Here is a 71,422-nt window from a genome sequence, read left to right as displayed (position 1 = left end):
GTTTGTTTGAGATCTGGGCGGTACATCAGCATATCGTCACTCCCCGAGTGGGCGAAGGTATGAATCATCATATAGCATTCACGAAACCATTTCAATTCCATCTCATTTCCTTTACAGCTGGATCTTGGTTCAACTTCAAAGGAGGCCGCCCACATGTTGGTCAAAGTACTCACCAAGCTTTGGGATAATTTGGCGTATTTTTCAAGGTTCGAAGAGGCACATGAGGCAGTGAATGAATCTGTTGTACTTTGTCGTTTGCTTGTGTCTGTGGGCCCAGAATCCCACGCCTCGGATTCGGCTCAATTGCTCACGGATTTGCTCACATCACTCCACAAGGTCGGATGGCATTCCAGGGAAATCACAGTGGTCGGAGAATGTGTCAAACTTGGTCACCAGCTAGTTGCTGTTGATCCGGCATTACACGCCCCTGGTTTGGCTCACTCTCTTGACAATCAAGCCGTCATACTTCGCAGTCTCGGACGAGGTTTCGAGGCACTCCGAGTGAATGAAGAATGTGTCAAACTCCGTTTACCCTTGACCCGGCATCACACACCCCGGGTTTGGCTCACTCCCTCAACAATTACGCTTTCACACTGAACTGTCTTGACGAGATTCCAAGGCACTTCGAGTGAATGAAGAAAGTGTCAAACTCCGTCGCGGGCTAGTTGTCCTTGATCCGGCATCATACAACCGTTTGGCTGCATCCTTTGACAATGAAGCTGTTACATGCAGCAATATCGGACGAAGCTTTGAGGTACTCCCAGTGCATGAAGAATGTATCAGACTCAGTCCTCAGCTAGTTTTCCTCGATCCGGCATCACACAACCCAGGTTTGGCTGCATCCCTCGCTAGTCAGGCTATCATACTCCGCAATCTCGGACGATGTTTCGAGGCACTGGGAGTGAATGAAGAATGTGTCAAACTCTGTCGCGAGCTAGTTGCCCTTGATCCGGTATCACACAACCCGAGTTTGGCTGGCTCCCTCCACAATCAAGTCACCACACTTAGCAATCTTGGACGAGATTTCGAGGCACTTCGAGTGAATGAAGAATGTGTCAAACTTTGTCGCGAGCTAGTTGCCCTTGATCCATCATCACACAACCGGAGTTTGGCTCACTCCCTCCACAATCAAGCCTTCACACTTCACAATCTCGGACGATATTCTGAGGCACTCCGAGTGAATGAAGAAGGTGTCAAACTCTGTCGTGCGCTAGTTGCTCTTGATCTGGTACCACACAACCCGAGTTTGGCTGGCTCCCTCCACAATCAAGCATTCACACTCCGCAATCTCGGACGATATTCTGAGGCACTCCGAGTGAATGAAGAGTGCGTCAAACTTTGTCGCGAGCTAGTTACCCTTGGTCCGGCATCACCGAGTTTGGCTCACTCCCTCCACAATCAAGTCGCCACACTTAGCAATCTCGGACAATATTCAGAGGCACTCCGAGTGAGTGAAGAATGTGTAGTAAATGTAATAACAACCCCAGGCTGGATGGCGCAAGGGCACGTGAAGAAAATAGATTTTTATTTTTGGTCAGAGTTTGAATCCGATCTTTGTTTGTTTGTTTGATAATATCGGGGAGTAAGCGAGAACGGCCCTGAATCACGTGCTAATCTTACTCCCTTAGTTTGAATTGATATTGAAGTGTTATGGAAAAATGATTTTCAACTCTGTTACGGCCTGTATGGGTTGCCCAGTGGCTCGGTTGTAGCTTGTCTGTTGCATTATGGGGGTGCTTTGGTTCAAGTCCTGCTTGGGGTTGTTTTTTGTTTTGTTGTTGTTTTGTCTGTTTGTTTGTTTGTTTTGTTTGGGGCCTTCCCATTCAAGTCGATTTCATTGATACTAAGGTGCTTCAATGACTTTGTATAAGTATTGGATGGTCATGGTTCAACTTCAACTTGTGAACCGCAGGCAGGCAAAATAAAGTATAAGTCCACATCAGAGAATCGAACTCCGACACATTCAATACTCAACAACGCCAAACAACAATTTAGCCACTAGGCAACCAGTGACAGCAATATGATACCACAAATTAATTTCTCTATAAAGTGTTAAAATCAATTCAAACTCAGAGAGTTAATGGCCGCACGTGATTCAGGGAGTAAGGGTCTTCTGATATTTTTGCGGTAAAAAATTCTCTAGTTGGTTTCGAAATCAAAAATTATTTTTTTGATATCTCACATGCCCTTGCGCCATCCAGCCTGGGGTTGTTATTACATTTACTAAGAATGTGTCAAACTCTGTCATGAGCTAGTTGCCCTTGATCCGGCATCTCACACCCGAGTTTAGCTCACTCCCTCCACTCATGCTCCACAATCTCGGAAGAAATTATGAGGCACTTCAAGTGAATGAAGAATGGGTCAAACTCTGTTGCGAGCTAGTTGCCCTTGATCTGGCATCACACAACCCAAGTTTGGCTCACTCCCTTTACAATCATGCCATCACACTCCACGATCTCGGACAAAATTCCGAGGCACTCCAAGTGAATGAAGAATGTGTTAAACTCCATCACGAGCTAGTTGCCCTTGATCCAGCATTATACAACCCAAGTTTGGCTGACTCCCTCCACAATCAGGCCTTCACACTCTGCAATCTTGGATGATATTCCAAGGCACTTCAGGTGAATGAAGAATGTGCCAAACTCTGTTGTGAGCTAGTTGCCCTTGATCCAGCATCACACAACCCAAGTTTAGCTCACTCCCTTGTCAGGGCACACTGTGCTGTGCCACTCCCCTCTCCTTCTTCACCTTCCTCTTTCTTTCTTTCCTTCCTCTTCTTCTTCTCTATCTTTATATGGACGACCCCCCTTTTTCTTACATCTGTAGCATGGATGTGTCTGATGCTGGGCATCCCATACAAGTACTGTGATCCCAGATGCACTGTGCATTCCTACTTGTGTCTCTCTTCTCTGACACTCAAGATTGACTGCAGAGCCACCCATGACAACCTGGCTTCACCTGAGGCTAATGTGGCACCTCCACATGACCTGTTTTCACATGTATATTGTCATATCCATCTACAGCCATCATCCTCCACTACCTCTGATCCTTCTTCACTAACCTTGGAGCCCCCATATTCTGCAATCACCTCCAACTCCCTCGATGGTCACCACCCCCTCAATTCAATATATTACCTATGCCTCCCTAAGTATGGAGCCCCAAAGGCCTCTGGACAGCTCCAACGTCTGCTAGCACACTCCCACCCCTGCTGGGCAATTCACTTGCTTGCCCTGCAAGTCTACCTTCAGGCCTATCCCTCCTTTCCATTTCTGGGTTATAGCCTGCCATTCTGCTAACCCTGTAACCTGACTTGTCAGTAATATTCAGTCAGCTAATGTTTAACTCCGTTAGCTCTGCTCCACTTGGTCATGCCATTCACAGGCCTGCCCTCGCTGTAACTATATATACTTAACTTGTAGATAGGTTACACCCTAATGATAAAAATCGACTAGAGTTGATCCCCCTTTTAGTTCTCGCTGCCAGTAAGTAAATTAGGGCACAGATGTGTTACTAGGCACAGCACTCCTGGTCTGAGTTGCTGAGGCTGAAGCCCTCCACCATGGAGACATCTCCTTCATCTCACTTCTGGTCTCTAACATATATAAACTAAGCTGAAGCAGGACCGAAGAAGCAGCCTTCTTCTCACTCCCACTTCAGGCAAGTAGTTCAGCCTAGTTTAGCTTTCCACTTTAATAACAATACACTCCTGCTTCAGCCTAAGAAGCCACACAGGGACACAAGCCTGAGTGAGGGCTGTCCACCATATGGTCCCACCGCCCCACATCAGCAAACTTGGTAGGGAGCTCTCAGAGCTCACATGTTAGAGACTGGAGCAAGATGAAGGAGTCGTCTGTCAGAGATCTGGATTAATGTCAGAATCTGGAATGCTGTCAGAGTCGGAAGTACTGTCAGAGACTGGGGATATTGTTAGAGTCTGGCAGACTGTCAGAAGACGGATGGAAGATGGATTGGGTTCTGTCTGAGTTGAGGTCGGAGGTGATGCAGAGGTCTGTTGGAGCGCGCGCGCGGATATGTGGGCAGAAATATGCGGCGCGTCCAGAAGTGCTGTTCAAGGTTAGCAGAGTGGGATCGCGGCCTCAGCGACTCAGGTGGAGCACTGTGCCCTGAGCTTGACGTTTGGGGGAGATCCCATATTTATGGACTGACACTTACAGTGGACTTCAAACAAGACTTGCGGGCGGAGCGGACCTATAGGAGGAGCACGGACTCCATGAGCACGGACTCAGAGGGGGGGAAGCCCCCTTTGCAGAAGGAGAGACTCAGACCAGACAGGGGGGGGTACTCTAGTTGATTTCAGACTGAGGTCCCCAAAAGTATTTACAAGGTATATAAATAGGCAAGAGGGAATATAGAAAGGCTGGTCAGTCCGGCGCGGTCCGGCGCGGAGATAAGCGGGGATTGTCAAACTAAATAAGGACAAGAGCCTGGGAACTGGAAACGAGGAACAGATCAATAAACAATAAGTGGCAAGGGTTATTGATGAATAACTGAATGAGATCAATAACCAGTGCCAATAAAGAGGGGATCAAATGCCGATATTGGCAGGGAAGCAAACAATAAATGGCACTCGGCAAGGAATGAATGATAAGCTGCCAAGTGACAAATGGCCAGAGGAAAAGCGGAGGTCAGCGCGTGGCACCGATACAAGTCTGCAAATCAGGATGCAGGGTCGGTGCAATGCCGACACAAGTCCGCAAAGGGATGCGGGAATCAGCATGGTGCTGATGAGTCCGCAACAGAGGGTGGTCTGTCAGTGCTGTCACAAAAAGACAGCATGATGGACAGCAAGATACGGAGGGGAGTGTTGACCTGACCAGAGGTGTCAAGGACAACCAGAAATGGACAGAGGTTGCGGAAGGTGCGGAAGCGGTGCATGGTCGATAGAACAGACATTGGGTTGGGGCTGGTAAGGATGGGTTTGGGTCGGCGGAATTGCCTGTCAGCATTGATTCGCCGCTGACGGAGCCCTGGGATTTGTCAGTCGTGACATTGTCTCTGTGGTGGAGGGCTTTGGCCTCAGTGACTCAGACCAGGAGCGCTGTGCCAAGTTACACGTTGTAGGAGAAATAACGGCCACACTATGGAAACCCATTATGGAAATATGCCAGATAAATCACAAAACCTCATACGACAAGTAGATATGAGAAAATAGAAGGACCTGAATTTTAATGAATTTTACGAATTTTTACGAATTATTATGACTATACACGATAAATCGAAAGAAGGAAAAATAGCAAAAATACTTCAAGCTTACCATCAACGAGATGGAATTCTCGGGGGAATTTATAGCAAATATTAAACCAAGAATTAGGACAATCGACCAAGATTTGACTATAAAAATAATCAGAGAACCTCCACGGAAACTACTTTCCCATGTCCACACACATATCCAAGGATGGAAGTACCACGGAACAAAGATTCCTCAGGAACTAATGCAAAAGTCAAAGTCGTGTTTATAATAGGAAATGTAGATGTCCCCCAAACGGAACCAATGAGAGTAATTACAGGGGAAACTACCCATTAACGACGGAGATATGACTAAAACTCCTGCAAAACGAGGACAATGTCTAAAAGGCAAGCGCGAAGATTAACTAGTAACGACCGAGACAAGCTTGATAGCCCATTAGAAAGGAAGGATCTAATCTTAATCCTCCCAAAGTTTCATAATAAAAGGATCATGCATTAATGAGATATCCAATAACAGGAATAGCGACATCAAAAGTCCGAGCTCAGGGAAAAGATGATGTTTGCGTAGGATCCATAATTAAAACATACAACGAAATTTACACAGAAATTATTAAAAATGGGGAACTATAGTTATGCAAATTTTCAGCCCAAACGGTCCAGCCATTGTAAAGTTATACCCATGACGGGAATATAGAAATCTGCATCATGTATAATGACACGTGAGGGTGGCGATGCGCAGGGAACCGGCCGTCGGAACCGAGATCCGCACTTCGGCAGATCGCGAAGACCAATTTCCGTCCAAATAAGGAAGAGCCCGGTCAAAACAAAGCACGGAAAGTGCAAAACAACCTTAGATCATGAGGGAAAAATCTGAAATAAATCACAGAAGCCCATATGAAAGAAATAAACACCCGCGCATATCATAAATCCTGAACAATTAAACGAAAACGGCTCCCGCATACAAACGACTATGGGAACGACGCATGTGATTACCGAATGTGCACGCAAATCTTTGCTAACTCAACGAATACCAGGAAATAGGACACAACCTTAGTACCATTGGAAAGGTGGGAATAAATAAAAATTTATGATACCAAGAACGTGAGAAAACATCCAGAAATGAATGAGATACAAGGACATGAAGTTAGAAACCTGAAAACGCGTGGGAAGACAGCTTCAAGAGGTCCAGAGTCCTAAATAAAATAGATAAAAATATGATATCTTCAAGGACAACCTACTATAACAACCAACAATACATATGGAGGATTAGGTTGTGATAATACAAAGGGGAATCAGGGAATATGAACGAAATTCACGAAAACCACTAAACTACGACGGACCATGGCGGGAATTTTAGGGAACGATGTTCTAATGAAGTGGAGAGCTATAACACATTCGTTTGAGTAATTCTTGACTACTAGCAACTTTTCTTTCAGTTTTAAACCTGAATAATTCACTCATTTATCATTTCAGTCTCATTTTAACTAAATGTCACTAAATAAAAATTGGAATAAATCAGCTGAAGGTCTCAGCACAGCCGTACGCATAGTAATGCGAAGTTTGAATTCAGAATCATCGAGTCATAGCAAATTTAATGGTATATATAGGGAATTTGAAATAGGTAACTGCGACAAATACAGTGCAGCCAAGTTCCAATTAACTATTATAATAGCTTAGGCAAGGGAGGACAATAAGAATTCTAGGCACAGTCTGACCGCAGTAGAACCGCAGTTCAGCGCAGCACAAGCGCAGTAGAACTATAGCATGAAAATTTCATTTTTTATTCAGTTTGAGAAAAATACACTGTAAATAAATCCTGTAAATAGAAGGTAGAGCGTGAAAAGGAAGGCGACCCAAGGAGTATAAAAGGGAGACCCTTTCTGCGACTTTTCGCCCCCCTTAGAGAAGTAAGAAAATAGAGTATTATTTTTCTCAAGCATTTCTGGTTGTCACTCCAGTGCGAAAAAGTGATATACAGTTAAGATTGCCACTGTAGTAAAAGGCAGCAATAAAGGAGAGAAATATTAAGTAGATATTTCAACAGGAGAGCTGGTTAACACTCCAGATTTCAAAGTGTAAACACACAAAACAGTTATTTTGCTACTGTTAAAACAAGCAATAAAATAAGACAAAAATAAAACAAACTCAAGGGACACTCCAGACACAATCCAAATCCATTAACTGATTAGAATCTTTGAAACTTCACCAAGTAGAAGATTAAAATCCAAATTAAACAACGCTACACAGAATTACACCTAGACAAATTAATAAATTTCAATAAAGAAACAGCTCCGCAGGGCTCGGTTTATCTGTAAGTCAATTCCCAGGAACTTTAAAACTAACCCATAAAAATAGAATTAGCCAAAACACTCGGATTGGTACTATATTTACAATAAATAACACTAGTACACTTCCCCATCCTAACTAAAGAACCAGGGAACAGCTTGGTGGTGGTCTCGTTTGAACCTCCCAACTGACCTTCCTTCGTTCTCTCCTTCAACATCCATGCCCTAATTTACTTACTGGCAACGAGAACTAAAGAGGGATCAACTCTAGTTGATTTTATCACTGAGGTGTAACCTATGTACAAGTTAAGTATATATATAGTTACAGCGAGGGCAGGCCCGTGAATGGCAGGGCCAAGCAGAGCAGAGCTAATGGAGTTAAACATTAGCGGATTGAATATTACCGACAAATCAGGTTACAGGGTTAGCAGAATGGCAGGCGATAACCCAGAAACAGAAAGGAGGGATAGGCCTGAAGGTGGACTTTCAGGGCAAGCAAGTGAATTGCCCAGCGGAGGTGGGAGTGCTCTAGCGGACGTTGGAGCTGTCCAGAAGCCTTTGGGGCTCTGTACTTAGGGAGGTGTAGGTAATATATTGAAAAGAGGGGGTGGTGACCATCAAGGGAGGCAGAGGTGATTGCAGAATACAGGAGCTCCGAGGTTAGTGAAGAAGGAGTGGAGGTAGTCCGGAAGGATTGGAGGTAGTGGAAGATGATGGCCATGGATGGATATGACACCATTGAGCCCCCCATGCCAGGACTTTGCCACTTTCGGAGCTGTCCCTGACAACTATGGACAAGAGGACTTGGGGGGTATTCTAGTTGACATTCAAACTGGGGTACATAGGTAGTATACTATCTACAATGCATAAATACGAAAGGGAGAACAGAAGAGGGGCTGGTCAGTCTGATGCCTGAATGGGAGGCAGAGTGGTGAACATGACAAACTAAATGAGGGACGAGAACCAGGGAGACAGAGAGTGAGAGAATGAATGAGAGTGGGATGAACAATTAAACAAAGAGGCAAAGTAGGGAGGCAACTGACAACCTGGGTGCCAATATAGTAGCAGATCAAGTGTCAATATTTTACTTATTCCTTCTTCACCTGGGTTCTTGTCTTTGATAATCCCCACTCATTTCTGCACTGGACTGACTGGCCCTTCCCATGATTTCTCTCCCTTATTTATACCATGTAAGTACTTTCAGGGACCTTAGTCTGAAATCATCTAGAGCAACGCCCTCTTGTGTGATGGTTTCATATCACTTTCAACTTAAGTGTCAAGAAGACGTTCCTTGGATAGGTCCAATTTCTATCCAGGTGATGCTGTTGGGTGGAGCTTGGTGTTCCGGGTCATTCAATGGTGGGTCAGAGACAGATTGGAGGTGGGGCAGAGCTCCAAGGATGACAGGGTGTTGAAGGGACTCGGCTTCAGCAACTTGGAATGGAGGGCTGCACCCAGTACGTTCTCGTTGTCCCCAATTTGTCAGGGGAGCTGGCGATGGAGGAACTGAGGCTGCCAGCAGAAGGGGGCTGGAAACCCCACCCTCACTACTTAACAATGGAGGCATTAGTGAGGGTCAATTGTTTGTCATGCGATTTGTTTGGGTTTTATACCAAGGCATCTCTAGAAGCACTTGTTACTCAGTTCTTAGTTCTAGGGTAGAGCAGCAGATGAGTGGGATGCAATAGATGTCCTGGAGGAGGGTTTGGAGGGCTCAAGACTGTTTATATTATAACTGGGGGGGTGTCAGGGACAGCTCCGAAAGCGGCGAGGTCCCTGCGCGCGGGACTCGGTGGGACGAGTAGCGGCTGTGCGTAGTGGCGATCCCGTCACAGGGTGAGCGTCCCCGACCACTGAAGTGGGAAGTTGGTGATTATCATTAAAAGGGAAAAGCTATGGTACTTACCTGAAGTGGGAAGTTGACAAGAAGGCTGCTTCTTCTGTTCCCACCCCAGGCACTATTATATACATGCGGCCAGGGTCACGTGGAGGAAGCCACATCATCTCTGCACACAGCCGCACCTCCCTGGGTGTCTCCGTGGGAGATCCCGGAGGTGGCCATTCAGTAGGTGGGAGTGTGCACGGTGTGTGTGGTGATCAGGGGGGCGGGGTCAGGTATGTAGTAGTACATGGAGAAAGGGAAATTGACCATAGAATAGAAATAGAAATAGAGATAGAGAGAAGGGGAAAATGGGGGAGGGGAGACTGACAGGGTAGTGTGGTGCGGCGTGGGGTCAGGCGGGTGTGCCCTGACATCACCCCCCCCTTAAGCCACTTCGCCTCGAAGTGGCTGGGCGGTTCTCCTTCTCTCTCCCCAGGGTGTGGGGGTGCGCTCGGTGAAACTCCTCAACTAGGTCGGAGGCGTGGGTCAGGTGGTCGCGCATGAGCCACTGGTTTTCTGAGTGTGGCCAGCCTGTATACTTTACCAGGTACCGGAGTTTTCGGTGTATCCACTTAGAATCCAGGATTTTCTCGACCTTGTACTCCTCTTCTCCATCTACAAGGTCTGGGCTGGGGCGGGGTTCGGTGGGGCGTTCCGCGATTTCATCAGGGCAGTGTGGTCTGATGTTCGTCACGGATACGACTGGGTGGATCCCTCTTTGTCGGGCGGTGAGCCGGAGTTTGACGGTGGCGGGGGAGACAGCTTTAACGATCGTGAAGGGGCCAGTCCATTTGTGGTCTAGCTTCTTGGTTGGGCGGTCAGTTGTGTAGTTCTGGGTGCTGAGCCAGACCTGGTCGCCTTCTTGGTACATGGGGGCCGCCTCGCGGTTCCGGTCATAGTAGCGGGCCATCTCATCCGCCGTGTGCTCTAGTGCCGCTTTCGCCTCTTCTTGCATCTTCATCATCCTCGATGAGAAGGCGTCAGCAGCTTCTACCTCGGATGTGCATGTGGGTTCCGTCCCCATCCTGGGGTGTTGGCCAGTGTCGAGCTCAAAAGGGGTGCGGCGAGTGGAGGAGTGGACGCGGTTGTTATAGGCGAACTCCGCTAGCGGGAGCCAGTCCACCCAGTCATCTTGGCGGTGGTTGACAAATACCCGGAGGTAGGCTTCTACCTCTTGGTTTACTCTCCCCGTCTGTCCATCTGTCTGGGGGTGGTAGGGCGTCGAAGGGGTGAGCTTGACGCTGAGGAGGTCCGCGAGTTCCTTCGAGAATCGTGAGATGAAGGCGCTCCCTCTGTCACTGAGGATTTCCTCAGGGAGGCCATGGTGCTTCCAGACATGTTTGAGGAAAAGCCGCGCGATCCCTGCCGAGTCCACCATTGTCACTGTGGGGATTGCGTGGATGCGTTTGGATAGGCGATCCACCACGACCAGGACTGCGTTGTAGCCCTTTGACTTGGGGAGCTCTCCGATCATGTCCACTGAAGTCACCTGCCAGTGGCGGGCAGGGATCTTGTTCGGGATGAGCTTCCCCACTTTGCGGGAGGGGAAGGATTTGACACGGTTGCAGGTGTCGCACCTGCGGACGTACTGCCCGACATACTCCGCCATCCGTGGCCACCAGTAGTCGTGGGAGACGAGTTCCAGGGTTTTCCACCATCCTGGGTGTCCCGTCGCCCGCGCATCGTGGTGTAGCCGCACTAGGTCATGGCAGAGCTGTGGGTCTTTCGGGACATATATCTTCCCTCTGTACAGAACCAGCTCTCCTTGCTTCTCCCACTCGTCCGACCTCAGTGTGCCCTCTCCCAATTCCCGCATCGCCTTCACCTTTTCATCTAGGTCCTTTGCCCTGCTAATCCTCTCGAGAATAGTCGTCTCCTCACCCTCTACCAAGACCGCCTCCGCTGCACAGGCCTCAAACCAAGCAGGTTGGAGGAGGGTTAGCCCATCATTGTCGTCCTTGCCTTTCGGGTGGTCTGTGCAGCGAGAGAGCACGTCCGGCTTTCCCATGAATTTCCCGGGGCGGTGGATGAGGATGAAGTGGAATTGGGAGAGGAAAAGGGACCACCGTGCTTGGCGCCGGTTCAGCCATTGCGCGGTGCGGAAGTATCCTAGGTTGTGGTGGTCGGTGTAGACCTCGACTTTCTCCTCCGCTCCTTGTAGGAAGTGCCGCCACTCCTCGAGGGCGCACACTATTGCAAGCATCTCCTTGTCATAGACTTCGTAGTTACGCTCTACATCTGTGAAACCCTTGGACATGAAGGCTACGGGGTGGAACTCTCCGTCTGTCTGGAGCTGGGATAGTACTGCTCCGGTGGCGAAGTTAGAGGCATCACACTCGAGTTTGAAGTGACCTGTATCGGCAGGGAAGGTGAGGACCGGGGCAGAGGTGATGGCGTCTTTAAGGGTGTGGAAGGCATGGTCCTCGTCTGGTCCCCAGGCCCATGCCTTGGTTTTGCGAGTCAGCGCGTGGAGGGGGCAGGCAGTCTCGGAGAAGTCTTTAATAAACCGGCGGTAAAAGTTGACAAACCCCAAGAAAGACTGTACTTCTTTGACCTTGGTTGGGGTTGGCCAGTCGAGAACTCCGCGGACTTTCACGGGATCCATCGCGACGCTTCCCTCGGAGATGATGAGGCCAAGGTACTCGATCCATTTCCGCTCAAACTTACACTTCTCCAGCTTCAAGAAGAGTCTCCGCTTCCGCAGCGTCCCCAGGACTTCTCGGACGACCCTCTGGTGCTCCTCCAGGGTGGCAGTGAAGATCAAAATGTCATCCATGTAGCAGATGATGACCTCCTGGTCAATGAAGTCCTGGAGGATGTTGTTCATCATCGTTTGGAAGGTTGCTGGGGAGTTGCACAGGCCAAAGAACATGACGGTGGGCTCGAACAGCCCATGGTTGGTCGAAAATGCCGCCTTCCACTCGTCACTGTCCTTGATGCAGACGTTGTTAAATCCCCAGCGCAGATCTAGCGCCGAGAAGTACTTGGCATTTCGGAGGCATGCAAGGACGTCCGAAATGAGTGGGAGGGGGTACGAGTTTTTGACCGTGATCTTGTTGAGCTTCCGGTAATCCTGGACTAGGTGCAGTGTTCCATCCTTCTTCTTGACAAAGAAGACTGGGGCTCCCATCGGGGATTTGGATGCCCGTATGCGCCCGTTCCGCAGGTTCTCACGCAGGAACTTGTCTAGTTCCTTCTGCTCTGGTCGTGACAGGGGGAAGGTCCTCCCTCTCGGGAGCTTGGCATCCGGCACCAGGTCTATCGCGTGGTCCCAAGGCTTCCGTGGGGGCAGCTGGTCGAAGGCCTCTTTCGAGAATACATCCCGGAAGTCCTGGTACTGCTCTGGGACCAGTGCCTTGAACGGTGCGGGCTCCGCTTCCGGTTCGCGGGCTTCCTGGGCCATCCGCTGAGATGGAGTCATGGTCGCTCTCAGTTCGTGTCCCCACCCCGGAGGGATGATAGCGGTGTAGATCCCATCCCCTGGTTCCACTACAGGGTCTTGGTCAGCGTGCCCTCGTGTCGACCGACAGGAGGATGGGCAGCGAGACATACTGACCTTTTGCCGCATCCAGTCTACCTCTGGGTTGTGGTGCAGCAACCATGAATGGCCTATGATGAGGGACTGTCGCCCTAGGTTTGCGACGGCGAAGCGGGCCCACTCCGTGTGCCATCCGAATGTCAGAAGGGCCTCTAGCTCCTCAGTTATGGCCCCGTTCTCGTTTGGGGTCCCATCAATGTTGCGGACTGGGATGGGTTGGGGGAGTGGGGTTGTCTCGAGCCCGTGCTTTCTGACGAACTCGGGGCTCACAAAGTTCCTGGTGGCTCCTGAGTCTAAGAGGGCTGATACAGAGATGGTAGCGAGGGAGGTCAAGGCGGTTAGCTTTACAGCTAGGTTGAGGGATCTGGGGGGTTGCTTGGACAGCACGTAGATGGCGGGTGGCAGGACCGCTACCTCCGGTGCTGCGCTTGGTATCTCTCTGTTCGAGGACACGGTTTTCCTCTTTTTCTTGGCGATAACTCGGTGGAATTTAGACGTCGGCGCCAACTTAGGTGCCTCACGGTATCTACACAAGTTGGTACTATCGCCTGCAGGCGGCCAGGACGCGTCCCTCACCGGTCGCCTTCCTGAAAATCCTCTTGGGCCTCCGCTTCCTGCCCTTCTCCCTCTGCCTCTGGTCCATCTACCAGCTGTCTCCTCAGCCCCTCCATGAGTGCCCTGAGATCTTCGGGGTGCATCCGTCTGGCTCGGCGTGTTTTCAGTTGCGGGAAATCCCATGCGATGTGCCCTGGTGCGTTGCAATTGTAGCACAGCCTGTTTTGCCTCTGGTCAATCCTCGAGCAGTCGAGGTCCATGGGTTGTGGCCCTGCTCCTGTCGGGGGGCAGGGGGCGGGGGGCTGGGGTGCGGCGGCGGTGGGTAGGGGGCATGGCTGTGGGAGAGTGGCAGGGAGTGGGGGTCTCGGGGGCAAGAGTGGGGGCCTGGTGGGGGCTAAGCGGGGTTGTGTTGCCTGGAAACGCTGCCACTGGTTGTCGAGGAGGCTGGCCTTGCGTCTCCACTCGGCCCAGGTCGTTGGCATGGGGCGGAGGCGGTAGATACTTTCGCAGAGCCGGGAGTTGATCGCCTGTTCAAAGCGGTCCACTAGCCCTACGTCCCCTAGCCGCGAAGCGGGTCCAAGGATCTCAAACTCCTGGATGATCTTATCCACGGAGTTGCTGCCCTGTTGCAGGGTGGCCAGCTTCTGTCTGGCTGTGGCCTCCTGGTTCGGATCTTGGAACATGGCATCGAGTTCTGTGTTGAACTCATCCATGGTGAGTCAGGGGGAGCCTGCCATCAGTAGCGCGATGGTGCGCTGCGTCGCCCACGCCCCTGCAGTCCCTCCCTTCATATAGGACAGGACAAAGAGGATCTGGGAGAGGGGGTTGGGGAATTCCGCTGCTCGGACGTGGAAATATATCCCGCATTCGGCCTTGAAGTGGTCAAGGTCTTCGGCTGCTCCGGAGAAGGCAGTGGGGGGGGGCGACTTTAGGCAGTTTGGGTCTAGGGGCGGGTGCTGGTGTTGGTGCGGGGACCGGCGCCAGTGCAGGTGCAGCTGGGGGTTGGTTCTGAGCTTGGCTTTCTATGATGGCCTGGAGCTTGTGGAATCGGGACAGCAGTTCATCGTACTGCTCTTCGGTCACCATAGCGGGGGAGGCGGGGGAGATGAGGTTGAAGCCTTCTTCTGCTGTCAGGGACAGCTCCGAAAGCGGTGAGGTCCCTGCGTGCGGGACTCGGTGGGACGAGTAGCGGCTGTGTGTAGCGGTGTAAGGGGGCAAGGGATCTACCACCCTAACGAGAAAGAGAGGGGACCAAGTGTTGGGAATGCTCAGGGGAGGTTCGGATGAAGAGGAAGGGGGGAGGAGAAATGGTCCGGGTGCGATGTGATAAAAATGATAAACTCGTAAATCTCACTGATAATCAAACTAATGGGAACTCTGTCCCTGCGCGATGTCTTGAGCCTCTTTGGCTTCGTATTCGCCGCTCTGGGCGCTGGTAACGTCTGCTAGAACTTCATGTTCGTTTGGGGAGCACCTCTCTCTGTTTGGGGGAGTCCTTTTTTTTTTTTGTAAATACAGGAAAGAGGGTAACTATAAATATGAAAGAAATACGTGGAAATCCGAATGATCCGACGGGTTTAGGATGGCAACAGATCCACAAGGAACAAATAAGAAAAAAGCAATATCAAAGAAATATTGATGTTGTTAAGGAAATAAGGAACCATGGCGATCGGAACAACCGCTGAGCCAAATGCGTCACTCGTAACATCGTTCGACTCGTGTTGACAAGGGCTTTCCAACGATACCAAATTCGTCCATATCGGTGGAGAATTGATGGAGATACAGAGGAAGCGGTGGAATATGCGGGTGACAGTTGCCCAATTTGGAAACTGATGGTTGTCCGTGGTCAGGAATGGCTTGAAAAAATCGGAAGAAATATGAAAAACGTGGAAGGGGTATATGGAACAATGGTAGATGTGTTTCGGGAGTGGGGTACTTGACATGGGTGGTAGAATCGCGATAATCGGCTTGTTTGCGTGGTACCGGCTGTGCCCGCCTACAGCAGCGATCCCGTCATGGGGTGAGCATCCCCGACCACTGAAGTGGGAAGTTGGTGATTATCATTAAAAGGGAAAAGCTACGGTACTTACCTGAAGTGGGAAGTTGACAAGAAGGCTGCTTCTTCTGTTCCCACCCCAGGCACTATTATATACATGCGGCCAGGGTCACGTGGAGGAAGCCACGTCATCTCCGCACACAGCCGCACCTCCCTGGGTGTCTCTGTGGGAGATCCCGGAGGTGGCCGTTCAGTAGGTGGGAGTGTGCGCAGCGTGTGCAGCGATCAGGGGGCGGGGTCAGGTATGTAGTAGTACATGGAGAAAGGGAAATCGACCGTAGAATAGAAATAGAAATAGAGATAGAGAGAAGGGGAAAATGGGGGAGGGGAGACTGACGGGGTAGTGCGGTGCGGCACGGGGTGCGGCGTGGGGTCAGGCAGGTGTGCCCTGACAGGGGGAACTATTTACTAGAGTGGTACACATGTACATATAGCAGAAATAATTGGATCCAAAGGTAAACAAAGGTTACCAAGGGGAAGGGGAAGTAAATAGAAAAGAATCCACAGGACAAATAAGGAATAGGCAAAAAGCCTGAATTATGTCTGAGGTTTGTGGAGTGAGAGAATTAAAAGCCAACTGAATGGAAAGGTCTGGAAAGGTCTATGAATAAGCAGGGGACTACAGAGAAAGACGTCTGGAAAGGTCCAGAGCCCAGAAGTTGTAGTCTGGAAGATTGGGGTTGTAGAAAATATCAAATGATAAAACAATAAAGATTATCAAGACCAGAGGTAAGGTAGGAATGGGGAGGTACCAGAAATAAGGAGGTGTGGAGACCAGAGGTAGGAAGGAGGGTGGATAGGCAAGTTGGGGTTTATCAACAACAAGCAGGTCCATCTCCTTTGAACAAGGGGTCCAAGGAGGTGGTGGTATGGTGGTGGAGGTCCAGAGGTGTTGCGGACATAGATGGGAGGCAGAGTGGGAGAGAGTCGAAGGAGGAGGTACTGTACTCACGCGACCAACAACCGGTCACACATCATGCAGGCCTTCCGGTCGGTACTTTTGAAAAGTTTGTCATGCGTCACATAGGTTTTGCGGTTGCCATGTCCAGTGTCACGCTGTTTGGGTGGGCTCCCAGTGGCTGTGTAGCTTTCAATTCAATTATCCTAATTTGGTAATGCACTAACATTAAAAGCGGTACATATCCATCTCTTTTTCTAGGTTTCTCATACATCTGATTTGTTTACCCCATCCCAACCCATCACTATCAACCTCGGTCCCAACCACCACACTAACCCCTCCAATAGATTCGGGGTCATGGTCTTCGGCAGCCATCACATCCAGCTGAAGACCACCATCTACCTCAGCAAGCCCATCAGGTAGCGCTTCTCCATCGAGATGGTCATAAACCTCCTCCAACATTACCTCTACACTGTCTTCAGCAACCTCGGAGAATCATGGTTGCTCATGAACTAATGCAGCAGAACTCAGATGAATTCCCCTATCATCAGTGGGAAACTTGCATGGAGTGGTTATGGCTTGAGTGAGAGTGGGATCTTGATGTGGAAGATTGTTGAGGATGGCTTGTAGTGAAGGGGATGTGAGGCTAGAATGAGATAGATTGAACTCGCCGGAGCAGCACAATTCAAAAGCCTATGTAATACTTTTTAGATATAACTGCGATGTCAGGCTGAAGGTTGTATTTACCTTTTGGATTCGCTGAGGGTTGTTAATTGAGTGGTATGCATCAACCAGAGTAGCAGGGACACGATCCCTTAGTGTGCCAAGCCTTGTATCAAGTGAAATATTGGATGGGCCAGTACCTTGCTGCAACTGGGAGTGGATGTTGCAGACAATAGTAGTTTGCTGAGATTGCTTTACCGCGAGCTTGAGTAAGCATTGAATACCGACATCGCAGGTGCCAAAGACCTGTGCACCCTCCAGGAACATAGTCAAGGATGATCCAGGGATAATTGTCAAAAATCCAAGTCCGGAACTCAAGTGATGCATGAACAGACCAGACATCAAGTTGCCAAATGCATTCTTGAACTGGATCAAGTGACAGACGCCCCTTTTCAGCATTAAAGTATGGAACAAGAATGTTTGTGATGAATGATTTCATTGTGTTTAAATTTGCCCAGTAGTTGTCGGTACCAGAGAGCTCAAAGACAAAGCCAAGTCGATCCGCTTCATCGTGGGAAGGGGAGTTCACAGCAGGAAGACTCGCAGAAGTTTTTCCTTTGAATATTGCCTGGAAGGGTAGAAGAATTCCACTTGCTGAGATAGCTACGTTGAGGGTGAACGTGCGCTTCTCATCTTGGCCAAGAGTGGAAACCTGACACAGGCCTTTCCTTTCATATGTCAAATTTGAACTTTGTTGGTAAATGACCTGCGTTTGATTGGAATTCACTCACAGGTTGCTGGGAATGTAATAGTGGTGAATGGAGTAGGCATGACGGAGGAGTGAGGCGTAAAGCTGATAATCAGCGTTGGCAGGGAGCTTCTGGGCAGCACATGTTGCCCATCATAAGCTCCAGTTCAGTTCTGTTGTGAGAAAGTTCTGGATCCACTGTGAGCTTGCAGCGAAGGCACTCCCATCTCTGTTGACTATTGTCCTGAATATTTCGGGGCGAGTGTGCTGGATATGTGCAACAATCACTCCACGGATCTGGTGCACATCAAGAGTGGCGCCTGCTTTTTGAATACTCAATAGCGTCTGCTTGATCTCCTCGATCGTCTCTGGGTAAGATGCCTACATTACTTGTGTGAGTTAAAACTGATGTTAATGCCAATCGTTCACTCACTAGTACCCCTTTTCGAGTAATTCCACCACCTGGGCAACTCCCCTTCGCAACCTTTGCCAAGACCACAGCTGACCAACATGGCCGCGACCCGCTCCGATCTATCCACTTCCCAACTACATCTGCCCTCAACAAACGGAATAACTTCCCAGATCTTCGTTGGCACTCTTTCACTATTTCTGTCGGGCTCATCTTCCAGCCAACTTTCTCCACTGCTTCGCTTATGATCGTCCAGAAAATTGGTTGGAACCAATTTGTCGATGATGCTAACCTATGTACCCTTCGTCTACATGCTCGTATAGTCACAGATGATTGGTATGTTGGTTTCTGCTGCTTTTGTTCCTTTAGCCATCGCTGAATCGATTGTTTCGGTCTCGACATCTCCATGACTGGTGCCATTCAGTCTCGGAGTTTCATGATCTATCAACTCACAAGCATTAGGTATCTTTCTCTGAATGTAAGTTGTGGATACATACGTCAATCCTGTCTACTTTCTCTGCTGCGATCTTGGCCCAGAGTCGCTGCTGTCTTGCAGTGGCCAACTCTCAACGCCTCTGATCTTGCCTCATTGCCTTGAGTTGCATGGCCTGCTGCTTATCTTCACATTTCTCTTGTAATCTTTCAAACCCTGCTGACACTTGTACATGATATTCTTCAGGGGTTACGTGGCTGAAGTACCGGAGCAGTCCAGACTCTTCCAGTTGGGAAGTGTCCTGCTGGTGATTTTTCCCCACCACCTTACGACTGAAAGTTGGAGGCCCAAAACAAGAATCCTTCGAGGCCCTGAATGCAATTTGAGATGATTCCTTTGGTGTCGGCATAATGCAAGGTGCATGCCAGGTGACAAATTGGTATGCATGATTAATTTCTCTTCGAGTTGTTCATTTACTCACAGTCTTTTTGTGATGATTGAGGATAATATTTAGAAAACCGACTCTTAGGGGAGTTGAGTTACCACCTATGTGAAGTCTGTACTGAGTTGGGATGAAATGATGTGCTAATGCATTCAGTGCAAAAAAACCGCAAGACATAACATCATTCTGGTATGCTATTGGGAGTGAAGCGACTCTGAATGATACTGCTTGCGTATTTGATCCCAAATAGGACACATCCAACCACCATTGAATGATTTCCATCACCTCCGCTGTTGCTCTTGATGTGCTAGTACCAGCTTTGTGAAGAGAGTCTGCAAGAAGAACAACGGACTCTTTCGAGTTGATTACAAAAGGAACCCAATGGTTTTGGTTGACGTGTAGGATTCCGCCAAGGTGAGTTGCAGCCCCAGATACAAGTTCATTCCCAAGTTGACGGAGCCCTTTGTATGTGGGAAGATGTTTGTATTTGACCAGGCTTGCATTTCATTGAGAAGCACTTCCAGCAAGAAGTTGCAAGTCAAGTGGGGATATGAGCCGAACCATCAGGTTCATCATTTCCACTTTGCTTTGTAAAATTTCGATATGGTGAAAAATGTCAGTCATGACCAGGCATGAGATGGAAAGATAACACATCAAGGCACCAATGGCACTCTGTCCTATGCTTGAAAACCCTTGGATTTCCTCATTCCACTGGCACAAAGTAAGTCTACGTTGAGCTGCCTGTATCGCAAATTGCTGACCAGGGTCCTTCTTTATTAAATCTTCTGTCTGTTTAAGTGAGTCCTTCCACAGGTTTTGAAGATCCCACAACTGAAAATGAATCCTCCAAATTTCTAGAATGATTATTGGGATACAACTAGAACCAATCTCGACTGAGGTAAGAGGGTTTTCATCATCCATATCCAACTCTGTGATGAGCCCTTCGACATCAAGTCGGCTAGGGCAATCCAATACGCGAACATCATTCTCTGAGAATATTTTTGTAGATGGTGGTTTATGGCTGAGGCACGCATTGGGGCTTTTTGTGTGGACTGGAATGGGAGGAAGTTGGAATGCAATGAATTCCCTGATGGACAGGGTTTCGTGAGGAAAGTAGGGTCCGATGAGAAGAGTAGGAAGATTCTTATATGTGATAGCTTCCCCAGTACAAGCAGCAATGCGGCGGGCAAGCGAAAATCCGTCCATAGTATGAAGCAGAAATGAAACACAAGATTGTTTAAATTCAATTATCATTTTCAAATTTTCTCGGATATAACATTGAAAGTCCATCAACACCCGGGCACTTCCAGGGGGGGCTCTTGTCACGCCCTTCTGGCCTCAACCGGTTGGCTGTCATGCATTGTTCAGGCTTTCTGGTTGGATGTCTGGTGTCACGCTCAAGAACCATGCGGTTGTTGGTTGTGTGAGTACAGTAGTCCTAGGGCTGTTGGCATTGACTGGAGGCAGCAGAGAGAGATTGGGAGGGCTGGTGGAGATCATAGGAGTTGTATAGGAATAGGGTGGAGAGAGGTGGAAGATCTGGGATATGACATTAAGGTTAACATGTAATTAACCATTATGCCCCAACTGTCATTGTTGTACCAACAATCCTAATTTATGATCAATCACAATGATTCTTGGGAAGACTCATAGTGATTCATGAAGGTCCATGAGGGTCCATGATCCTTTATGAAGGCTCATGACACTTCATGATACTTCATAGACAGGCATGTAACCACTCAAAACCTGCCTGGAACCACTTGAGTCATGAGCAATCATGACCCCCCATGCAGGTTCATGACATCTCATGAAATTCCATGATGGTTTGTCATGAACTGGCATGACTGTGTATGACACTTCATGCTGCTTCATGAAGTTTGGTGACCATTTGTGAAATGTCATGACTTCCATGATGGTTCATGAACTGCCATTACACTTTTTGCAAGTTACTGCACAATTGTTACTTGTGGTTCCTCACATACAATATTGTGTGCAGGGCCTCAAGTTGGGGGAAGGTGTTTTCATGGGTGCCTCAAATATTACTGTGTCACTTTCCTTTTCTTCGAGGGTAGAGTTATTGCCCTGGAGGAGGATTTTCCTCTGGGTTGTTCATCTGGACATCCAATTGCTGCATCGGATGTGATGATGTAGCTGTCATATCCATACAATCCTGACCTCCACTCCAGGCTCCTGGAACTCTGAAACTGACACCAGAGCCCTACTTTGTTCCTGTCACCTTCTCCTTGCCAACTCCCAAGAGGTTATCCCATGCTCCAACACCACCTTCAGTCTGACTCCAGAACATTCTGTGAAAATACTAGCGTAGTTTAACTAAAGATAATACACATTTAGATATGAAGGGAAATTAGAATGAAAGAAAGTAGTACTGACCTCAGTCTCAAGCTGAATAGCGTGGAGAACTGAGGAAAAAGGAAATGAATAGAAGAGTGGGTATGTCCGTATAGTTGGTAGTGGATAATTCCGCAATAATAGAAAAGGGAAAAGTATTCATTTACAGGTCAGGTGAAAGTCACCTGGTCAGAAACCTCCAGAATGCACGCTGCACTCCAACATGCCCACTCAGCATGCGCCCACTGAAACCAACCCCAATGCATCCCTAAACTTCACAAATTTCTCGGCATTGAGTGGTTTGGTGAAGATGTCTGCAACTTGATTGGTTGTTGGTATGTACTCGATTGCCAATCTTCCATCCTCCAGCTGTTCTCTGATCAATGGTGTCTAACCTCAATGTGTTTCGTCCATGCATGGAATGTAGGGTTTTCAGCAATCTGGATCACTGATTGGTTGTCTACCAGGAGATAGAGTGGAGTCTGGATAGGGATGCCAACATCACCATAGAGATGTTGGAGGAAGAACGCTTCCTTTCCAGCATGAGTCATTGCCATATACTCTGCTTCTGTGCTTGACAGAGCAATTGTAGGCTGCTTTTTCGAGGCCCAAGATATGGCAGCGCCACAGAAGATATAGCAATAGCCAGACAGGGAGTGCCGGGTGCTGGGATCTCTGGCCCAGTCTACATCTGAGTATCCCACCGGGTCTTCGAATTTACTACCATCATACCGGAGTGCGAGGTCTTGGGTTCCATTGAGATAGTGGTAGACCCTTTTCATTGCAGTAAGGTGGTCTTCTCCAGGAGCTATAGCATGTTGGGCTAATAGACCGACAGCAAAGCAGATGTCTGGGCGCATACTAATGGTGGCATACATGAGTGACCCAAGCATCGATTGGTAAATCTGAGTGTTAACTTCGGGTGAATCAAGCTTAGGTAACTTGAGGTTTGCAGCCATTGGAGTTGTATAGTGTCTGTCATATCCTGGAATCCCGACCCTGCACACTCCCACCACACCACACCTTCCTAACAACTTCACCATCCCCTACACCATGCCTCCTCACTCCCCAAGTCACCTTCCTTCCTGACTGTCTCAGCTCCGGTCTGGTTGTGGCACACCAAACCTTGGCCATGGCCATCCCGGAAGCTCGGTCCCGAGTTGGAACATTTGGAGACTCTGGATTTGCTCCGATATCCCAATGGACCTCTGACATCCTGTGACATACCCCTAAACCATTTCTCCACCCATTTCATTCATTGGAGCCACCCAACATCCTTTGGATACGCAACTCCGCTTTCGGAGCTACCTGCATCCTTTGGTGACCCCACTCATGTCATCACTTATTAGTCACTCTCCATTCTTAACATGACTATCTTTTTCTTACCATTCAGTCGGCTAACCCCCCTTACCCATTTCTCGTTCCCATTCATTTTCTGGCATCTTACTCCACCCTCCTCGACCCGACACCTCGGTTCCCCATTAAAGATATCATCCAGGACCTTTCAGTACCTCTCGGTATCATTCGGCACCTTTTGGTGTTCTTCTATTATCATTCGGACTTTGACTAAGTCCTTTCCATTCCCCCTTATAAATACCTGTAGATTAGAACCTGTAGTTTTCCTCAGTTCTAATCTCGACTAAAATGCTACCCCAAGTCCCTCTGAGTGAATCCCGGCCCCTTTCTACAAGATACTGTTAGATTATGAGTATGCCAGCAAAGATAATTAGTATCAGTTGCATCCATCAACTATATCTACATGTGATCTACATGTGATAATATAGTCCTGTGTCAGGGGATGACTCCCGGGTCCCCATGACCCTCCCCTATGGCCCACAGCCTCAGGTCTGGCCAGCCCTATCCAGGGCACAATCTACTGTGGGTAAGAAGATGAATAAGATAAAGGCAAGTAATGTACACTTGCCTACTGTGGGTAAGAAGATGAGAAGGAAGCTAACTTCTCATCTTCCCACAGTGGCCACAATATCAGCAAAACTTCCGGGGATACCCGGAAGTCACATGAAGGGGTAGGAACTGGGCCCAGAGCATGTGGCGCACGGAGCATGTGTGCGTGCGGGAAGCGCAGCAGGTGGATGCGGGTCCAGATGCGGGTCCGGGTCCGGGCTAGTCAGGGTGTGTGCCCTGACATCCTGCCGGCTTACACAGCTCTAACACCCCCCCTTAAGCCCAGGACAGGATGCCCAATTCGCTATGGAAGTGACCAAACCTTGGCACTGGAAGCGCTTTGGTAAGTACGTCCACCGTCATCTTGTCTGTTGGGCACCAAAACAGTTGGATCTTCCCATCTTCGACGCAGGCCTGTATGAAATGATGGTGGATGTCAATGTGTTTTGATCTGGCGTGGAATTGAGGATTTGAAGCGAGTGCGATAGCTGATTGGTTGTCAAGGTTGAGTTCAGCAGGGAAAGGCTGTATAAAGTTGAGTTTGTTTAACAGATTTCTCAACCATATCGCCTGTGTGGTGGCATTTGAACTCGCCATATACTCAGCTTCCATAGATGATAAGGCGACTGTAGGCTGCTTTTTGGATGACCAAGCCACAGTGCCCCCTCCCAAGAGGAAGACATACCCCGATACCGATCTTCGATCGATCGGGGACGAGCCCCAGTCTGCATCTGAGAACCCTGACACATATATGTCCATGTACCCATTTAGGTCGTCGTAAGTAATCCCCAAATCTTCCATGCCGCGCAGGTACCTGAAGACCCTTTTTATGGCTCTCCAATGGTTGTTGGAGGGCCATGAGCAGAATTGGCTCAGCGCTTGGACTGCATAAGTAATATCCGGTCTAGTGGCCGTAGAGGCGTATAGGAGGGCCCTGATTGCCTCGCAATATAAGGTAGGGTATTCAAAAAGGTCATTATCGGTCACAAGCTCCAGTTTACTTGAAGGGTCCATCGGGGTTGCCACAGTATCTGCGTTTGCCATCCCAAAATGCTCAAGGATCCGGGGTATATAAGACCCTTGGTGGATTGTGATATGCCTCTTTTCCCTCTCCTGATATATTTGGATCCCAACAATAATGCGGGGTTCTTCTCCTTGGTCCGTGGTTTCCCATTTTTCTGCGATTTCCTGTTTATTTTTCTCTGTTCTTCCCTTTGTGCAGAATAAGGCAAAGTCATTGACCCACAGACTAAATATGTCAAAGATCTGTGGTGATTCTTGTCGGATGTAAACACAATGGTCGGCGTTAAGGCATCTGTATCCCAGGGATTTAAGGTGAGTGTCGAGAGTTTTGTTCCACGCATGCCCAGATTGCTTGAGGCCATATAGGGCATGGAGAAGCAAACATACTCTTGAGGTGCCATCCCTAAATCCCTCTGGCTGCTCCATGTAGGTGGGCTCCTCCAGTTCCCCATATAAGTAGGTGCTTTTCACATCCAGCACACTCATCTCGAGGTCACATATGGCAGCGATGTGGGAGAAATAACGGTCACACTATGGAAACCCATTATGGAAATATGCCAAATAAATCAAAAAACCTCATACGACAAGTAGATATGAGAAAATAGAAGGACCTGAATTTTAATGAGTTTTTACGAATTTTTATGACCATATGCGATAAATCAAAAGAAAGAAAATTAGCAAAAATACTTCAAGCTTAGCATCAACAAGACGAAATTCTCGGGGGAATTTATAGCAAATATTAAGCAAAGAATTAGGACAATCGACCAAGATTTGACTATAAAAACAATCAGAGAACCTCCATGGAAACTACTTTCCCATGTCCACACATGTAGCCAAGGATGGAAGTACCACGGAATAAGGATTCCTCAGGAACTAATGAAAGATTCAAAGTCGTGTTTATAATAGGAAATGTAGATGTCCCCAAAACGGACCCAATAAAGGTAATTACAGGGAAAACTACCCATAAATGACGGAGATATGACTAAAACTCCTGCAAAACGAGGACAATGTTTAAAAAGCAAGTGCAAAGACTAACCAGTAACGACCGAGACGAGCTTGATAGCTCATTAGAAAGGAAGGGATCTAATCTTAATCCTCCCAAATTTTCATAATAAAAGGATCATGCATTAATGGGGTATCCAATAACGGGAATAGCGACATCAAAAGTCCGAGCTCAGGGAAAAAAACGATGTTTGCGTAGGATCCATAATTAAAACATACAACGAAATTTACACGGAAATTATGAAAAATAGGGAACTATAGTTATGCAAATTTTCAGCCCAAACGGTCCAGCCGTTGTGAAGTTATACCCATGATGGGAATATAGAAATCCGCATCATGTTTAATGACACATGAGGGTGGTGATGCGAAGGGAACTGGCCGTTGGAACCAAGATCTGCACTTCGGCAGATCGCGAAGACCAATTTCTGTCCAAATAAGGAAGAGCCCGGTCAAAACAAAGCACGGAAAGTGCAAAACAACCTTAGATCATGAGGGAAAAATCTGAAATAAATCACAGAAGCCCATATGAAAGATATAAACACCTGCGCATACCATAAATCCCAAACAATTAAACAGAAACAGTGCCCACATACGAATGACTATGGGAACGATGCACATGATTACCGAATGTGTGTGCAAACTTTTGCTAACTCAATGAATACCAGGAAATAGAACACACTTCAGTACCATTGGAAAGGTGGGAATAAATGAAAATTTATGATACCAAGAATGTGAAGTTAGAAACCTGAAAACATGCAGGAAGACAGCTTCAAGAGGTCCAGAGCCCTAAATAAAATACATAAAAATATGATATCTTTGAGGACGACCTACTATAACAACGAACAATACATATGGAGGATTAGGATGTGATAATACAAAGGGGAATCAGGGAAGATGAACGATATTCTAATGAAGTGGAGAGCTATAATACATTCGTTTGAGTAATTCTTGACTACTAGCAACTTTTTCTTTTGGTTTAAAACCTGAATAATTCACTCATTTACCATTTCAAGTCTCATTTTAACTGAATAAAAATGGAATAAATCAGCTGAAGGTCTCAGCACAGCCATATGCATAGTAATGCGAAGTTTGAAATCAGAATCACCGAGTCATAGCGAATTTAATGGTATATATAAAGAATTTGAAATAGGTAACTGTGACAAATGCAGCACAGTCAAGTTCTAATTAACCATTAAAATAGCTTAGGTGAGGGAGGATAATAAGGATTCTAGGCGCAGTCTGACTGCAGTAGAACCGCAGTTCAGTGCAGCAAAGTGCAGTAGAACTATAGCATGAAAATTTCATTTTTTATTCAGTTTGAGAAAAATACACTGTAAATAAATCCTGTAAATATGAGGTAGAGCATGAAAAAGGAAGGCGACCCAAGGGGTATAAAAGGGAGACCCTTTCTGCGACTTTTTGCCCCCCTTAGAGAAGTAAGAAAATAGAGTATTATTTTTCTCAAGCATTTCTGGTTGTCACTCCAGCGTGAAAAAGTGATATACAGTTAAGATTGCCACTGTAGTAAAAGGCAGCAATAAAGGAGAGAAATATTAAGTAGATATTTCAACAGGAGAGCTGGTTAACACTCCAGATTTCAAAGTGTAAACACAAAACAGTTATTTTGCTACTGTTAAAACAAGCAATAAAATAAGACAAAAATAAAACAAACTCAAGGGACACTCCAGACACAACCCAAATCCATTAATTGAGTAAAATCTTTGAAACTTCACCAAGTAGAAGATTTAATTCAAGTTAAATTCCAAATTAAAACAATGCTACACAGAATTACACCTAGACAAATTAAGAAATTTCAATAAAGAAACAGCTCCACAGGGCTCGGTTTATCTGTAAGTCAATTCCCAGAAACTTTAGACTAACCCATAAAAATAGAATTAGCCAAAACACTCGGATTGGTACTATATTTACAACAAATAATACTAGTACACTTCCCCATCCTAACTAAAGAACCAGGGAACAGCTTGGTGGTGGTCTTGTTTGAACCTCCCAACTGACCTTCCTTCGTTCTCTCCTTCAGCGATGGCAATTAGGTTCCAGAGGGAGTCTAGGCACATAACAGGGGTGAAAGTCTGGTCAAAATCCTGACCCAGGATTTGGGAATAACCCTTAGCAACGAGGCGCGCTTTGTATCGAGTGGGGTTGCCATCAGCATCGAACTTCATGGAGAATACCCATCTGCACCCCACCAGTTTCCTTCCCAATGGTAAGCTCACTAGTTTCCATGTTCCCATTCTCTTCAGCTGATTCATCTCTTCTCCCATTGCCTCCTTCCATGATGTCCACTCCGGTGATTTTTGCGCTTTGGCCAGGGTCTGCAGTATTCCCAGTGTTGCTGATTGACATGTAAGCAGTGCAAGCACAAACGATGCGACTTCTTGCTGCACTCCTGACTCAAGTTCTTCAGTGCCTGGGGGTGGTTTGGTCAACTGTTGTGACCTTTCAGCTGGTTTCCAGGCAGCTGGGTTGTTAATGAGTTTGTAGTCAAGGTTCTTTCTTGGGTGCAAGGCTGAGCATCGTTCTGTTGGGTTTGGAGTAGTGGAGGTTGTTTGGGTTGGTGCTGGTGGATCAGGTGTCTGGGTTTTGGGTTGTCCACCAGGTAAGTGATTGGGTTTCTCATCCTCTATCCCCTCTTCAATCGCAGGCTGATTTTGTCCAGTTTCTCCCCCACTTGCCACTTTGTCATTGCCACCATTCTTCTCCTTCAGTCCAAATATGTCTGAGATCCCCTCTACATCCACCATCTCCATCTCCTCACCCCGTCCATCCAAGAATTTGTAATTCCGCAATATCATGACTCGGCACATGGCTGTGTCATAATATCTGATTGCCCGTGGTCCATCCTCAAAACCTACAAAGGTCTGTTTGACTGCCTTGGGATCAAGCTTCAACTTGGAGCGGGTTTCATCGAGTACATATACATCACATCCAAATGGGTGAAGGTGGGAGACAGTGGGTTTCTTGTCGAACATGGCTTCATATGGTGTTTTTCCCATGAAGGCCATCGTCATCGCACAGTTTCTGATGTAGGCTGCATGGTTGACCACTTCTGCCCATAGACTTTTGGGTAGCTGTGCATCAATCAGCATCACGTGCATTAATTCCACTAATGTCTGGTTTGGGCGCTCAGCCACTCCATGCTGCTGGGGTGAGTATGGTGCCGATGCTTGCCATTTGATGCCTCTCTCATCTAGCCACTCCTTCAGCCCATTTCCCATGAATTCCCCGTCTCCATCAAACCTGGATGCTTTCACAGTTTGTCCCAGCTGTGTGGGTAACCATTCAGCATATTCCTTTACCTTCCAAGCCACATCCGACTTTGCACGTACAAATTTAACGGTGATGTAATGTGAGTAGTTGTCTACCAGGGCCACATAATATAGGCTCTTGCCCACACCTTCCACTCTGGCTGGACCCCAAACATCGGAGTGTGTGAGGGCTCCCGGTTCATTTGCCCAGGTGGCTCCATATTTCGGGTAAGATGTTCTTGACAACTTGGCTGCAATGCATGCTTCACATTGGAAATTCAGGTCACTCTCTTGATCTACTCTTATCCCCATGGTTATGTTCTCTTCTATCATTTTTTGAAGTCCATATATGGAGGCATGGCCAAAACGTTGGTGGAGCTTGAGCCAAGATATGGGTGGTTGTTGGGATGCTGCATTTGCTGATTCTCCTGGTATAATGGGGCATTCACAAGGTATACTTGTCGGATTCGCTTTCCAACTGCTTTGGGTTTGCCATCCTTGTGTCAGATGGTGACTTCTCCATTGCCGAAGTCTACTGATCCCCCTTGTGAATCGATTCAGCCAACAGCCAGCAGGCAGTTAAGCGCATCGGGTGCATAAATGACATCTTGGAGGGTTATGGTGCTCGGCTTTCCATTGATTTCTGCCTGTAGCTTAACTGTCCCTCGTCCGAGTGCTTGTCTGACCATTCCTTCTCCAAAATCCTTAATACTTGAGAGCTCTGGCCTGAAATCCACAAACATGTCCCTCGTTGCAATATGGGAGGAGCAGCCAGCCAGTCCTCCTTTGTGAAGAGTGGGTCAAAACGTGGAATCCTGTCAGGGCAATAGCCCCAAACCCCAAGCCACATGTAATTAGATACATATAGTCATGTGGGTAAGTGGGAACCTCCGGGGAACTGCTTACACACTACCATAAAATACACACACTTGTATCACTTACAGCTCTGTGTGCTGAGCTACCCTGAGACCTCACACTTTTTTAAGTGTATGAGGTGTGTTTTACAACACAACCCACAAAAACTATCCAATCTTAACATCTGACTCGGTAGCGCCTATGGCGCCTAAACATGCCCACAAGGGCAAGGTCACATCTGCAGCGACGCTAAAAAGAAACAAGCGGTTTATCAAGAAACCGCAATCTCCCATCATGGGAGATTCAAACCAAAAGCCGTTGCAGACAATGACGAGGATCAACACGATCCGGCATTAGCAACCACCTCAGGGCTGGCCCCTGAAGGTTTTAGAAACTTACGTGGAGTAAGTGTGGGGCCTAATACCCCTAGAACTCCACGACATACCGATCTAACCCAAGCTGGGGAAGATCCTTCACCTCCTCACGAGGTGATTGACTTGCACGATAAACACATAAGCGCCGAACGATCAGCCCAAAAAGCTGATCGGATAGAGTTGCAGGAAACTCCAGGGCCCAACTATCCCCTGGAGTCCTCCCTCATGTCCCCAAGTCAAGCCCCAAAGGCAGACAAAGGGAAACAAAGGGAAGAGCCCCCACATCGGCTATCCAAAAAACTACTGGACTCGTTCCAGGTTCCGTCCGAATGGAGGACAGAAAGCGAAGACCAACTTCTTCTCAGGCTTTCAGCCTGAGAAGGTGCGAAGATACGCCCTGAGAGCAGGATCTCCCAGAGCACAGAAGCTCCAAAAGAACTTCCGCTGTTTACACTCCCCCATGCCATGCCAGACAAGGCAAGGTCGCCAACCTCAGAGGAGGTCTCCGAGATAATGAAGAGGAGGCGAACTGAAATGAGGGAGTTCGCTGAGGAAGCCTTACAGGAAAAACCAGTGAACAGACCCCTCTATGAAAGGGAAGCACCCTCCGCAATGGCCTCACCTAAACAAAGCGAGCGTGGAGTGTTCACTCCAAGAACCCCTTCTGGAACCCCCAGAAGCGGCAATGTCAACTGGGGAGAGTCACTGCTCACCCAACCAAACTTCCTCCTGGAAAACCAGGAATCACACATAATAAACATGATAAACTCAATCCAAAAAAAGATTGAGGAAATGAACCACAATAGTATGGCTCATCTAGAGATAACTCTAGAAAGAATGGCCAACACAATCGACGCGTTGACTGAAAAAATCAGCGAACAGACGGACTTGCTGAAGGAAATAAACTTCTCACAAAAAAGTGAGGAAACAAATAAACACCCCTGGACCACGGTCCAGGACATAATTAGAACTTGTGAAAAATTCATGAAAAGAACCACCAGTGAAAGCACACTGGAGTATCATCAGCAACTCGACAGAGACACTAAGGAGTTCCTTCTCCCAAGGATAGGAGAAGACAATGCCAAAAGAAGGCATCGTTCAGAAATGAGGAGAATTGGCACGTACCAAAGGTTTGGCCAAACGTCCACTTACAATGGACCTCTCGAACAGAGAGGTAACTCAACCACACTCTCTCAAAACAATGAGAGAATCTGTTAGAACTGGGCGAGGGTGGACAATTCTGGAGGGGAACCGGAGACTTAGCAAGGAGGGACCTTGGCCTCAGCGACTCAAGCGGAGCGCTGTGCCATTGCTGTTTGTCCATTTGGTCCTTAATTTCAAAGTAGGCGAGCAGGAAGTCTCTAGGGGGCATTTCTGGTCGATTTCAGACTAAGCCTAAAATGAGTATGTACAAGCGCCGATATATATAATGGAGGGGGTGAAAGCACAAGGAAACAAAGGGAATCCAAATCGGAACAAAGGCGTCCGAACGGGAACAAAGGGATGACAGAAGTGGAGCAGTACTGAAGGTCATAAGGCAGAACCTGTGATACGTCCAAAAGGAGGTAAGGAGGGCGAGGCCCAGAGGGGCAGGAGGATGAAGAGAAGTGGGGATGATGACTAACTGGCTAGAATGGGAAGAAGCAGCAGTCCAAATAGGGATGAGGGGAAAATGCGAGAAATACATTACAAGTGGCGAAAGTGCCGAAGATGATCCATGAAGCTCGGAGGTTGTGGAGCTTATGGAGCTTATGGAGGCGGGGTTGAAAGTCCGAGGAATATTGGCAATGGTGTTTACGTAGTGTGAGGTCACCAATGCAATGGACTAAGACTGAGGTGGAGTCAAAGTCCGAGGTAGGGACTATGACGGAGGCTCGGAGCAAAGGTACAAGCGGTGTCTGAGTACGAAGTACGGGACAACGGCGGAAGGTCGTAACTTGGCGGGGGGTTGGCAGGAGAGGACCAGAGGGAAGGGAGAGGAAAGAGGGAAGAGGGAAGGAGTGGTGGAAGGGAGAGTTGTCAGGTCCGAAGGTGAGTATCGGAGTGGACAGGAGAAGCGTAGGAGGATGACGGAAGGGTGGAGGTGTTGTGAGGAAGGAGTGGAGGGGTAGGAGGAGGAGTAGTAGGAGGGTGGCGAGAGGGGTGGTGTTTGGTCCGAAGTGGGTATCAGAGCGGACGGAGATAGGACAGGAGAGTGACAGAGGAGTAGAGGTGGCATGGGAGGTGAAAGGAGGTGTGGTGCCAGGACCGAAGGTGAATATCGGAATGGACAGTGGTAGGGTAGGACTCTGGAGGTGGTGAAGGAGGAGGTCCAGGAGTCGGGTCGGGATCGGGTATGCACGGATATGACAGAATCCAAATACAACTTCAGGCGAATTTGCCTGAAACCAAAGAAACGCTGCGAGGAAGATTTCCCCCAGCGAAAACCCCCCCAAAGGAGAGATCTCCATTGGATAGTGACCCCGCAAAGGCAGGGGAGCAAGAGGAGTACCTGGAGAAGTGGTACAAAAAAGCCATAAGAATGGCTGAAGTGAGAATACTCACTCCCTACCCAGAAGGAGTGAAGCCTGAAGCCCTGAAAAATGGGCCAGCATTCCCTGACAAGAAATGGTCTGGGGAGAACGACATGGAATCGTTCTGGCAGTGGTTCACAGAACTACTGGGATCCCTCGCTTCGTGAGGATGCAAAGGTCCCCAATTCGACAAAGTCCATCTGGACTGCTTGATTCATGGATTAGGGGGACCCGCGTTCGACCTCAGAATAAGACTCCGAGATGAAACTCTCCTCAGAGGAGATGAGGGCATGTTCCTTGAAGTTCTCAACATATTGATGAGAACTTTCATTAAAGCCTCTGCCACGTTGAACACGACAAAGAAGTACCACAATGTCAAATACGAAGCGGAAAATGGCCTAAAACAGTTCTACCTAGAACTGTCCAAAGCAGCATCCCAGATGGTGATGCCACCAGACCAGGTGTCCTTCAACGCCAGGGTCCTAAACTACATTCCCCTTGAATAGAAGAGGGGAATGATTGCTCATGATAGAATCAGAGCAGACTTCTCCTCAAACAAGGAGATGTTAAAAGCAATATCTCATGTAGACGAGATAATTGACAGGCTGAAGATGTCTTCAGCCTACAAATCAGGATACTATACCCGAACAACTACCATGGCAACCACAAGCCACGGTAGAGCCCTCCCATCTGGAAAGAAGGCTGAAGAGCTGAAACCCAGATGGAAAGAGGATACATCCTCGAAAACTCGAGGAAAACTGACCAAAAGTCAGTTCCAATTTGCGGCAAATGCGGCAAAATAGGGCAAACGAAAAATTGCCCAAGACACAATGTAACAAGCAATGAAAAACCAAGGTGCATAGCCGCCATGGAGATCGCGATCACTGTTAGAATGCGGGGATTCGGACGACTCCAGAATGGAATCGGAGACTTATCATGGAAGGACCTCAGCCTCAGCGACTCAAGCAGAGCGCTGTGCCATTGCTGGTCGTCCTGGGGGTCCCTAATTTCGGATCTAGCAGAGGGAAAGTCTCTTGGGGGGGAATTCCAGTCGATTTCGGACTGAGGTTACAAGTTACTAGGTACATTGTATATAAGGAGGGGTCCGGAATCAAAAGGAACAAGGGTAGGACAAAAGGAGACAAAGGGAGATGGAAAGAGGAACAACACCGAGGGTCAAGAGTTTGACTCAATGGTGTTTCCCAAAGGAGGAATGAAGGGCCAAGGCCCAAGAAGGAAGGAAGGAGGATGGGAGTCGGGAATGGCTAGCTGACTGAATGGAAAGGAAGCAGCAGCCCAAATAGGAATGAGGGAGAATAGCGGAATTGAAATGGACAATGCAATAGTTGCAAGGTCCAGAGTAAGTCCGGAAAGTCCGAACTCGGAGGTTAAACTCCGGAATATTGGCAAAGGTAATTAAATGGAATGAGCTAACCAATACAATGGGTATAAGCGGAGGTGGGGTCAAAGTCCGAGGTCAGAGCTAAGACCGGAGGTTCCGGAGACGAGACGTGAACAGGATACCGGAGCGGAGGTCCGGAGTTGGGAGCATAGGGTTTGCGTACTCATCTGGAAGGTGTCGAGGTTGGGGTCGGACCCGGAATGTTCCGGAGTCGGACCGAAGGTGGTGTTGGAGCCGGAGGTGGGATAACCTCTTGGGAGTCGGCAAGGAGAAAGTGACGGAAGGGAAGTAGGGCTCCGGAAGTCGGAGTTCGGAGTTCCGGGAGCCTGGAGCGGAGGTCGGGATTGTATGGATATGACAATCACCACGGAAGAAGAGTTGAAAGACTCATCAGACGAGAAACCAGAGAACAACTCTGGTAACTCCGGAGCATCAAGCTTCGAAGTAGAGGACCCATATGAAGGACCTCAATACTCACCTGACTCAGAGGGTGAGGAAGTCAATGTTGGGACCATAAGGATGGGCCCAATGTCAGTCATCGATCATGACGACATAAATTACAAAATCAAACTGGCTGTAGCATGCCAGTTAGAAAACATGGCGGACGAAAAAGTCGCCGAAGCCTTGGTGGAAGCACCAAGAAAAGACGCTGGGGAAATACACCAAAGTACCCAAGGAAAACAAGGACAAAGGGAAGGACCAAAAGTCCATCGAAACCCAGTCCCCCTTGTTTGATGTGAAATTCTGCATCTCAAAAGATGTAGGAAAATACCCCACAAACAGACCACTCTCAACAAAGAGAACACTGACAGCTCACATAAAAATAGCAGGCATAAAAGCCTATGCACTATTCGACAGTGGAGCCGAAACGGACACTATATTACCGGATTTTGTCCACATGGTCCACATCCCAATTCTCCAATTGGAGAACCCAGTCGTCCTTGAAATGGGGACGAAAGGAACAAGATCACAGTTCCTGTTTGGAACAAACGTGGACGTTGAGATCAACGGCCATGTAGAAAAACACTACTTCTGTAATTAACATCAATAGATACGACGCCATATTCGGTGCCCCCTGGTTAAACAAACACCAGGTAAGCTTAGACTTCCGGTCCCACAAAGTGAGAATGGTGAACAAGGGCAACATAGATACCCTTGGAGTAAACGAAGACTGTGTGACGAGATCACATGGATGGAAAACTCGAGCAAGAGCTCAAGAACAACCAAAAAAGAAGCCCCCCTGACAGGGAGGTGGGATTGAAACACACCTCAGGGTAATTGAAAGAAAGTACCCTGAAGGTTGGCCCAATCCTAGTCCGGAAGGACTAGAACTTCCAGACATACCACATCTGGAAGGTCTCTCCATGAACAACCCCGAGTTTGAAATACTCAGGGGGTGGTGGAGAGAGAAATTCAACACCGTTAGAAATGCCTCCCTTGAGGGAGGTGAACCATCGAATCCCATTGAAGGATCTGAACAAGAAATTTCGGGAAAACACCCTGAGATGTCCTGCAGCACTGCAGGAAGCACTAGTGACCAAAATAGATCACTATGTAAAAGCAGGATGGTGGTATCCCACAAACAGTGAGCGAGCATGCCTGCTACTGTGTATCCGCAAAGCAGATGGATCTTTGCACATGGTAATAGACATGAGGAATTGTAACTCAAACATGATCCTCGACGTCACACCAATGCCAGACATGCAACTGATCCAAGAATCAGTCACCAGAGCAACATACCGATCCAAGATCAATATGTTGGACACATACGAACAAATACACGTGGATCCAGACAACGTCCATAGGACGACATTCTCTATGCCCCACGGGATGTACAACTCAAACACGATGCAGCAAGGAGACTGCAACGCTCCCTGCACCTTCCAGCGTGTGCTGACCTGGGAACTACAAGGAGAAGTAGGCAGATGCCTACACGTCTGGTTTGACAATATATTCACCAGCACAAGCTCGGTGGAGAACCACAATAAAGCATTATTGTGGTTGTTCACTCGCCTAAAGGGGGCGAAATTCTACATAAGCCAGAAAAAATTCCAGCCATTTGCCCCAATCCTAGATGTTCTAGGAAGCCGTGTGGATGAACAAGGCATCCATGCTCAAGCAGATAAAATGGAAAAAATCCACAACTGGCGAGAGCCAGTAGACCACACAGGAGTCCTAAGATTCCTGGGAATGGTGGAATATCTATCGATATTCATGCCAAACATCAGTGGCTACACAGGACCACTGCAAACAATCTGCTCAAACAAGCAGACATTCAGGTGGACACCACTCCACTAGAAATGCTTTGATGAGATCAAACATCTAGCATGCAGGGCTCCGATCCTGAAGCCCATCCAGTGGAATCCACCGGAAAGCCTCTCAGAAGAAGAGAGGACCAAACTCCACATCTGGGTCATAACGACGCATGCCCAGCGGGCATGGGTGCACTAATTGGACAAGGCGAAAAGTGGCAGACTTGCCGCCCAGCCACATTCATGTCCAAAAAGTTCACCAACACACAATGTAGGTACTTCGCCTACGAGCTCGAGGCACTGGGTGTCCTCAAAGCACTCATGAGATGGCAAGACGATCTCATGGGAGGCCATGAATTCACAGTAATCACGGACCACAAAGCTTTGGAACATTTCAAAGCGAAAAACCACAATGTTAGAAACTGGGCGAGGGTGGACGATTCTGGAGGGGAACTGGAGACTTAGCAAGGAGGGACCTTGGCCTCAGCGACTCAAGCGGAGCGCTGTGCCATTGCTGTTTGTCCATTTGGTCCTTAATTTCACAGTAGGCGAGCAGGAAGTCTCTAGGGGGCATTTCAGGTCGATTTTAGACTAAGGGCTAAAACAAGTATGTACAAGCGCCGATATATATAATGGAGGGGGTGAAAGCACAAGGGAACAAAGGGGATCTGAATCGGAACAAAGGTGTCCAAACGGGAACAAAGGGAAGACAGAAGTGGAGCAGTACTGAAGGTCATAAGGCAGAACCTGTGATACGTCCGAAAGGAGGTAAGGAGGGCAAGGCCCAGAGGGGCAGGAGGATGAGAGGAAGTGGGGATGATGACTAACTGGCTAGAATGGGAAGAAGCAGCAGTCCAGATAGGGATGAGGGGGAAACGCGAGAGATACATTACAAGCGGTGAAAGTGCCAAAGGTGATCCGTGGAGCTTGGAGGTTACGGAGGCTATGGAGGTTACAGAGGCAGGGTTGAAAGTCCGAGGAATATTGGCAATGGTGTTTACGTAGTATGAGGTCACCAATGCAATGGACTGAGACCGAGGTGGAGTCAAAGTCTGAGGTAGGGACTATGATGGAGGCTCGGAGCAAAGGTACGAGCGGTGTCCGAGTATGAAGTACAGGACAGTGGCAGAAGGTCGTAACTTGGTGGGGGGTCGGTGGAAGAGGACCAGAGGGAAGAGATAGGAGAAAGGGAAGAGGGAAGGAGTGGTGGAAAGGAAAGTTGTCAGGTCCGAAGGTGAGTATCAGAGCGGACGGAGATAGGGGAGGAGAGGGACGGAGGAGTGGAGGTGGCATGGGAGGTGGGAGGAGGTGTGGTGCCAGGACCGAAGGTGGATATCGGAACGGACAGCGGTAGGGTAGGACTCCGGAGGTGATGAAGAAGGAGGTCCGGGAGTTGGGTCGGGATTGGGTATGCACGGATATGACACACAACTCAGGTAGACACCTGAGATGGCAAGCCTTTTTCGCAAGCTTCAATTGCGAAATAAAATACATGGAAGGCCACAAGAACAAAGTGGCAGATGCACTCTCACGGTACTATGACTCGTCAATGGATGAGGATCTGCATTTTGACGACTATGTGTCGGCAGACATCCATCTGGACAAAAATGCAGAAGATACTATCCCTGACAGAATCGAGGAATACGAAGAACTGCTGCTAAGCAGTACCCTGAGTAAAAACTCAGAGAGAAAGAGACTTGCAGCAATAGGCATGAGAAATACCCTAGAGGAAGCTCTAGGGGGGGAGCAATAACCTAGAGGAAACTCTAGGGGGGAGTGCCCAAAATCTGGAAGAAATCATAATTCCAGAAGAGAACCTTCGAAAACAATTCAAAGAGAAAGACCTCATTGAGGCAATAAAATCTGGATACTTGCAAAGCCAGATCCACTGGGAAATCCTAGAGAACCCGGGGAATTTCAAAAACTTCTCTGTAACAGATGGGCTGATAACCCGACTTGGAGAAGGAGGAATGACCCAAATAGTAGTCCCGAAAGGGAACTACGAAAGGAAGTCCATTCGAGGAATAATCCTCGAAAACATCCACGAAACACTTGGACACTTAGGATCCAAGAAAACAGTGGAAACCCTCCATTGACACTTCTGGTGGAAGTCGATGAGGAAGGATACCCACAAGTTCTGCAGGTCTTGCAGAACTTGTCAAACAACAAAGACAAGCACCAGGAGAAATCCCGGACTGCTTCACCCACTCCCGACACTGGAGACACCATGGTCATCAATAGCTATGGACTTCACAGGTCCATTCCCAACAAGCTTGGGATAGGATTACCTCTGGGTAATCATTTGTAGGTTGACGTCCAATGTCCACCTAATTCCAATAAAAACAACAACGAACGCACTAGAACTAGCATTCGTATTTCTTCGTGAAGTTGTAAGACTCCACAGTCTACCACGCTCGATCATATCAGATCGAGACTCGAAATTCACGTCAAAATTTTGGCACGAACTACACCAAATACTCGGTGTGCAGTTGAAATTCACAACAGCATTCCACCTGCAAGGTGATGGCCAAGTGGAAAGAATGATACAAAAAGTAGTACAAATACTACGCATGATGGTTAGACCAGATCAACGCGACTGGGCAGCGAAACTGTTGATGGCGGAATTCACGATCAATGCAAGCTCAAACACATCGACAGGATTTGCCCTGTTCGAATTAATCTACGGCCATATGCCAAAGATGTGCCTAACAGCACCACTCCTGGACTACCTGGGAGTAAACGACTTCGCCCCAAAGGCAAAGGAAAACCTCATGGCAGCACATGACGCGATAATACACAATCGCACCGCTCAAACAATCCAGGTGAATAAGAAAAGACGCCCGGACCTGCTGTTGAGAAAAGGCAAGCTTGCATACTTATCCACGGATAAGCTGAAGCTACCCAAAGGAAGGGCAGGAAAACTAAAGCCCTTATACATAGGGCCTTATGAAATTCTGGAAACATTTCCAGAGACATCAAACTACGTCCTCAAGTTGCCACCACAACTTGAACAACGCGGAATCCACCCAAGATTCCACGTATCCTGGCTCATACCTCATGAGCCGAATGACCAAGAAATCTTCCCAAATAGGGAAGTAAACATATTCTACGATTTTGGGGAAGACCCCGATCGCAAAGCAGTAGTTTGCGAAATCTTAAACCACATGTGGGTTCACAACGAACTCTGGTTTAAGGTCAAATGGGAACTAGGGGACCCCACATGGGAACCCCTAGGAAATTGCAATGACCTCATCCACTTGGACGAGTACCTCACATTACAAAATGTAAGGGAACCAGAAAAACTCCCTATCAAAGAAGACAGGGAACTCTCGGCATCACTACGCCCCCAAAAACAGAGGCAGAGGAAGTAAAGCTGAGGGACAATGGCCCACAGCCAAGAGTGTGGGAAAGTTCTGGGCAAGTAACTCGCCTGGACAGCCACACCATGTACTAGAGATCACATGGGCCAGGCGAGTAAACCCCACAGGCTCACATGTAAAAGCACACACAACTGCGGCGAATCCCACTGTCACGGCCGTGCATTCCGGCCCATTCCCTGCCCATCCCGATGCCGCCCGAGCCCATTCCCGCTATGCGAGCGTGAGCGTGAGCATGAGCCCAACCTCAGCCCTATCCTCCCTGAGGACTCCCTGCTCACTCCCCTGCTTGCCCCTAGGCTCCCCTGCACCTGGCCAACTCCCCCACAGCCACACCAACCTTCCTGCCCTGAGTCTGCCTCTGGCACTGTGCCCAGCGCGACTCCTCTACCCTGCCCACTTGGCCCCTACAGGGCCGCTACCATTCCCGCGCCTGACTCCGGCCCAACTCCGAGTCCAGCTACGATACCATCGCTGCTATCGTGGCCCTACACTCCTCCTTTATTTATCTGTTATTGTTTGTTTTGACCCTCAGTCATTGCTGGCCGCTGTGCGGCCAACCCCGCTCCTTGTTCCCGGTTGCTTCCGGACCCTTCGGCCTTCGGCCCGGGTCCGCTTCAATTCATTCTGCCTTCATATATATATCCTGTATACTACATTATAGTACTTTAGCTCTAATATTGATTTGACCACGACCCCTAAGTCCTGACCCCAGCAAGGCAACCCCAGTAAGCCTGAAATGAGGGCCAAGAGACAGCTAGGGGGCACAGTGCTCCTTTAGAGTCGCTGAGGCCAAATGCCCTACCCTCAGGCCTTGTTCGCAGCATCATGGCCATCACAGCCTATAGCAGCCTGCAATGGCGACCTTCGGTGCCGACCCTGGACCAGTGTCTAACACCCATGCATGCAAGAACAAAAACCCCTCCCACCACCACGAGAAACATAACGATGAAATGTCGTTCTCTGGGGGAGGCAACCCTCAGTTCGATCCAAACAAGCCACCGGACATCGAAATATGACAACCTGGGGAGCAAGGCTCCCCGGAACAACAACAACACCAGGTGCAGATCAGCGCCATGGACTACATGATGCACGCAGCACAAATGAGTGCCACGAACCAACAACCATCCATGTTGCTAACAGGAACCGCATACCCCCAGCCTCCTCAGAGGGGCTTCCAACCATATGCGGTGCAAACTACACTGATGGTGCAACAAGTGCCATTCCAGGGGCAGCATTTGCTGCTGCAGCCCCAGGTATACTCCCCAGGGAACTTCCCTGGCCAGATCAACCCCTGGATTGGCCAATTCAGCCCAGGTCCAACAACACCCCAGCCAAATGCAGGCTGGGAATCAGCCATCGCATCAGCAGTAGCTGCTCAGACAGGTCAGCTCCGTGAGGAGCTGAAAGAGATGAAGTCCCTCATAGGAGGGAGATGAGGGAGCGACAGCGGCTCCTCGTCCAGACCATCCAAACGGGCATGGTCTGATAACTCGAGGGTGTCAGAAGACGCCTGCGACCATTGTGCCCACTGGAGGTGCGAATACAACAGAGCATGAAGAGATGCCGAGGGCATCTTCGACTCTCTGAAAGACACAGAGAGAGAGGTTGATCTCCAAAAAAGGGAGATCGAATTACTGAAATGCGAGCTCAGAGAGGCACGTGCACTGGCAGACCTCACTGCCAAACCCATTATGATGGGGGCCTCCCAGGTCAGGGGGAGGGGATACGGTTCCGGGCCTCATGAGGCGCGACCCCACATGGGGACCAGCACACCAAGGGGTGGGGCACCAACTATCCCACCACCCCGTGGGCAGGCGACCCTGTCTGGGTTGCATAAGGGTCGTATGGGCTTCCATGATTTATTTCAGATTTTTCCCTCATGATCCAAGGTTGTTTTGTACTTTCCATGCTTTGTTTTGACCGGGGTCTTCCTTATTTGGACAGAAATTGGTCTTCGCAATCTGCCGAAGTGCGGATCTCAGTTCCGACAGCCAGTTCCCTTCGCATTGCCACCCTCATGTGTCTTTAAACATGATGCGGATTTCTATATTCCCATCGTTGGTATAACTTCACAACGGCTGGACCGTTTGGGCTGAAACTTTGCATAACTATAGTTTCCTATTTATCAAAATTTCCGTGTAAATTCCGTAGTGTGTTTTAAATATGGATCCTATGTAAACGTCGTCTTTTCCCTGAGCCCAGACTTTTGATGTCGCTCTTCCCATTATTGGATATCTCATTGATGTGTGATCCTTTTATTATGAAAATTTGGGTGGATTAAGATTAGATCTCTTCCTTTCTAATGAGCTGTCAAGCTCGTCTCGGTCGTTACTGCTTGTTCTTCGCACTTGCCTTTTAAACGTTGTCCTCGTTTTTCGAGAGTTTTAGTCATATCTCCATCGTTTATGGGTAGTTTCCCTGTAATTACTTTCATTGGGTCTGTTTGAGAGACATATACATTTCCTATTATAAACACGACTTTGAATTTTGCATTAGTTCCTAAGGAATCCTTATTCCATGGTACTTCCATCCTTGGCTACGTGTGCAGACATGGGAAAGTAGTTTCTGTGGAGGTTCTCTGGTTGTTTTTATAGTCAAATCTTGGTCGATTGTCCTAATTCTTTGTTTAATATTTGCTATAAATTCCCCCGAGAATTCCTTTTTGATGATGCTAAGCTTGAAGTATTTTTTCTAATTTTCTTTCTTCCAATTTATCATGTGTAGTCGTAATAATTCATTAAAATTCATTAAAATTCAGGTCCTTCTATTTTCTCATATCTCCTTGTCCTATGGGGTTTTGTGATTTATCTGGCATATTTCCATAATGGGTTTCCATAGTGTGACCGTTATTTCTCCTACAGCATGCAAGTCCTTGCATCCCAATGCATTAAGGGCCGACCTGAATGGGATGAATTCAAGCAAGAAATCTTGCAGAAGCTAGAGCCATGCCGGTGTACACCACAGACTCAGCAACCATGCTGCTCATTGTCCATGATGACCCACATCAGCCCCAACACCTCTTGTACTGCCAACCCCTTTGTCAACAGTCATTCTGAGGCCAAAATTGAATCACCACCTGGTGCCCAGACTCACTTAAGCACCTCCATTGCTGCCTGGCAGTCTGCAGTTCAGCACAGTTTGTTGTGTAAGTTGAAAAAGCTGATTCCACCCGAATACCGGCTTACAGGCTAGTAATAGATCAGCCACAGGTAGGACTGAGGATCATTGCTTCTTCTACTTCCCAATGCCCTGGGATTGTCAAGGCACCGTTGGCAACTGAATTCTAGGTCCCACATTTGCCTGCCACCAACAGAGGAATAGTGCAGCTCCCTCATATTGCACCCAGCAGTGAAAGTGCCAGCACCAGCAGAAGAAGGACCAAGGGTAGCAATGGTGTTAAGTTGAGCCCCAGGGCCGGTAAACTGGCCATGAGTGCTGGAAGCTGGACAAGCATTCATCGCTTGACCCAAGCCAACAATGAGACAATGACGCTTGAACAGTTGCATCAAGAACTAGCAGATACCTCACTTACTTCACTTGGAGCACCGGTTTTCGTGAACAAACCATCTGGTAGGCCAACAGTATCATCAACACACTCCATCTCCCAGGTAGCTCTGTATCCTTCGTCATCAGGCCAGCTTGCTGGGTCATATAGCTGCCACCAAACCGATGGCCCCCCAAGTGTAGTAGCCTCCAGTTCAACCAGCTCCAACCTATTGATGCTCTTGCAATCCATCAGCAACAAAAGCTCCACCCAATTTAGTGAAGCTGATATCAACACCATCAGCGCCCTCTGCCTCAATGAGAAGATTGCTGTGGAGGATCTTGCTCAAGTCCTCAGGTCCATTTCTCAATCAGTAAGGATTCATCTGTTGCCTCATTCAGATGCACGAGGCTTGGTTAGAAAATCGCGATTAAGATTGTTTTTGTACAAAATATCTGCGAATTCCATCTACTGCTTAAATCAGTGGGGCCACAGGCTTGTAAAATTTTGACTAACCACATGTTCAACATGTACCCAAATGCACACTCTCATGTTGTATTGGCCATCCGAATTTGGAGAGTTTGGCATTGTAAATGCCACACCAGCTGCAGGCAATGGCACCCCAGAGAAACCAAATGGCAAGGCAGCAAAAGAGGCGTTCAATCGCCATGTTCAGGAATTGAAGGAGAAGTTTGAGCAGGATGTGAATGCGATAGCAAATGAGTTTTCAGGACAAGGTGTGCACCGCTCAGCTAAACAGGTTCGAGATCAGATCCTCTTTACAATGGGAGAGAATAAGAAGACTAGGAGCCCACATGTTAGCAACGCATGGGCTCATGCTATTGAAGAAGCAGGTCGCCTGGACAGTAAGTCAAGACCACTGCATGTCAATCACAATCTGTCGTTGATTCATCTTAGCGGAATCACTCTCGAAAATGTCATATGACACTGCTTACCTGAGTTTATTGGACGATATCAAAATGGGCATTGTTACTCAGGAAGATGTAAGCAACCCCCAGACACCTGAGGATGAATGCCACTGGAGGGTACTGCTGGATGGAGTCCTCACTAGTCACAAACATTGTGGTACCAAGAAGCACATAGCATCACCTGAGCTCAGTGCCCACTGGTTGGCATACCATGCACAGAACCAGATTGAAGAAATTGTGAGTGATATTACTAATATCCAGCACTGATACTTACAGGTGGACCAGGCCACCCACATCAACAAGACGTGTGGTATTGAGTCCCTCTGTCAGAGACCAGATTCGAGACGAGTGAGTGTCTCCGTAGCGGAGGGCTTTGGCCTCAGCGACTTCTGCCAAGAGTGCTGTGCCTAGTGACACATCCGTGCCCTAACTTACTGACTGGCAATCAGAACTGAAGGGGGTAACTCTAGTTGATTTTATTACTGGGGTGTAACCTATGTACAAGTGGGATATATATATGGTTACAGCGAAGACGGGTCCGCAATTGGTGGAGCTGAACAGAGCGGAGCTAACGGGGTTTAAACATTGGCCGACTGAATATTACCGACGAGTCAGGTTGCGGGGTTAGCGGAAAGGCAGGCGATAACCCAGAAACAGAAAGGAGGGATAGGCCCGAAGGTGGGCTCTGCAGGGCAGGCGAGTGTATTGCCCAGCAGAGGCGGGGGTGCGCTAGCGGACGTCGGAGCTGTCCGGAAGTCTTCGGGGCTCCGTACTTAGGGAGGCATAGGTAATAAATTGAAATGGGGGGGTGGTGACCATCGAGGGGTACCGAGAGGATTGCGGAATGCGGGAGCTCCGAGGTTAGTGAGGGAGGAGTGGAGCTAGACCGGAGGGATCGGAGGGACCGGAAGTCGATGGCCAGGGATGGATATGACACCCTCATTGTCTAAAAAGCCGCATTGGGGATGTCTTCACCCCATATGTGTGGGCAACTGAGCCTGCCAAAGAGTTCTGGGTGGTTACTCTGAAGCAGGACATGATGGTTTGCACACAAGAGATGGAAGGGTTTGCAATATCAGGTGTCACAGGTAGGCAATAACTCTTACTCACCCAGTTCAGAAATGACCTCAAACAGCTGGATGGTAGGTGTGGTGAAAGTCACCAAGGACAATACAGTGCACTTGTGGTCCAAACTTACCACCCTGATTAGAGAGGGTCTTTGTGAGTACTAATCTGCATGGCTGAACTCAAAAAACTTACAACATTAACAGGTGAGGCAATGGGGGACCCAAATGCTGTGATGAAATGGGAACAAGAAGGCTATCTTGGCTTCATAAGCTCATGATTAACAAGTCTGCTCACCTGCCTGACAAAATTGTGAACCCAAAGTGGCTACAAAAGGAAGATGCATGGGTCCATCAAGTGGATTGTGGCGCCAGATGATGACATCCAGCACGCTGTGGATGAATTATGTCAGATTTCGAGGGATAAAGCTGAGCAGTATCTCCATAAGTATGTTCATTTCATTGCGCCTCCAGTGCAGCGGTTCATTGCTTGTACAGTCAAGCAAACCAGAACGATGCCGATACTGCTTCTCCATCAGACATGTAGGTAGTCAGGCACTTGTAGCACACTTACCTGATGTGAACTGTTCTAAGCGCAAATCATGGTCAACACAGCGGCCATTAGCCCCTCTACCGCCGCTTCAAGCTCAGGAAGGGCACCTGGCGCTAAGAGAGGGTAAGGGATTCGATTCTGTCTCAAAAATGACATGCTCAGTTTCTGTGCACTTCATGATTGCAACAGATGTAAGTGCAAAACTCCACACCTTGAGCATTCTCCCTTGGCTAGTGATCAAGCAGATCCTTCTATGTAATGGGATCTTGATGATAACATGCCCCTGTATGCATGTAGATAGTCCTTGGGCATCAACATGCCTTTGTTGTGTTGGAGGAACCGTGTGCTATGGGAGGCCGGACGAGTTTTCGTACAGCCACATTCCCACATCCGAGCGAGGAACTCGCCCAGACAGCCACATTCCTGCAGTAGCGTGACTACTTGGTCACAACACCTTTTCTTCTTACTTATTTTGGTCACTTCGGACTTATCCGCAAAGTCCACAAACTATATTCATTCATTTGGATTAGTTTCCTTTTTCCCTCAGTTCTCGTGCATTAGCTTGAGACTGAGGTTAGTTACAACATTCTTTTACTCTTATTCCTTATACATTGTAACTCATTGTATATTACCTTATAGCTTTAGCATTAGGTAATATTACAGTTCTCGTGCATATAGTGAGACTGAGCTTTACTACTAGAGCAAGCGGTTATTCCGTTATGTTGCAGTGATATGTGGCACTTCAAAGTACATAATGTTGCAAGGGGAAAAAAAAAAAAAAAACAAGACAGGCTTGATGTTGGCAGCCATTGAGGTTGCACACACGGCTGTTGAGGTTGCATGCACAGATGCAATGGTGCAATAGTGAGATGCAAGTGTGGGGTGTTCGTGGTGCAGGCCTGTCAGGGACCGGTCCGGGGTCGAGAGTGTCTGGGTATATCGCCCAGTGCTGAGGGCCCGGTGGGGTATGAAGCCAGCATGTATGGCAACGGGTCCAGCACAGGCAAATGTCCCTGAAGTGGGAATGGTGAGAAGAAGACTGCTTCTCTGGTTCCCACCCCAGGTATGTTTATATACATGGCACTTGGGTCACATGGGAGGTGCCATGTCATTCCCATGCACAGCCCCAGCCACCCGGGTATCCCCGTGGGGGATCCCAAAGGGATCTGCTGCAGGCATGCATGCTGGGTGCACCTGGGGGTCGTCCGGAGCATCCGGGGCTGGGTGCATCGTGTGTGGGTCGTGGGCGGGTCAATAGTACATTGATCAAAGGAAAGTCATCCATGTAAATAGAAATAGGAAGAATAGAGAATGATACAGAGGGGGAATAGAAAGAGGGGAAAGTGGAGGGAGGAGGAAATAGGAAGGGGGAGAAGGGGGTAGTGGGTGGAGTGGAGCCGGGTGGAGCCGGGTGAGGCAGGTGTGCCCTGACAAAGCCAGGGAATTGGATGAATTGGGGAATCAATTCATTCACTCTCAGGATTCCGAGAGCATGGGGAGCATGCTCTTGAAACATGATTTTGTATCTAAGAAGGTATCATGACCCCCCTTGCTACGACACCTAGTTATATTGATCCCATGATGAGTAATAGGTGACAACCATTGCCAGCCGCTATGTGGCCAACTCCACTGTTTACTTCCACTTGCTTCCAGACCCTTTGGCCTTTGACCTGGGCCCACTTCTATTCATTCTTTCTTCCATATATCCTATATGATTGTCAGGGCCCAGTCCTCATTCCAGGACAGCCCTGGGGGAATCCTTCCGGTCACTGGGGTATCTAGTCCCAGTCCTAGGTGTCACAAACATTCCTGGGATAGGTCCGATCGCTACCCAGGCAGCGCTGTCTGGTGGAGCTCAGTATTCCGGGTCGTCTGATGGTGGGTCAGAGACACACTGGAGGTGGGGTGGAGCTCTGAGGGTGATGGGGTGTTGAAGGGACTCGGCTTCAGCAACTCGGAAGGAAGCGCTGCACCCATTACGTTCTCATTGTCCCCAATTTGTCAGGGGAGCTGGCAACAGAGGAACCGAGGCTGCCAGCAGAAGGGGGCCAGAAGCCCCCCCTCACTACTTAATGATGGAGGTGTTAGCAAGGGTCAATTGTTTGTCATGTGATTTGTTTGGGTTTTACACCAAGGTACCTTTAGACGTGCCTGTTACTCAGCTCTTGGTTCAGGGTAGAGCAGCAGATGAGTGGGATGTGATAGATGTCCTGGAGAAGGTTTGGATTCGAGGACTTGACACTTATATTATAACTGGGGGAACTATTTACTGGAGGGGTATGTGCATACATATAGCAGAAACAATTGGATCTGAAGGTAAACAAAGGGAAGGGGAAGTAAATAGAAAAGAATCCACAGGACAAATAAGGAATAGGTGAAAAGCCTGAATTACATCTGAGATTTGTGGGGTGGGAGGATCAAAAGCCAATTGAATGGCAAGGCCTGCACCTGTCTAAGAATAAGCAGGGGACTACAGAGGAAGACGTCTGGAAAGGTCCGGAGCCCAGAAGTTGTAGTCCGGAAGATTGGGGTTGTAGAAAATATCAAATCAAGACCAGAGGTTAGGTAGGAATGGGGAGGTACCGGAGGTGCAGAGACCGGAAGTAAGAAGGAGGCTAGATAGATGTAAGGAATGGTGGTGGTTTATATTATTCCTTCTTTATTCATTGTTGTACCTCCTGTATTTACTTATGTATTGTCTGGAGTTGAGTGAAGGGGACTTCACTCTTCCCCTCATCATGTCGAAATACTAAGTTCTGTACAACCTATATTTCGATTGTCTTGAGAACTGAAGAGGCACCAAGGTCGGCACCTTGTCAGGGCACGCCCCACCCAACCCTCGCTCCGCTCCCCCGCTCCGCACCGCTTCTCCCTCTTCCTTTCTCCTTTCCCCCTTCTTCCTTTCTTTCTTTCTTTCCTTCCCACATGGACCACCTTTCCCGCTGCTCAATGTATCACCGGCACGCATCCCCATTTCCCCTCCTGTATCTCACCGTTCCTATATCGCTGCCATTGCCGCCGCACTTACCCCACACCCACAGCGGGCCCTCTCAGGATCTCCCGCAGAGGCACCCGGAGAGCCGTGGCTGTGTGCGAGGGTGATGTGGCGTGCCCCACGTGACCGATCCCGCATGTATATAATAACAGCTGGAGTGGGAACCGAAGAAGTAGCCTTCTTCTCACATTCCCACTTCAGACTAAGTGGTCGGGGACGCTCACCCCACGACGAGATCGCCGCTACGCACAGCCGCTACTTGTCCCACTGAGTCCCGCATGCCAGGACCTCGCCGCTTTCGGAGCTGTCCCTGACACACCTACACTGACCTTACAATAGGCAAGTTGAGGTTTACCAACAATGAGCAGGTCCATCTCCTTTGAACAAGAGGTCTGAGGAGGTGGAGGTATGGTAGTGGAGGTCCAGAGGTGATGCAGATGTAGATGGGAGGCAGAGTGGGAGAGAGTCGAAGGAGGAGGTAGTCCTAGGGCTGTTGGCATCGACTGGAGGCAGCAGAGAGAGATTGGGAGGGCCGGTGGAGGTCATATGAGTCATATAGGAATAGGGTGGAGGGGGAAGATCTGGGATATGACACTAGTGTCATATCCATCCACAGCCACCATCTTCCACTACCGCCGATCCTTCCGGACTACCTCCACTCCTTCTTCACTAACCTCAGAGCTCCTGTATTCCGCAATCACTTCCACCTCCCTCAATGGTCACCACCCCCTCTTTTCAATATATTACCTACACCTCCCTAAGTACAGAGCCCCAAAGGCTTCTGGACAGCTCCGACATCCACTAGCACACTCCCGCCTCCGCTGGGCAATTCACTTGCTTGCCCTGCAAGCCCACCTTCGGGCCTATCCCTCCTTTCCATTTCTGGGTTATCGCCTGCCATTCCACTAACCCCATAACCCGACTTGTTGGTAATATTCAATCGGCTAATGTTTAACTGCATTAGCTCCGCTCCACCCGGCCCTGCCATTCATGGGCCTGCCCTCGCTGTAACTTAACTTGTACATAGGTTACACCTCAGTGATAAAATCGACTAGAGTTGATCCCCCTTTAGTTCTCATTGCCAGTAAGTAAATTAGGGCACGGACGTGTAACTTGGCACAGCGCTCCTGGTCCGAGTTGCTGTGTTAGAACCGGGCTGATTCAGACGACTCTGGAGTGGAATCGGAGACTTAGTATGGAAGGACCTCGGCCTCAGCGACTCAGGTGGAGCGCTGTGCCATTGCTGGTTGTCCTGGGGGTCCCTAATTTCGGATCTAGCAGAGGGAAAGTCTCTTGGGGGGAATTCAGGTCGATTTCGGACTGAGGTTACAAGTTACTATGTACATTGTATATAAGGAGGGGTCCGGAATCAAAAGGAGCAAGGGTACTCCAAAAGCAGACAAAGGGAGCTGGAAAGAGGAACAACACCGAGGGTCAAGGGTTTGACTCAATGGTGTTTCCCAAAGGAGGAGTGAAGGGCCAAGGCCCAAGGAGGAAGGAAGGAGGTTGGGAGTGGGGAATGGCTAGCTGACTGAATAGAAAGGAAGCAGCAGCCCAAATAGGAATGAGGGAGTATAGCGGAATTGAATGGAGCAATGCAATAGTTGCAAGGTCCGACATAAGTCCGGAAAGTCCGAACTCGGAAGTTAAACTCCGGAATATTGGCAAAGGCAATTAAATGGAGTGAGCTAACCAATACAATGGGTATAAGTGGAGGTGGGGTCAAAGTCTGAGGTTGGAGCTAAGACTGGAGGTTCCGGAGATGGAGATGCGAATGGGATTCTGGAGCGGAGGTCCGTCAGGAGCATAGGTGTCACGTGCTTGTCTGGAAGGTGTCGAGGTTGAGGTCGGACCCGGAATATTCCGGAGTCGGACCGAAGGTGGTGTTGGAGCCAGAGGTGGGATAATCTCTTGGGAGTCAGCAAGGAGGAGGTGACAGAAGGGAAGTAGGACTCCAGAGGTCAGGTTCGGAGTTCCGGGAGCCTGGAGTGGAGGTCGGGATTGTACGGATATGACATGCTGAGGCCAAAGCCCTCTGCCACGGAGACAACTCCTTCATCTCAATCTGGTCTCTAACACCCAATGTAACCATGCTCTCATGAGTTAGTGGAGCTCATGTATACAAGGCTCTTATGCCAGCTAGGCTAGCTCCCTAGCTTTGATATTGACTAGTTTCCTGGGGATATCTTTATGCCATGAATAGACACATGGACTCTGACAAATTGGCTAACCAATACAATGGGTATAAGCGGAGGTGGGGTCGAAGTCTGAGGTTGGAGCTAAGACCAGAGTTCTGAGATGGAGATGCAAATGGAATTCCAGAGTGGAGGTCCGGAGTTGGGAGCATAGTTGCATACTCATCTGGAAGGTGTTGAGGTTGAGGTCAGACCTGGAATGGTCTGGAGTCAGACCAAAGGTGTTGTCGGAGCTGGAGGTGGGATAACCTCTTGGGAGTCAGCAAGGAGAAGGTGGTGGAAGGGAAGTGGGGCTCCAGAGTCAGTTTCAGAGTTCCAGGAACCTGGAGTGGAGGTCAGGATTGTACAGATATGACAATGCCCCTCTTGTATCTAACATTCCTATATTGCCATCACTGCCACCACACTCACCTCATGCCTACAGCAGACCCTCTCAGGACCTCCTGTGGAAACACCTGGAGAGCCATGGCTGTGTGTGAGGATGATGTGGCATGCCCCATGTTGTAACAGGGATTTGCCAATGTACCATAAATGTCAGGGAAATAGCCCCGAACCCCAAGCCATATGTAATCATGATGTACATATAGTCATGTGGGTAAGCAGGAACTTGTGTTAACCGCTTACGCACACCGTAATATACACACCATTGTATCACTTATGGCTCTGTGTGCTGAGCAATCCCACTGAGACCTCACACTTTTTTAAGTGTATGAGGTGTGTTTTACAACACAACCCACAAAGACAATCAAATCGTGTTAACAACTTGACTTGATAGCACCAATGGCACCTAAACACACCTGCAAGTCCAAGGTCATGTCTGCAGTGATGATAAAGAAAAATGAGTGGTTTATAAAGATACTGCAATCTCCCATCATGGGAGATTCAAAGCAACAGCCATTGTCAGACGATGACAAGGATCATCACAATCCAGAGCGAACAACCACCTCGGGGCTGGTCCCTGAAGGTTTTAAAAACTTACATGGAGTAAGTGCAGGGCCCAATACCCCTAGAACTTCATGTCACATTGATCTCACCCAAGCTGGGGAAGATCTCTCACCTCCTCAGGGGGCGATTGACTTGTGTGATAAATGCATAAGCGCTGAACAATCAGCCCAAAAAGCTGATTGGATACAGTTGCAGGAAACTCCAGGGCCCCACTATCCCCTGGAGTCCTCCCCCATTTCCCCAAGTCAAGCCCCAAAGGCAGACAAAGGGAAACAGAGGGAAGAATATCCATGTCGGCTATCCAAAAAACTACTGGACTTGCTCCAGGTCCCATCCAAATGGAGGATGGAAAACAAAGACCAACTTCTTCTCAGGCTAAAGGCCCAAGAAGGTGCAAAGAAACACCCTGAGAGCAGGATCTCTCAGAGCACAGAAGCTCAAAAAGAACTTCCGCTGTTTACACTACCCACATCATGCCAGACAAGGCAAGGTTGCCAACCTCGGAGGAGGTCTCTGAGATCATGAAGAGGAGGTGAACTGAAATGAGGGAGTTTGCTGAGGAAGCCTTATGGAAAAGTAAGGAAAAACCAGTGAACAGACCCCTCTATGAAAGGGAAGTGCCCTCTGCAACAGCCTCGCCTGTCAGGAACATGCCAGACGCGTATCCGGGTGACCTGCAAGGCACGTGAGGTCATCCGGGCTTGTAAGGTCAGAGGGTGGGACTTCAGCTTCAGCGACTCGGGTGGAGCGCTGCACTTCGTTCTTACATTGGTGTCCCAATTTCAGACAGAAGCCTTATGATGAGGATAAGAGTTTAGAGGGGGAATCCAAGTCGATATACGAACTGAGGTACATCCGGTGTAACCTACACATGTTATAAACACAAGTAACTAAATAAGACCGGCCCAGAAGGAGTGGCAGATCAAGCGTGATATTAATGAATGAAGAAACAAACAAATAGTTAATATCGGCAAACTTGGTCAACAAAAGGCAAGCAAGGAACAAAAGGAAGAACAATAGTCCGCAAGCAGACAAAAGAGAAAAGACCATCCAGCCATCTAGCAAGCCATCCAGCTGGGGGCGGACAACAATGAAGTGGGCAACCTAGGTTGGAAGGTACATGCGTGAGGGATGAAATGTGGATGAGGGTGACAGGTGGATGGATGGGTGGATGGATGATGATGATAACGGGAGGGATGGGCCAAGTGGCAATAGGACATGTAGACGGAAGTGACAGATATGTCGGGTCATGACATCGCCTAAACAAAGTGAGGATGGAGTTTTTACTCCAAGAACCCCTTCAGAAGCAGCAATGTTAACTGGGGAGAGTCACTACTGCCCAGCCAAACTTCCTCCTGGAAAACCAGGAATCGCGCATAATAAATGCGATAATCTCGATCCAAAAAATCAGCAAGCAAACTGACTTGCTGAAGGAAATAAACTTCTCACAAAACAGTGTGGAAACAAAAAAAATATCCCTGGGCCACAGGCCAGGATAAAACCAGAACTTGTGAAAAATTCATGAAAAGAACAACCAGTGAAAGTACACTGGAATATTGTCAGCGACTTGACAGAGATGCAAAAGAGATTCTTCTCCCAAGGATAGGAGAAGATGATGCCGAAAGGAGGCAGTGTTCAGAAATCAGGAGAATTGGCATATACCAAAGGTTTGGCCAAACCTCCACCTTCGACAAGCCTCTTGAACAGAGAAGTAATACAACCACACTCTCTCAAAACAATGAGAGAATTCCAATACAATTTCAGGTGAAATTGCCTGAAAGGAAAGAAACGCTGCAAGAGAGACTCCCTCCAGCAAAAACCCCTCCAAAGGAGAAATCTCCATTGGATAGCGACCCTGCAAAGGCAGGGGAGCAAGAAGAGTACCTGGAAAAATGGTACGAAAAGGCCATAAGAATGGCCAAAGTGAGAATACTCACTCCCTACCCAGAGGGAGTGAAGCCAGAAGTTCTAAAGAATGGGCTGGCAAGAAATGGCCAGGGGAGAACGACATGGAGTTGTTCTGGCAGTGGTTCACAGAACTACTGGGATTCCTCACCTCGCAAGGATGCAAAGGCCCCCAATTCAATGAAGTCCACCTGGACTGCTTGATTCGCAGATTAGGGGGACCCATGTTTGACCTCAGAATAAGACACCGAGATGAAACTCTCCTCAGAGGAGACAAGGGCATGTTCCTCAAGGTTCTCAACATACTGATGAGAACTTTCATCAAAGCCTCTGCCATGTTGAATGCAACAAAGAAAATACCACAACATTAAATACGAAGCGGAAAAAGGCCTAAAACAGTTCTACTTAGAACTGTCTAAAGCAGCGTCCCAGATGGTGATGCCACCTGACCAGGCATCCTTCAATGCCAGGTTTCTAAACAACATTCCTGTCATATCCATACCAACTCCACCTAACCTCTGACCTGCTCTGCCACCATCCTGGTTCACCTCCAGTTTGTCCTCTCCCTCACCTCCGCCATACCCTCCAGTACACCTCTGGTCCACCTCTGCCTCCAATCTCCAGTACCTCTTATCCTGATCTTAGATGTTTATTAATATTTCTACCTACCCAATATTACTACAGACCTCCTAGGACCTCTGCCAACCCTGCAAAGGTTTTCCCACTTTCCAATAGCTGTCGCTAATTCCACCCTTCACCTACCCACTCCACAATGCTCAATAAGGCGATTCTCTCATGAGCTTGCCAACCCAGCAAGTGGGTAAGTCCATCTTGGGTTTTCCCTTTGTTCCTATTTGTCTTGTATTATGTATATAAGTCCTGTACTGTAGTTGATGGCACCTCAGTGCAAAATTGACAATAACGACTATTCCCCCAGAGTTTGCACCCCCTTGTTCTGAAGTTAAGGACCAGACACTAAGCATTACCAAATGTAGGCACAGCGCTCCCCTCCAAGTCGCTGAGGCCACAGTCCTTCTGCCCATCCTCTATCTCTTCCCTTCTGGGGAAAGGTCCAGGCATGCTGCTCCCTCCTCGCCATGTCCTGACAATTCCCCTCGAATGGAAGAGGGAAATGATCACTCATGACAGAATCAGAGTGGACTTCTCCTCAAACGAGGAGATGTTAAAAGCAATATCTTGCATAGACGAGATAATCGATGGGCTGAAGATGTCTTCAGCCTACAAATCAGGATATTATACCTGAACAACCACCATGGCAACCACAGGCTGTGGTGGAGCTCTCCCATCAGGAAAGAAGGCTGAAGAGCCCAAACCCAGATGGAAAGAGGATATATCCTCGAAAATTTCGAGGAAAACTGACCAAAAGTCAGTCCCAATTTGCGGCAAATGCGGCAAAATAGGGCAAACAAAAGATTGCCCAAAACATCATGCAATGAGCGATGAAAAGCCAAGGCACATAGCCGCCATGGAAATCGTGATGACTCTGGAGCATCAAGCTTCGAAGTAGAGGACCCATACGAGGGACCTCAATACTCACCTGATTCAGAGGGTGAGGAAGTTAACATTGGGACCATAAGGATGGGCCCAATGTCAGTCATTGACCACAACGACATAAATTACAAAATCAAACTGGTGTCAGGGCACACCTGCCTGACCTGGGTCCACCCGGACCCACCCAGCCATACCTCACCCACTGCCCTGCTGCCCATCCCTCTCCTTCCTCCCTCCTCCCTTCTTTCGTTTCTCTCTTTCTTCTCTTTTCTTTATTTCATTCTTCTCATCATTCTCTTCCTGTTTATTCCTTCCATCTACACAGACCACTTCCCTTTGTATCAATGTACTATTGACCCATCCAGCCCAGACACCCCAGATGGCTTCCTGCTGTGCCCAACACACATGCATGCAGCAGACGCTCTTGGGATCCCCCACAGGGACACCCAGATGGCCATGGCTGTCTCCGAGGATGACATTGAAAGAGAGCTCGCAGCTCTCTATGCCGACTAAGCTCGTGGGGCCAAACTCTCCAAAACCTCTACTTTCTCTCTTGACTTCGCTATGCTCTCGATCCTAAACTCCGCAGTGGGTTCTCCAGGATTTCTGCAAGGTCCGGGCTCAGTGTCCACTACTCACTCGTTGTGAGCTAGATCACTGCCCTTATTCCTACTGTTGGAATTCCACACACTCACACCCTCTCTAGCGCGTCCTAGCACCTTAGAGAAAATTGGGGGAGGGGAGAACTTCTTTTCAAAATCCGATATGTACAGGATTATATCTAATAATTATTTTTAGAAAGAATAGATGGCAAATATTGGTGCCATATGGCACCTGGGTACCTTATTAGGCGAAATAATAAAAAAGGGTAACAGTAACAATAAAAGAATATCAATCAATAACTGAAATGATGGTGGAATATGAAAATATAAGAAAATACGCGATTTCTCAACGGATTTACGGAATTGAGAGCCAAAATTGGAAATGCAGCCGGAGATAACTCTCACGCAGCCGATAAGCATTTTTACCAATTTATTAGACGCCGTGGGAACGAGTGAGGCTGGAATTCTGGGTTGCCGCTTGAGATTCCCACGCCCGCACATGCCCGTGCCTAACTTGTCCAACACAGAACTCCGTCAATTCTCCACCGTTTGGGATGTTCTTGGTACCGTCAGAATCGTACGAATTAGCACTATTTTTAGATACCAATTCCATACCGAGTCGTCGCATGAATGAAAGGTGGTTTTCTAATCGTGGAAACAGGTATCCGAGCTGGCACTGCGCATGGGCGATTATCCCGCCTACAACATGACACTCGTCATGTGACTCAAGCCGCATGTACATAAATGTACCTGAAGTGGGAACCAAAGAAGTAACCTTCTTCTCACCTTTTCCACTTCAGTCTGAGTGGCCAGGGACTGCTGTCCCTTCTGGACCTGCCAGTAAACACACCCAGTTTACACCCTGCAAGGGCCCCTCTGCTGGGTGCTACATCCAGACCCCCTCTACCCCAGATGCATCCCTGACAACTGGCTGTGGCACACCAGTTAGAAAACACAGCAGACGAGAAAGTAGCACCAAGAAAAGATGCCTTGGGGAAATACACCAAAGCACCCAAGGAAAACAAGGAGAAAGGGAAGAAGGACCAAAAGTCCATCGAAACCCAGACCCCCTTGTTTGATGCAAAATTCCGCATCTCAAAAGATGCGGGAAAATACCCCACAAACAGACCGCTCTCAACAAAGAGAATGCTGAAAGCTCACATAAAAATGGCAGGCGTAAAAGCCTATGTGCTATTTGACAGTGGAGCCAAAATGGATGCAATATCACCGGACTTTGTCCATGTGGTCCACATCCCACTCCTCCAATTGGAGAACCCAGTCATCCTCCAAATGGGGACAAAAGGAGGAAGATCACAGATCTTGTTCAGAACAAATGTGGATATTGAGATCAATCAACAGCCATGCAGAAAAACACTACTTCAATGTAATTAACATCAACAGATATGATGCCATATTTGGCACCCCCTGGTTAAACAAAAACCAGGTAAGTTTAGACTTCCAGTCTCACAAAGTGAGAATGGTAAACAAGGGTAACATAGACACCCTTGGAGCCAGTGAAGACCATGCAACGAGATCACACAGGTGGAAAACTCGAGTAAGGGCTCGAGAACAGCCAAAAAAGAAGCCCCCCTGACAGGGAGGTGAGACAAAAACACACCTCAGGGTAATCAGAAGAAAGTACCCTGAAGGTTGGCCCAACCCAAGTCCAGAAGGACTAGAACTACCAGACGTACCACATCTGGAAGGTCTCTCCATGAACAGCCCCGAGTTCGAAATACTCAGGGAGTGGAGAGAGAAATTCGAAACCATAATGGCACCAGTGCCATTAGAAATGCCTCCCTTGAGGGAGGTGAACCATTGAATCCCATTAAAGGATCCAAACAAGAAATCTCAGGAAAACACTCTGAGATGTCCTGCAGCACTGCAGGAAGCACTAGTGACAAAAATAGATTGCTATGTGAAAGCAGGATGGTGATATCCCATGAGCAGCAAGCGAGCATGCCCACTGCTGTGCATCTGCAAAGCAGATGGATCTTTGCACATGGTAATCAATGCGAGAAATCGTAATTCGAACACAATTCTTGACATCACACCAATGCCAGACATGTGACTGATCCAAGAATCAGTTGCCAGAGCAACATACTGATTTAAAATCGATATGTCAGACACATATGAACAAATATGCATGGACCCAGATGACATCCATAGGACAACATTCTCTATGCCCCATGGGACGTACAACTCAAACATGATGCAGCAAGGAGACTGCAACGCTCCTTGTACTTTCCAGCATGCCTTGACCTGGGAACTATGAGGAGAAGTAGGCAGATGCCTACACATCTGGTTTGACGACATCTTCACTAGCACAAGCTCGGTGGAGAACCACAATAAAGCATTATTGTGGCTGTTTACTCACCTCAAGGGGGCAAAGTTCTATATAAGCCGGAAGAAATTCCAACTGTTTGCTCCAATCCAAGACGTTCTAGGAAGCCACATGGACAAACAAGGCATCCATGCTCAAGCAGACAAAATGGAGAAAATCTGCAACTGGCAAGAGCCAGTAGACCACACAGGAGTCCTACAATTCCTGTGAATGGTAGAATATCTATTGATATTCATGCCAAATGTCAGTGGCTACACAGGGCCACTGCAAACAATCTGCTCCAACAAGCAGACATTCAGGTGGACACCACTCCACCAGAAATGCTTTGACAAGATTAAACGTCTCACTTGCAGGGCTACAATTCTGAAGCCCATCCAGTGGAATCTACTGGAAAACCTCTCGGAAGAAGAGAGGAGAAAACTCCACATCTGGGTCATAACAGATGCATGCCCAGTGGGCATGGGCACACTAATTGGACAAGGCAAAAAGTGGCAGACCTGCCACCCAGCTGCATTCATTTCCAAGAAGTTTACCAACACACAATGTAGGTACTTCACCTACAAACTTGAGGCACTTGGCGTCCTCGAGGTACTCATGAGATGGCAAGATGATCTCATGGGAGGCCATGAATTCACAGTAATCACAGATTACAAAGCTTTGGAATATTTCAAAGCGAAAAACCACAACTCAGGTAGACACCTGAGATGGCAAGCCTTCTTTGCAAGATTTAATTGCAAAATAAAATATGTGGAAGGCCACAAGAACAAAGTGGCAGATGCACTTTCACAGTACTTGTCAGAGACCAGATCAAGACAAAGGAATGTCTCCATGGCGGAGGGCTTCAGCCTCAGCGACTTATGCCAGGAGCGCTGTGCCAAGTAACACATCCATGCCCTAACTTACTAACTGGCAACCAGAACTGAAAGGGGGTAAACTCTAGTTGATTTTATTACTGGGGTGTAACCTATGTACAAGTTGAGTATATATAGTTACAACGAGGGTGGGCCTGCAAATGGCAGAGCTGAGCAGAGCGGAGCTAACAGGGTTAAACATTAGCTGATTGAATATTACCGACAAGTCGGGTTATGGGGTTAGCGGAATGGTAGGTGATAACCCAGAAATGGAAAGGAAGGATAGGCCCAAAGGTGGGCTTGCAGGGCAAGCGAGTGTATTGCCCAGCGGAGGCGGGAGTGCGCTGTAGGGAAAGTTCCGAGGACATCATCAACAACTAAAGAATGACCCTCACATGCATGGACACTTGACCCTTGTATGATAGCAAGTTGGAATGGGAGGAAAGAGTAATTGAAGGAGTTAATCAAGGTTGTGTGTATCACTTGGATTCAACACCATGTTGAAGGTCATGTGACAAGTTAGACAATTTAACTGGTAAGGTGACCACACTTCAGCCTCACTCTTGGCACAAGTTTCCCTGTGCACGGACATTCACCAGATGTTCCCATGGCTGTGGAACGAGGGGGATCCAACATGCATTACATTTTTATGACATTTTTTTTGGACTGTTTATGTTAAAACATACTTTGAAGAACATTTCCTCACATTCTTACACTATATGGATTATATGAACCTATGAACAACTACCTAGAAATATTTTCTAGACAGAACTATATGACACCCTGACTGAGTCATTTCTGATGGAGTCATTTCCAGCTGAGTCATTTTTGACCAAGTCACTTTGGTTGAGTCATAATATGGTTGAGTCATTTCTGGAAAATAGAAATGCACAGCCTGAAACCAATTCAGACTGAGTCATACACAGCCCCATCACATCTAACCAAGTCATTTTGGTTGAGTCATATCTGACTAAGTCATCTGGGCAAGTCATTAGGACTTTCTAGAACAAAAGCTTGTAAATACTCTATTGCATGTAAATAGTGCAAAGCATGGGAAAGAAAGGTCTTGAAAGGTATAAAAGGACCATGATTTCGCTCACTTTGCAGCCCCTCAGAGATAGAGTAATATTTCTCTCAAGCACTTCTGGTTCTCACTCCAGTGCAAAAAAGTGATAAGACAGTTAAGTTTGCCACTGTACAAAAGGCAACAACAGTGTGATAAGTGAGATAGGAGATTTATAGGCATCTAAGTAAGACACTTAGAAGCAGTTTGTTACTACTGAACAAAAAGTGACAGTGTGAAGGGAGAAAATAGTAGTATCTCTCCACACATAGGAGTAATCACTCCCTAAACTAAAAAGTGGTAGAATTAGGTGAATTCTGACTGAGAGCTGAACAGACCAGAGTCAGCTCAGACAATTATTTGAACAGCTCTGCAGGGTGTTTGATTGTTTGATTTTTCTATAGCACACTAAACTGTTGAAAAAGCAACCAAAACACTAACACAGCACCGTACTTGTTATGGAAATGGGAATTTCCCATTTTAGACTCTTATGGGTTCTGTATCATGTGATTTATATAGTAATATAGTTTAATTAATCAATTAACCACCAAAATCGCCACTTGTTAACTATTTGTTAAACCACATGTTACACCAACTGTGAAACCATTGTAACCTCTAATGGACCCTCTCCCTTCCTCTCCCTTCTCTCCTGCGCTCAGAACAGACGAAAATGGGCGCCTCCGGCCCCATTTTTGTAACAGTACTCAACAGGTACACTCCCCCACAACCAGGAACAGGGAAAACTGCACTCTCAGTTCTGCTCCTTCAGCGCTAGCGGACGTCAGAGCTGTCTGGAAGCCTTCAGGGCTCCGTACTTAGGGAGGTGTAGGTAATAAATTGAAAAGAGGGGGTGGTGACCATCAAGGGATACCGAGGTGATTGCAGAATATGGGAACTCCAAGGTTAGTGAAGAAGGAGCAGAGGTAGTCCGGAGAGATCGGAGGTAGTGGAAGTCGATGGCTGTGGATGGATATGACAGTGGAAGTCAATGAGGAAGGACACCCATAAGTTCTGCAAGTCTTGCAGAACTTGTCAGACAACAAAGAAAAGCACCAGGAGAAATCCCCCAGCCTCCCCAAAGGGGCTTCCAACCATATGCAGTGCAAACTGCACCAATGGTGCAACAAGCACCATTCCAGGGGCAGCATTTGCTGTTGCAGCCCCAGGCATACTCCCCAGGGGACTTCCCTGGCCAAATCACCCCCTGGATTGGCCAATTTGGCCCAGGTCCAACAACACCCCAGCCAAATGTAGGCTGGGAATCAGCCATCACATCAGCGGTAGCTGCTCAGACAGGTCAACTCTGTCAGGAGTTGAAAGAGATGAAGTCCCTCATAGGAGGGAGACAAGGGAGTGACAGCAGCTCCTCGTCCAGGCCATCCAACAGGCACGGTCTGATAACTCGGGGGCATCAGATGATGCCTGCAATAATTGCGCCCATTGGAGGCATGAGTACAATAGAGCATGAAGAGATGCCAAGGGCATCTTTGCCTCTCTGAAAGATACAGAGAGAGAAGTTGATCTCCAAAAGAGGGAGATCAAATTATTAAAATGTGAGCTCAAAGAGGCATGCACACTGGCAGACCTCGCTGCCAAACCCATCATGGTGGGGGCTGCCCAGGTCAGGGGGAGGGGATACGGTGCCGGGGCATCAACTATCCTGCCACCCTGTGGGCAGGTGAGTGTAAGGGGTTGGTGTAGGTTCTAACCCCAGTTCTCCTCAATCCTCAGGTCGTCAATAAAGTTGAGCTGTATGGAGCTTTAATTATCAACGATGGGGAGGAAAAGAAGTTCTCTTCCTTTTCCCAAATTCCCACGTTATTGTATATACATTGTTCATACATGTTTATTATGAGACACATATAGAATAAAGATAGAAATTAAGGGGTGGGGTTACCACTCCTTACAGCGACCCTGTCTGGGTTGCATAAGGGCCCACCCTCAGAAGGGCAAACCCATGTCGAGGGGAAGAGGGAGAGCGGTGGGCAACTGATGGCAGACCCCAAAACAGGGACCACTGCCAGAGGTGTGGGCCACTGAGTACCTTGGCACCCTATGGGCAAGCTACCCTGCAGGGAAGTGTCCACATGCTATACAAGTCCACTGAACTCAACAAGTTTGGCCAAGTCGAAGCTCCTATCGATGTAACAATTGACCCCAACTTCCCCATGAGGAGAATAGCAAGTGGTGCACAACATTGCATATGCTTGGTGGACAAGTGTGAGTGGGAAAGAATATGTACATTGGTACGAACAAGCTGAAGCCACCTTTAAAAGCGGCAAGGTACATAGAGTCCTTTGCGAAAAAGCAAAGGAAACTGAGAAATATTTCTCGGGACTCCCAAGTATTGCAAAACTCATGGAGGAGTACAATTCCCCAGAGAACAAGGGGAAAATCTCCTGGGAAAGTCTAGGCAAAGCTGCCTATATAAAGTCCCAGTTCAAACCACTCAGGACTCCTGGGGAACATGCTGCAAGAACTGTGGGGTGGGAAGCGAAAGCTTCTAAATACCGGGAAAGAGATGCAAGTCTCTGTGCTGGACAAATGGGCCAGCGACCACCCTTCCCCACAGGAAGAACAGTAAACTTACCATACTCTACACCTGAGCCAAGTGGCTCAGGAACACAACAACCTGCTCCCACCCAGGAAGCGCCCACTTTGTTGAGCCCACAGCTCAACAATGTAGCTCAGGCTATGTCATTGCATCTGACACAGCAATCAGATGAACAACCTGGAGGAAAACCCTTCTCCAGGGCAATAACTCTACCCTTGAGGAAAGGGAAAGTGACATGGTAATATGCCATTGAGGCACCCATGAAAACACCTTCCCCCAACTCGAAGCCTTGCACACAATATTGTATGCAAGGAACCACAAGTAACAATTGCAGAACTCTCTACTCCGTCCAACCCACACCCACCACCACTCATGTGTAAACACCACTTACACATGAATCCTCATGGAACAAGTGAGGAGGAATACCAGAGACATATAATCTTTGGGTCGAAATTTATTTTTCGAAAAACTTCTTCTCTTTTATCACTTTTCCCCTCTGTGATACCCATGTATTTCCATTCACTTCAAAGTGATGGCCCCACACCCATTCATTCCCTCAATTTCTCTCACCGACATGTACAAATCATCCACTTTAAAGTGGCAATAACAAAACACTCATTGACAATTTCAAATTCAATGTAAACATTCTTTCTTCCTCATTAACTATGTATGCATCACAAATGCAATGCAAGGGGGGAGAATGTCAGGGAAAAAGCCCCCAACCCTGAGCCATATGTAATCACTATGTACATATAGTCACATCGGTAAGCAGGAACTCCTGTTAACCGCTTACACACACCATAATATACACACCATTGTATCACTTATGGCTCTGTGTGCTGAGCAATCCCACTGAGACCTCAGTCACTCACCCAGAACTTTCCCACAGGTCTGCATGCATGTGCCATTGTGAAACAGTGAAGGGGAAAATAGGGGAAGGGTGACTAGAAGGAGGGAGGGGTACCTGAGGGTGTGTGGGGTTGAAGGTATTAGAATATCAATGTCCATGCATACTAATATTTTTCTTTACTGATGTGATATCAATTGAGGATATTGTATATACCTTTTGTCTTGATAGTTACTTCATTGCCAGTTATAGCAGGCAGTCGCTATAAGCGATATTGGCACTAGGTGTATAAAACACACTGTGTGCAGAATTTTTCACACTCCCTCAGATCTCTCATTTGAGACTGAGGTGATACCCTTTTTATTCTTCCTTGTATGTGAGTTCTGATTGTATTTACAGTCCATGCATTAGGTAAAGGAATAATAACTTAGATCTTTCATTTGAGACTGAGTCCACACATTAGCTTATTTACTTTAGTGGGCTGTGCCCTGACAATGGTGCTTTAGCTCTAATATATTGACTTGATGTAAGGTGGGTGTCCTAGAACCCAGCTGTGAGTATCAAATATGTATGATTCACAGGGGGTAGGATGATAGTGACCTCCCTGTGTCACGTGACCCTATATACATGGACCGTGACCTGACACTTGATCTTGACCCTTAGCTCTGACACTTGACAAGGCAACTTAAGGAAATATGAAATGAGGGCCAGGAGACAACTAGGGGCACAGTGCTCTTTTAGAGTTGCTGAGGCTGAAGGTCCTACCCTCAGGCCTTGTCCCTTTGCTCATGGCATCATGGCCAATAGAAGCCCACAATGACCCTGCAATGGTCAACCTGCACAACCCCCAGTGCCATCCCTGGTTCAGTATCTAACAGTAACACACTCTAGGTACCTTTGCAGGGCTCTGTGGTTCAATTCCCAGAATGTCCATATTTTATGCATTTAAGGTTCCCAAGACCATGTGTACAACTTCCAACAGTCATGACTATCACTTTCTGGCTTGATATCAAAGTTTCCAAGTCTGGAGTCTTCATGAGCCATGAGGTTAGGGCCTGGGGTGGAAAGATATTTCATAGGATTGGGTATGGTGTTGTGCAGTTTTTCTGAGTCCAAAAAGTTTTGCTAACTCAGAATGGATAGCACCTCAGCTAGTCAGTGGCATACCTTAGAGTATTCCCCAAGATTGTTGGTGCAATGGCACTTCCTGTGTGCAGGCATGAGTGAGCATGGACAGCATGCTTAAAGGGTAGAGAAGGCATGGCTTCCTTTTTTGGATCCGGCAAGCCCCATAATACAGTTCCACACTGCCCAAGTAGGGAGTGAAACAGACACAGATTTCGATGTCATGAAGTATATTGAAATTCATAACTATGTATATCAACATTTGGAAACCGAGAAGATATAAAACAGCATCACCTCTACTTTCAGGTGCCACATTGGCATCAAAAGTGTTGAGAGGGGGATGAGCAGCAATGTGAATTTCGCAATAATTTGCACCGGGATAGTACCGGGATTTGAAAGTCGTCTTAGTTCCTCCAGATATCTTGTCAATGAGGAATAGCATTGGATCTGATCCAATCGGCTAGAGAGGCGACGTCGGCGGAAGCGATTTTCTCGGAAGGGAAGTCGTTGCGACCCTCATCAAACTTTTTGTAAAGAACGATAGCAGGTGGGGTGACGCCAGCCGCTTTGATGGCCGCCTCATCGGTTGTTAAACCGAACAAGTAATCGTCACGGTAGGTCTCAGCGACGGAAGAGAAGGCAGGAATGGGGGCTTCTTCGGTAGAAGTGGCATACGCAAGCACAACGACCTTATCAGCGACCTTGAATTCTCCGAGATTCTCAGAGGCAACAGTCGAGACGGCCGGGAGAGATTGTCTGGTGTCCTGTCAATAAACGAACAACATGGGCGCGTAGGCGCCAAGACACTCACTTGGTCATGTAACTGATGATGCCATCGGCTTGGCGAGACCCTCTATATGCTGTCGGTTTCCCCTTTCTGTAGATCTTCAGCGTTGGGTAACCTTGTATATCATTTTCTGAGCAAAGGTCCGCCTGATCAACGCAATCGACCTTCCCCAACGTGATGTTCTTCTCCTTTAAAGCTGTTGCAGCTTCCTCGTAGTGAGGAGCGAGCGCTTTACAATGGCCACACCTAATTGATCAAAGCGTCCAACCATGACCAAGATGAGGATGAGCAACCAAAACGTACCACGGCGCAAAGAACTGGACCAGTAAAAGGCCAGCCTTCTGCGTCTCAGCGCCAAAGTTGGCTGAAGTAAGGTCTATGACATCGCTGGGACCTTCGCCCGCCGCTACCGGCCTAAGTTCAGATCATGGAGATAATATTGTTAATCAGCATGTGAACCCGGAAAGCAAGAGGAAGGGTTGGTTGAGACGAGTATTTACTGCGTACCGTGGAATGACAGTCCCAGCGATGGGCAGCGATGATTTTAAACGGGAAGAGATGCACATTTTTGAAGGAAAGGAGGGATTGGAGGAACATCTTTGCTTTATGCACGATATACAAATGTACAGCCACATGCCACGTATCGATGTGATTGATCAGCAGAAAAGCCCACGCACAGCCCCTGCAAAATGTCGGGTGGCCCAAGTCCCATGGTCACGGAAAGCAGACCAACTAGCCAGTCTGGAGCCTCTTGCAGACCATACAGTGATAACTACAAATCACTTTCATATGTAGAAGGTGAAGAAATTGCACATTTGCATCAGCTTGCAGATTCTCACGGGTCACTGACCACACTATCACGATCACTACTTCACACTAACCCTAAAACATTCCTCAGCATGCCCCACAAAGATCATGTGCTGAAAGCAAAAATAGTTCACAAATAGAAAACCTACAAAACCCCCCTGAGATGAGCGCAGAAGGAAATATACACGTGATCAGGGCCTCACAAAAAATGATGGGAATTGATTTAGAAACCAGCCAACAACCATTGCCTACATGCAACATTATTATGTAATAATTATTCATTTCATGTTGTCCCACAAAACCAAGATTATTAATTACCATCACAACACTTGTGTAGTGTAGAACATGCTTGACATAGGGTCCCACCAGGGACAGCTCTGAAAGCAGCAAAGTCCCAGCATGGGGGACTTGGCAGGACAAGAAACAAAGGGAAGACTATGCTACTTGTTAGAGACCAGAAGCGAGACAAAGGAGTTGTCTCCATGGCAGAGGGCTTCAGCCTCAGTGACTCAGACCAGGAGTGCTGTGCCAAGTTACATGTCCGTGCCCTAATTTACTTACTGGCAATGAGAACTAAAAAGGGGATCAACTCTAGTCGATTTTATCACTGGAGTGTAACCTGTCCACAAGTTAAGTATATATAGTTACAGCGAGGCAGTCCCATGAATGGCAGGACCGAGCGGAGCAGGGCTAACAGAGTTAAACATTAGCTGACTGAATATTACCAACGAGTCAGGTTATGGGGTTGGCGGAATGGCAGGCGATAACCCAGAAACAGAAAGGAGGGATAGGCCCAAAGGTAGACTTGCAGGGCAAGCGAGTGAATTGCCCAGCGGTGGGGTGCTAGCGGACGTTGGAGCTGTCCAGAAGCCTTTGGTGCTCCATACTTAGGGAGGCATAGGTAATATGTTGAAAAGAGGGGGTGGTGACCATTGAGGGAGTCAGACAAGGTTAGTGAAGAAGGAGTGGAGCTAATCCAGAAGGATTGGAGGTAGTGGGAGATGATGGCCATGGATGGATATGACAGTATCCCCTTCTTAGGCCTGAACCCTTGAAGGCCCAGAATTAGTAAGGTGAGGGGAAAGAGGAATGAGGAGTGGAGAGAAAGGAGAGATGGGAGAGGAGTCGAGGTTCCTAAGGAGCTTTGTGTCAGGGCTCGGTCCTCAATCAGGGACAGCCTGACCTCAGGCCTAGGTGTGTGTGGTGTTCCGGGTGGCTGGGTGCTAGACCCTGTCCTCAGCTCTTCAAACTCACTGAAGGGACTAAGCAGGGATTGAGTTGAGAAGAAGGGTAAGTTTCCCTATTCCCCACTTGGCTACTATAAAAGGGAAGTGTACTGTACAGTTCATAACGTGACTCTGGGTAGAAGCCGAGCATGTTCCTGTGACTCAGAAAAGGTGTCACATGGGTTAAGGTGAGTTGCTCGCCTTGACCCAGGTGATTTTTCCTGCAGGCTCGCATGTGGGCTGAAGTTGTGAGAGATATGTAGGGATGGAGAGGTCAGGGAAGTGGGGGAAGTCTGGGAGGGTGGTTCTGGGGTGTGGTTGGGTGCCCTGACAGCGGGGTCAGGGGCCGATTCCTGACACTTTGGGACCAGGCTTGTCTGGGTACTGTCAGGGTACAACCAGGTCTGGACTGTTTACTCATGACTGATGACACATCAACTCCAGACCAGCACTGCCTGATCACTATCCCCGGACTGACATGGACATGTAATATATTCCCTCTTGTAAAGCGGCCCCACATTGCCGAGTACCCCGACCTTATCATTTCCTGAGTAGCAAGCGGGGAGGGTAACTTTCTTCTCTCATTTTCCCCCTTGCTGCTCAGCTGGAATCTCCATCACAACCCGCTCTATCAGGTTCCCCCATTGAAACCGACCCTCTCCCTTTCGGTCTCAGCTCCAGCGAGAGCTCCGGATTCCTCGACTTAGATACTGAGCAGCTCGGTACTCTGACAGGTACCGAGAGTGGAAAGCTTTGACGAGGTCGGAGGTGTGATCAAGTTCGCTGGCAAGGAGCCATTGTGTCTCCTTGTCAGTCCCTTCACAGCCTAGCCACTTGACCAGGTAGAGCAACTTGTTGCATCTACGTCGGTTGATCTTGGAGTTGAGTATCTCTTCGATCTTGAACTCCATTTCGCCTTTGATTTCTATTGGAGGTGGAGGTGGCTGGTGGCAGTTCGGAATGACATTCAGGATGGAGGGTTCGATCTGTGAGACATGGAATACTGGGTGAATGGCTCACATGTTTTCCAGCAGGCGTAGAGTGAGGGAGTGGGTTTCGATGTGGGCAATGATCTCGAATGGGCCGAGGTTTTTCTCGGAGAGCTCCTTGGAAGGTCGGGTGGAATGGAAATACTTGGCCTTTACATAGACCAAAGTTCCTACCTCAAAAGCTGGGGCAGGACTCTGACAGGAGTCTGCCAGGCCCTGGTAACAGATCTGAGCGTGGTGCATTTCCTCATGAAGGAAGTGGTCGAGATCTACCGAGTACTCTTGGGCATGTACTGATGTTAGGTCTCGCTCTGGGTGAACGGTATGTTCAGATGGTAGCCCTTATTGGCAAAGAATGGAGAGATGCCTGTGGTGGCATTCGGAGCATTGTTGTATGCAAACTCCACAAGAGGTAGGAGTTCGGACCAATTATCCTGCTGGTAGTTACTATAGATGCGCAGGTACTGCTTGAGCATCTGGTCCATCTGTTTGGTCTGTCTGTTGTGGAAATGGGAATTTCCATTTTAGACTCTTATGGGTTCTGTATCATGTGATTTATATAGTAATATAGTTTATCCAATCAATAATCAACGAAAAACCCGCTGCCACACTACCTGTTAAACTACATGTTAAATCATCTGTGAAACCATCTGTAAACCCTAATGAACCACCTCCCTTCCCCCTTCCTTTTCCCTGCACCTCGAACGGATGAAAATGGGCGCCTCTGGCCCCATTTTTGTAACACTGTCCATGTCCTTCTGGGTGGTAACCGGAGGTGAAGTGGAGGTGGATGTCAAGGGATTTACCAAGTGAACAGAAAAAATGAGAAACAAACTCCGGACCCCTGTCGGAGGTGATGTGGGAAGGAACTCCATGCTTGGAGAACACATGGAGGAGGAATAGCTTGGCCAGTTCCGGAGAAGTGATGGTATCATGGGTAGGAATGAAGATGCGCTGTTTGGACAGGTGGTCCATGATGACCAAGATGGAAGTGAATCCGGAAGAGGAGGGTAGCTGTTCGATGAAATCCATGGAGATGGAGTTCCAAGGACGTTTGGGGATAGGGAGTTGTTTGAGTAAGCTGTAAGGCTTGTGATGGGGAACTTTGGCATGGGCACAGGAAGTACAGGAGGACACATAGCTCTTGACGAAGTTACAGATGCCTGGCCGGGTATAATCATGACGGACCAGGTCCAGAGTCCGGTTTTGGCTGAAGTGTCCAGAGAGCTGGTGGTCATGTTTGTCTCACAAAATGCAGAGACAAAGATCATTGGAATCCGGAACGTAAATGCAGTTGTCCAGCCTTAACAGGCCTTTGGCATCAATGGACCAGCAGGAATTGGGGAGGTTTGGGGAAGTGAGATGAGAAGAGATTGTGGTATCAGAGGAGAGGGAGGCTAGAATGTCTCAATGGAGAGCCTCTGTGTCAATGAGTACAGCTGCCCGGATTACTGTGGAAGCTAGGAATGTGGCTCATAAGGATGCAGTGAGCTGCTCCGAAGTGAAGACCGGTCAGAAGTTCTGCAGGTGTAGTCCATATCCCCTTCTTTGGGATAGACGTCCCAGCGTCTAGTCAATGCATCTGGTTTTACTCTGAGTCTTCTGGGATGGAATCGGACAGTCATGTGGAACTGGGAGAGGAACTCTGACCAGTGGGCTTGCCACTGGGTCAAGAGTTTGGTGGTAGAGAAATACTCAAGGTTCTTGTGGTTGGTGATGGGGTCGATTGGGTTCCCGAACCTTCAAGGAAGTGGTTCCATGATTGGAATGCATCGTGAATGGCAAGCAGTTCCTTATCATGGATGTCATAATTGAGCCGAAAGTGTTCTTGTCAGGGCCCACCCAAGTCCACCCGGTCACACCTCACCCGCTGCCCCACTGCCCATCCTTCCCCTCCCTCCTTCCCTCCTCTTTCTTTCTTTCTTCTCTCTCTCTTCTCTTTTCTTTATTTCATTCTTCCCATCATTCCCCTCCTGTTTATTCTTTCTATTTACATGGACCATTTTCCTTTGCATCAATGTACTATTGACCTGCCTGGCCCAGACTCCCCGGACAGCTCCCAGCTGTGCCCAGCATGTGTGCCTGCACCGGATGCCCTCGGGATCCCCCACAGGGACACCCAGATGGCTGTGGTTGTCTCCAAGGATGACGTGGCATCCATCATGTGACTCAAGCCGCATGTACATAAATGTACCTGAAGTGGGAACCGAAGAAGTAACCTTCTTCTCACCTTTTCCACTTCAGTCTGAGTGGCCAGGGACAGCTGTCCCATATCAGGCCTGCCAGTACGCATGCCTGATCCACCCCCACGAGGTCCTCAGCACCGGGTGCTATACCTGGACCCCCTCAACCCCGGACACACCCCTGACAGCAGAAGAAGGTTTCAACTTCATCCCCTCCACCTCTCCTCCCTCCTGTCACGACCCAACATATCCATCACTTCCGCCTACGTGTCCTAGTGCCACTTGGCCTGTCCCTCCCGCTATCATCATCATCTGTCCACCCATCCATCCACCCGTCACCCTCATCTGCACTCCCTCCCTTGCGCGCGTACCTTCCAACCTAGGTTGCCTGCTTCATTGTTGTCCGCCCCCAGCTGGACAGCTTGCTAGACGGCTGGATGGCCTTTTCTCTTTTGTCCGCTTGCGGACTATTGTTCCTCCTTTTGTTCCTTGCTTGCCTTTTGTTGACCAAGTTTGCCGATATTGATTATTTGTTCCTTCCTTCATTCATTAATATCACACTTGATCTGCCACTCCTTCCGGGCCAGTCCTATTTAGTTACTTGTGTTTATAACGCATGTAGGTTACACCGGATGTACCTCAGTTCGTATATCGACTTGGATTCCCCCTCTAAACTCTTATCCTCATTGTAAGGCCTCTGTCTGAAATTGGGACACCAATGTAAGAACGAAGTGCAGCGCTCCACCCAAGTCGCTGAAGCTAAAGTCCCACCCCTCTGACCTTATGAGCCTGGATGACCTTGTGCACCTCGCAGGTCACCCGGATATGCGTCTGGCACATTCCTGAGAGTATATACAAACTCAAATTGCTCTTACATTTTTTCCTTGCTCTATCATTGTTTCACTGAACTATGTCTAGAGCTTATCAGACCCATTCACAGACGTGCACCGAACCTGGTTCTTCTAGGCTTCCAGGTCTCGGGACACTTGAAGAACTTTTGAACAGACATGATCTAGACCCTTCT

At 48.1% G+C, this 71,422-nt stretch overlaps 6 protein-coding genes across 6 annotated transcripts in view; 3 read left to right on the top strand and 3 right to left on the bottom strand.

The window, feature by feature from the left end:
- Positions 1–84, top strand: part of EI90DRAFT_2634552 (uncharacterized protein) — an 822-nt gene extending 738 nt beyond the window's left edge. Inside the window, exon 1 of the mRNA XM_039053366.1 lies at positions 1–84. This exon is cut by the window's left edge and continues 738 nt beyond it. The gene's annotated coding sequence lies outside the window, so the exon portion shown is untranslated.
- Positions 85–733: 649 nt separating this feature from the next.
- Positions 734–2,603, top strand: EI90DRAFT_2940480 (uncharacterized protein; the record flags this gene model as incomplete). Its single annotated transcript, XM_039055249.1, has 2 exons — positions 734–1,447; positions 2,286–2,603. Coding segments are annotated over 2 exons (1,032 nt in total), but the record flags the coding sequence as incomplete, so codon positions are not given.
- A 17,018-nt stretch (positions 2,604–19,621) lies between these two features.
- On the bottom strand, positions 19,622–20,323 carry EI90DRAFT_3132519 (uncharacterized protein; the record flags this gene model as incomplete). The annotated part of the gene is made up of 1 exon (XM_039064481.1): positions 19,622–20,323. One exon carries the CDS (start codon positions 20,321–20,323, stop codon positions 19,622–19,624), a length of 702 nt encoding a protein of 233 aa, XP_038910084.1.
- A 22,303-nt stretch (positions 20,324–42,626) lies between these two features.
- EI90DRAFT_3020755 (uncharacterized protein) lies at positions 42,627–43,174 on the bottom strand (the record flags this gene model as incomplete). The annotated part of the gene is made up of 2 exons (XM_039057542.1): positions 42,627–42,929; positions 42,971–43,174. 2 exons carry the CDS (start codon positions 43,172–43,174, stop codon positions 42,627–42,629), a joined length of 507 nt encoding a protein of 168 aa, XP_038910083.1.
- A 298-nt stretch (positions 43,175–43,472) lies between these two features.
- Positions 43,473–44,118, top strand: EI90DRAFT_3132513 (uncharacterized protein; the record flags this gene model as incomplete). The annotated part of the gene is made up of 2 exons (XM_039064480.1): positions 43,473–43,788; positions 43,841–44,118. The coding sequence occupies 2 exons, from the start codon at positions 43,473–43,475 to the stop codon at positions 44,116–44,118; spliced, it is 594 nt and encodes a 197-aa protein (XP_038910082.1).
- A 20,222-nt stretch (positions 44,119–64,340) lies between these two features.
- EI90DRAFT_2978518 (thioredoxin-like protein) lies at positions 64,341–65,931 on the bottom strand. The gene is made up of 5 exons (XM_039055937.1): positions 65,701–65,931; positions 65,497–65,607; positions 65,218–65,439; positions 64,449–65,162; positions 64,341–64,387 (listed from the first exon to the last, which is right to left on the bottom strand). Exons 1-4 carry the CDS (start codon positions 65,826–65,828, stop codon positions 64,832–64,834), a joined length of 792 nt encoding a protein of 263 aa, XP_038910081.1. The 5' UTR covers positions 65,829–65,931; the 3' UTR covers positions 64,341–64,387; positions 64,449–64,831.
- Positions 65,932–71,422: the final 5,491 nt, after the last annotated feature.

The sequence above is a fragment of the Cantharellus anzutake genome, assembly GCF_015039405.1.
Source record: "Cantharellus anzutake strain C23 chromosome Unknown EI90scaffold_89, whole genome shotgun sequence".
In the NCBI taxonomy this organism is placed as follows: Eukaryota; Fungi; Basidiomycota; class Agaricomycetes; order Cantharellales; family Hydnaceae; genus Cantharellus; species Cantharellus anzutake.
The sequence above is the reverse complement of the archived record's forward strand: the minus strand, read 5'-3'. Positions and strand labels throughout refer to the sequence as shown.

Bases quoted from the DNA above. Each gene is read 5' to 3' on its own strand.
- EI90DRAFT_2978518 (XM_039055937.1), bottom strand. From the start codon at position 65,828: ATGTGGCTGTACATTTGTATATCGTGCATAAAGCAAAGATGTTCCTCC. The intron at 65,608-65,700 runs GTACGCAGTAAA...ATCTGAACTTAG, and splicing joins GCTGGGACTGTCATTCCACG to GCCGGTAGCGGCGGGCGAAG. The intron at 65,163-65,217 runs GTGAGTGTCTTG...ACAGGACACCAG, and splicing joins ATCATCAGTTACATGACCAA to ACAATCTCTCCCGGCCGTCT.